This window comes from Pan troglodytes, chromosome X (assembly GCF_028858775.2).
Source record: "Pan troglodytes isolate AG18354 chromosome X, NHGRI_mPanTro3-v2.0_pri, whole genome shotgun sequence".
In the NCBI taxonomy this organism is placed as follows: Eukaryota; Metazoa; Chordata; class Mammalia; order Primates; family Hominidae; genus Pan; species Pan troglodytes.
The window spans coordinates 9,343,481-9,415,569 of NC_072421.2; the positions used below are offsets into that span (position 1 = coordinate 9,343,481).

Sequence of the window (72,089 nt, forward strand, 5' to 3'; positions counted from 1 at the left end):
TTTAATAGTTTAATAAGCTCCTTGTAATGGACATATATAGAAAACTACATGAAATAATTGGAGAACACGTTCTTTTCAAGCATTCCAGAAAATTTTCTAAAACTTGGTTACCCACTTGACATAAAGTATATCTTCTCAAATTTCAAAGAATCTTAAATTTTCTGACTCTAATTCAAAAATTTAAAAATTAATATCAAAAGAAAGCCTTCAATGGCCCTGTATATTTAAAAATGTAAAAAGACACGTAAAGATCTCTGTGAGTTAAAAGTCATAATAAAAATAAAATTGTGTCTAGGAGACTTTGACAGTAATAACAAACTTAATTTACTCCATTCATAATTATGGCTTTCATAATTATTGCACAAGTTTGACAAAGTACATATTTAAAAGAAAAATTTTACCTTTGATTTTTATGCATGGATCTTATTTGGGCCATAAGCCAAGCACATGAATGTGTGTGTGTGCATCTGTATATATACAAGATATTCTACTCTGGGGCAGTCAGAAATGTCTAGGAGTTGGGATGAAATGGAATTGGCCATGAGTTGATGACTGCGGAATCTTGGAGAAGGCCTGTAGCTGTTTCTTGGACCATTCTCTCCCTCTCATCTTTCACCCCAACGAGTCCTGTATCTAGTCCCATATAACAACACCACACACTGAGACAAATATTTTTGTCAGCTTCTTACATACACGTTGAGATGACCGTATACATTTATAAGAAACAAGTAAAGGCATATATGTATTTTCCTTTGTTCACATAATATATAGTATATCGTACACGTCCATTTACAACCCACTTTTTTCACCTAACATCATATCTCAGAAAGTCTTCCTTATCATTTGATTGTAGTGGCATTCCCACCATTTGGACACACAGTGTTTTACTGAATCCTTCCTCTCCTGAGGAACATCTAGGGTGTTTGTAACTCTGTGCGAAGGCTAGGGCTGCCGTGAACAAAACTGTGCATCCGCCACGTCATCCATGGGCAAGTGTCTCTGCAGGAAACATTCTCAAAAATGGAACAGCTGGGAGAGCTGGGTCCCATATCTGATCATTAATACATTTTATTACTGGTGGATATTACCAAATATTTCTCCTCGGGGATTGTACCAATTTGTACTTGTACCAGAAGTGTGCAGGAGTTATTTGCAATACTTTAATAACCCAGTGCATTTCCGTCCTACCTCATCAGATGCCATCCTCTGGGAGATGATTTAAGAGGGATGCCTTCCATGACAATACCTCCTGGGCTGCACTAGGAGACAGACACGTGCCCCTAGGGGTCCCGCAAATGCATGTCTCATAACACTTCTCACACTGCATTATGATTGCCAGGGTTCTTCATTTTCTCAAGCTCCTGAATACCAGTTCTGTCTTATTTGTCTTCTTTCACCTGTACTTCCTACCATGCCAAACCCACAGGAAGCTATTGGAGTGTTTGTAACATGAATCTTTAAAAATGGGCTGAGGTCTCTATGGATTATATATACTTCCTAAATCAATTTCAAAATACAAAAAAATACAAGCAAGAAATAGAAAGCACATATTTTATTTTTATTTGTTTGTTTATTTATTTATTTTTTGTGAGCAACAAGGCTGTTTATTTCACCTGGGTGCAGGCGGGCTGAGTCCGAAAAGACAGTCAGTGAAGGGAGATAGGGGTGGGGCCGTTTTATAGGATTTGGGTAGGAAGGAAAATTACAGTCAAAGGGAGTTGTTATCTGGCAGGCAGGGGCGGGGGTCACAAGGTGCTCAGTGGGGGAGCTTTTGAGCCAGGATGAGCCAGGAGAAGGAATTTCATAAAGTAATGTCATCAGTTAAGGCAGGAACAGGCCATTTTCACTTCTTTTGTGGTGGAATGTCATCAGTTAAGGCAGGAACCGGCCATCTGGATGTGTACCTGCAGGTCACAGGGGATATGATGGCTTAACTTGGGCTCAGCGAAAAAGCACATATTTTAAAAAAGCATTACAGTGTGGAGATTCCTTGAAGAACTAAAAGTAGAACTAGCATTTTTTTTTTTTTTTGGTTACTTTTGCATTTTGTTTTGTTTTTAAACATGATACGCCGTTGTCCAGGGAAGGCAGAGAACAGTGAAGTTATTCCAGCCACAGAGAAAGGGAATGCCAGGGTGCAAGCCTCTCTTGCCAAAAGCCTTGGAGAATCTAGAAGAAATTTTTGGTCGTGGAGAGGCAGGAACGTGGATCTTGGGGCTGGACAGCCTTGGCCCAGGTTCAGGTCCTTGCTCTGCCATGTACTTTCCCGGACCTCTCAGTGGGGTCCCTGGGCCAGCAGCATCGCATGCCCTGGGAGTTTGTTAGAGCAGAGCCCACTGAGTCAGATGTGCATTTTCAACTAGACCGCCAGGCGATTCTTAGCATGTTAAGGTTTGAAGAACATTGACCTGGGATTCTGGGCAAGCCAAATCACTCCAGTGTGCCTTAGGGTCCTTATCTGTCGCGTGGTGATAATGCCTACTTGAAAAGGTCGTTGTGATAATTCAATGAGGTAAGGTAGTCCAGCGCTGAGCATAGTGCCTGGTCCATAGGAGGTGTTCCATATTTATCTCCAGCTCGTGGACCTTCTTTCGGGAAGTTTAAATTTCTTTTCCACTCTCAAAATGGCCTCTTGGTTTTGAACTTGAAGCTGTTGTAGTGCTGCAGTCGGACAGTAGAGGGCAATCTCGGTATTGCCATCGCGGAGAGCGCGACACCAGGCTGTGTGGGTCCGGACTGAGAGTGCGCCGGTGCTGCCGGCCAGCACCTGGGTACCCACCCAGCTCGCTTACTTAGCAGCACCCCTTCCGGGGTCGAGAGTCCTGGGCCTGAGCCTGCAGCCTCGGCCATCTGGTCCCTCACTTGATCTCCCACTGCTAGTTATAAACAAATCTTGTGCAAACCTCCCGGGCTCATCCGCAGTCCCGCGGAGCGGCTAGACGTTGATGAAGGATCCCTGGTCGCCTTTGGCCGTCTCGGGCTCCAGGCAGCGCCCCTTCCTCTGTGTGACGTGAGGTTCTGGTGGAATTTGGCATAGCAGCGCAACCCGCCAGGAAGTCTTGGTGATGGTCGCACGGTTCCCCTTCTGCTGATGATGTTTCGTTACTGTCACTGGAGAGTTTACCCTGGTTTTTCTTTCTTCTTTGCAGAGGGCCCGCCATCAGGTTTTAAGTCTTCATAATCGGTCCAGTCGAACAAGGCCACGTCCAGTGTGGGTATCACCTCCCCGTCAGGCCTGCGCTGTGCCTGGGGCCGCAGGGGGGCGATGAGCAGGATCAGGGACTCTTCTGTGGCAGGTGCTGCCTCAAAGGTGGTGAGGAAGAGCATGGTGGGGGCCAGACCGGCGGAAGAATCCTCCATGGTCGCATCCAGCGCCTTGGCTTCGGAGAGCTCCGCCTTCATCAGGGAGCTGGGACCTCCGACCAAGGCTCGGCCTCGGTGCAGCCTCAGCCTGTCCCTGCGTCTCTTGTACTCCCTGCTGCGTTTCCTGGCCCTCTACCACCCTGGACACCGATTCTCCTTCTTGGGGTAGGGCAACTCGAGCCCCAGGAGCAGGTCCTTGACCCGCAGCAGGCCTGCAGGACTCTGCTCAGGCAGCGGCCCCTCAGGCCCTGGCAGCCTGTAAGCCTGCCTGGTGGCGGTGAGCACAGCCCTATCCTGGGCCTCCCTGGGCAGGCCTGAGCCACTCCTTCTTGCCCGGGCCCCGCTGGCGGTGGTGGCTGGCCTGAGGCGACCACAGCGCTGGGCCTGGGAGGTCGATGTGATTCTCGGGTAGATTCTGAGCAGGGGTCCCAGGTGCAAGGGCGTTTGCCAGGCTCAGCTCCAGGGGCAGCAGGAGGACTAGGACTAGGGTCGGCAGGGAGGAGGCGGAGGGGCGCCGGGCCGAGCACCCGCGGGAGCCTAGCGCAGCAGAGGGTGAGCCGCAGAAAGGGGACTGCGGGGTGGAGAGGTGCGCGGGCGGCGGAAGAATGTCAGAACTACCATTTGATCCAGCAATCCCACTACTGGGTATCTACCCAGAGGAAAAGAAAGGAAAAGAAGTCATTATACGAAAAAGATACTTACACAAGCATGTTTGCAGCAGCACAATTCGCAATTGCAAAAACAGGGAACCAACCCAAATGCCCATCAATCAACGAGTGGATAAACTGATATATATATATTTCTTATATATATTTCTTATATATATAGGTTTCTTTTATATGTTTCTTATATATATATCAGTTTCTTATATATATATATATATGATAAAAAAAACTATGCAGTCATAAAAAGGAATGAATTAATGGCATTCCTAGTGACCTGGATGAGACTGGAGACTATTATTCTAAGTGAAGTAACTCAGGAATTGAAAACCAAATATCGTTATGTTCTTACTCCTAAGTGGGAGCTAAGCTATGAGGATGCCAAGGCATAAGAATGATGCAATGGACTTTGGGGACTCAGGGGGAAAGGGTGAGAAGGGGGTGAGGGATAAAAGACTGCAAATTGGTTCAGTGTATACTGCTCAGGTGATGGGTGCACCAGAATCTCACAAATCACCACTAAAGAACTTACTCATGTGACCAAACACCACCTGCTCCTCAATAACCCATGGAAATAAAATTAAAATAAATAAAAAGAAATTTAAAAAAATAAAAAAGCATTACGAAGTCAAATTCAGAAAAAGAGATACAAACATGGTTTAAAATGACCCAAAAATAACAACTTTCAAATTCTGAACACAGATAGGGATGGGGCTATTTGTTTGTTTTAGTGCCTATAGAAATTGTATTATAACCAGGCTTTTATAGTCATTTGTTGAAAAAAAAAGTACAACATAAAGTGAATACACTAATCAAGGAAGCTGTATATATGCTATAAATATATACATTTTCCATATATGTCCATAGGGGAATGTCCATCATTCTGGAGAAGTTGCATGGAGCTGTTTAGTACATTTTAACTAATTTTCCTAAAAAAAAAAAGAGAATTTCTCCTAAATTCAGACACTGCTTCATTGGTTAATTCATTTTTTAATCCATCCATTTACTCAATATCTCAGCAAATATTTATGGTGGCTTTTTTTTTTTTTTGTCCTTTTAGTAAAGGACTATGCTAGGCCAGGCACAGTGGCTCATTGCTTGTAATCGTAGCACTTTGGGAGGCCGAGGTGGGAGAATCACTTGAGCCAGGAGTTGGAAACCAGCCTAGGCTCTGTCTCTACTAAGAATAACAGCTAAATTTAAAAAATATATTTTAAAAAAGGACTATGCTAGTTCTTTAAGTTATCCAAAGCTTATCTGACAAAAATCCCAGGCTCTGTAAATTTATAGAAGAGTGGGAAATAATTTTATCAGTAAATTATATCATTGTACTTAAAATGTTTCGATTTGGCTTTGATTTTAAGAAATGCAAGGAAATATAAAATGGTTTATATTAATTATATATTGCATATATTCATATGCAAATATTTAAATATGTATTAAAATGTATATGTGGTATATTATTCAACCTTGTTTGTGAATTTAGGAAAAAAGAGATTTGTACATTTTAAAACTTCTTTGTATGAAAAAAAATTCTGGAAACTGTAAGTGCGAGCTATCTACATTAGTGTTTCTGTGTTTGCCAAAACAGTATTACAGCCCAAAGCGGAATGGTTGAGGACAGATAACTTGACCAAATGGCCCTGGCTAAAAAAGGCGAGGAGATTGCATCAAACTCACTCCAAAAGCGAATCAAAGAATAACTTGAAACTGCTGTCACTCACTTAGATTTTGCTTCCTGGTCCTTAGTGGTAGCTGATGAGGTTTAGAAATAAGCACATGTATCTGTCTATACTGAAGGGAAGAAGATAAATCTACTATGGCGCCAGTTCCAAACACTGCATGAGCAGTCAAGAGAAACAATTTACCAGATCATGCTTAATGGCAAATCAGAAATGACAGGTATGAAATGACATGTATGAAAACATCGGGCTGCAACTTGAAAATACTGGAAAATGAGTCATCTATGTTTACAGAACCAATCAGATCTTGGACTGATAACACTTTGTAAGTTGCAATTGCTGGATATCATGTATCTATGTGATCAGGACCATCTGTAATGATGAATGGCTCATGTTCACACAGCTTCAAATGCCTGATTTCTGAAATGATCAACTATTTATTAGGTGTAAGGTAAGGGCAATGATGCATATGATCTTCTCTTGTGCTTAGAGATGTTAAAATTCACTTACGGAACTACGAAGATTATGACATGCAATAAAACTTCTAAACTATGTAGTAACATCCAAGGCAGGATTTTGTGGATTATGTGTTAGTGATGATATTTAAAGAGAATATTAACATTTTGTTAAGCAAATATATTAATATATTATGTGATAATTTTCATTTTAATTACAATAAATTAATTTTATCGTAAGCATCTTCTTTTCTATTTACACATAAAACTCCTACAAATTCACATAATAAAAAATGATGTTTTTAATCTATACTCAAGAATAGAGAGTCATATGTTTTATATAAAGAGAGTCTATTTCAACATGGCAAAACCCCTTCTCTACTAAAAATACAAAAATTACCCGGGCATGGCGATGCGTGCCTGTGGTCCTAGCTCCTTGGGAGTCTGAGATGGGAGGATGACTTGAGGCCAGGAGACAGAGGTTGCAGTGATCTATGATTACACCACTGCCCTCCAGCCTGGATGATAGAGCAAGACCCTGTCTCAAAATAAAATAAAATAAATAAAATAAAATAAAATAAATACAATAAAATAAATAAAATAAAATAAAATAAATAAAATAAAATAAAATAAAATACAAAGTGTATAGGTCAGCTGGATACAGTGGCTCATGCCTGCAATCCCAGCACTTTGGGAGGCTGAGGCAGGAGGATCACTTGAGGCTAGGAGCTCAAGACCAGCCTGGGCAACACACTGAGACCACGTCTCTACAAAACACACATAAAAAAATTAGCCAGCATGGTGGCACATGCCTGTATTCCCAGGTACTCGGGAGGCCTGAAGTGAGAGGATCCCTTGAGCCATCGCATACAATTTGCAGCCAGGTGGAAGATAGTACAGACCTCAAAGCCTCCATTAACTCAACGAACCCCTTCCCCAGCACACGGACACATACACAGAGACTTACACTCATGGCACTTGCTTATGGGAGCCAGCATTTCTCCTTGGGGGTAGCAAGGATGAGCTTTTTATTGTCACTGTGGCTTTTCAGTTTATGCAAGTCAACACCTTTGAACAAGGGCTGAGACCAGGATGGAATCCACGCTATCTCCCTCTTTATAATGGTGCCATTTAAAAAATGATTTTGTACAGATGAGATCTTGCTATGCTGGCCAGGGTGGTCTCAAACTCCTGGCCTCAAGTGATTCTCCCATCCCTGCCTCCCAAAGCGCTGGGATTATAGGCATGAGCTACTGTGCCCACCTAAAACAATGCCATTTTTAAGATGAGGTGCATTTAAAGAAAGGGTGTATTTGGTAGGCAAAATAAGTACCCTCCAAAGATGTCCAGGAACTCATCCCTGGAACCTGTGAACATGTGAGACGACAAGGCAAGGGAGGAAATGAGTTGGAAGGTGCTATTGACAGGTACCAATCAGCTGACCTGAAGCATGGATATTATCTTGGGTTATCTCTGGGGGAGTCCAGTGGAATCCCAAGGGTCTTTCTAAGTGTAAAAGAGGCAGGAGAAAGGAACCAGAAAGACAGCCACATGACAAGGATCCGACCCAAAAAATGCTGGCTTTTAAGATGGAGAAAGAGGCCATGAGACAAGGAATGGTGGGAGCTTTCAGAGTCTGAAAAACACAAGAAAACAGCTCCTCCCCTACAACCACCAGAAGGGACATTGCCCCACTGTCATCTTGAATGTTAACCCAAAGGCACTCAGTCCAGACTTTACATGAAACTATAGAACTGCAGGGCAATAAGTGTATGTTTTTACTTTTAATTCCAAACATTTCACTAACTTATTTTAATTGACGAACTTAAATGGTATATACCGTCTACACCAGGTTGCTTTGAAATATGTATACATCGTGAAATAGCTACACCGAGCTAGTTGAAATTTGCATTACTTCATCTAAGTATAATTTTCTTTGTGGTGAGAACTCTTAAAATCTACCCTCTTAGCAATCCTTTAAAATATAATACTATCATTATCTGTTGTCACCATGTTTTACAATAGAGCTCTGGAACTTCTCCTGTCTAACTGAAATCTTGTACCCTTTGGCCAACATCTTCCCAGCCTTCCACCTCCCCCAGCTCCTGGTAACCACATTCTATTCTCTGTTTCTGTGAGTTCAACTGCTTTAGATTCCATATAGAAGTGAGATAATGCAGCCAGGCTCAGTGGCTCATGCCTGTAATCCCAACAATTTGGGAGGCTGAGGTGGAAGTATCACTTGAAGCCAGGAATTTGAGATCGGCCTGGGCAACACGGGGAGACTTCATTTCTAAAAAGAATATATATTTTAGCTGGGCATGCTGTGCACACCTGTGTTATCAGACACTCTGAAGGCTGAGGTGGGAGGATCGCTTGAGCCCAAAAGGTCAAGGTTGTGGTGAGCAATGATCACACCACTGCACTCTGGCTGGGCCAGAGCGAGACAATATCTCTAAAGAAAAAAAAAATGTGACTTCAAGTACACAGTTACTCACTTTATAGTAAGGGGTGACATAAATATCAACTGTTCCACCACTAAGTACATTTTGGCCTCTTTCTCATCCTTCCACTATAGAAGAAATAGTCAGGTAGCCCAGTATGTACCACAGAACTTGCACATGGACCTCCGCAGTGCTTCTTTTGCCTCTGTAACTACTGAAAGAGATCTCAAATAAGGATCTTCTTAGAAACTTGAAGTAGTACTTAGGAGTACTTATTAGTACCAACACGCGCTTTGGGTAAAAGGAAAATCCTTTAAGAAAATGCAAACTTTAGGAATGAAATGCTCCCCACAGGGACTCACTTATTCCTGTATAAGTGATTATAGGCAGAAAAACACTATCTGAATGAACTTGCTTTTTTTCTTAAACTTGGAAAACCTAGAAAAAATAAGAGTGGTATATAGGGGCCAATTAAAATAAAAAGCACAAGGAAAAATGAGAGGAAGTCGCTCCTCTCCCTCCAATGGGAGTATTATGTTTTGAACAATTCATGAATGGAATTTCAGAAACTCAGCAAAAGAATACATTTAACTGACTTACTCCAAATATATTCTGAATTTCATATTTACTAAATAAAGTGTTTCCAAATGAACATTTTTTTACATGCTGTTACATGTAAAATTCCTTTTACATGTAAAAACGTGTACATCTTTTTAACATGTTTTTACATGCAAAAATATATTTTTAAACATGTTGTTACATGTTGTTATATGTTGTTACATGTGAAAACATTAACATTAAAAAAAGGAAAGGTAGGTGAATTCATCATTCAAGTTTTTAGATGCAGGTATACTTAAACTTCCACATAATCCGTGAATATTAAACTGGAAAAACAAAGCACTCTACATAATTTACCTTGCCACAGATGTGAAATAATTGTAAGCGTACATAAATGTTAACAAAATGCTTTCATTCAATTCTAAGGGGAGGTATCATTGAATGCTGGACCAAAACAAACTAAATAGCATTTTGATGTCTGTGGAAATGACATACCCACAAACCAGTGGCTCAGCACTGATATTAATATATCTTGCTCGGTTGCCTTAATCATTTACAGCAGTATAAATTTTTTTAAGAACACAGACAGTAAGGTGCTTTTAATAATTTTGATATGGCCATAGAGTATATCTATTTTTTGAAGTCCTACTTTCATTGGAATTGCCTCTTTATCCTAATGAGTAAATACAAAAGAATGCATAGATAGGATAGCTTTTGTCATTGTCTTCTTGTTTTCTGAGACAGAGTCTTGCTCTTGTCACCCAGGCTGGAGTGCAGTGGCACAATCTTGGCTCACTGCAACCTCCAACTCCCGGGTTCAAGTGATCCTCCTGCCTCAGCCCCCTGAGTAGCTGGGACTACAGGTGCATGCCACCATGCCTGGCTAATTTTTGTATTTTTAGTAGAGATGGGGTTTCACCATGTTGGCCAGGCTGGTCTCAAACTCCTGACCTCAAGTGATCCACTCCCCTCGGCCTCCCAAAGTGCTGGGATTACAGGCGTGAGCCACCACACCCAGCAGATTTTGTCTTCTTTTATTAGAGAAAAATGTACTTTTCTATGCCTGTGCTTTCTACATTTTTGGAACTGATACAAATCCACAGAGGCCAAATCGAAATCTAAATTATCTTTAATGTTAAAATTTAATTGACCGTGTACATAACTGTGCAATCCCTGCTTTCTCACAGAAGTGTCTAGGATTCATTCAACCGATCATAGAAACGAGGTCTGGCATTTAACAGACAAATGACAGAGGAGCTATATGAATTTATACAACAATTATCAAAACACTGTCATGTAGTTTACTGTAGCTCAAGTTGTGCTTGTATCATATAACATAGGTTCAAGTTCTTTCTTCAGTCATCAGAATAACAGAGGTTGAAGAGACAATGAAGTGCCAACTCTTCCAAAAGCTGTTTCAAAAAAAAATTTCAGTAACTGTGATACACATTTCTACAAATAAAATATTCCAGTGCTTACATCAATCCTGAGTTTTTAAACTTAAATATGCACTACTTACAGTTCTGACACGATTCTTTTTAAAAACACGGCTAGTTATCAAGTTCACTTTCTTCACTGGAAGAAATGATGCAATAATTGTCTTTAGTGTCCTTGGCAGCCTAAAAGAAAAAGTCTAGTTCACTGACAAACCACCACTTTACATCTCACGTTTTAAACAGGGTTAATCAGATGTCAAAAGGAAACAGCTTTTAATATTCAAAGGATGCTGGTTATTTATTTCAATTTGAAAAAAACTGTAACCAATACATGGAGCTCCAAATACCCACTTAAATTTTTTAATGCCAGATTTCAGTGAAATATTATTTTAGCAGGTCCAATTGTCATGTACTTTGCTTGAATAAAATGGGTTGATGAGCATCTTAAGGTCAAGATGGAGCACAGACAGAAAAAGTCAGGCAGGCTTACCATGAAATATATTTTTTCAGCAGGTAGTGACCCATGTATTATCAGCAATAGTCTACGGAAAGTGGTTTCCATTGAAGGGATAAAATGGTTGGTGATATGACCTCATCAAGTTAGAGATAAATGTAACTATGTTTGAAATATATACTATTCCCTCAACAAATAGTTCAACAGTTCCTACTCCTGAAAATGGTGTATGTTAATGCTAAGGAAGATGTAAAAAATGTAAGCACAATCTCTTCCATAATCCTGTGACATGAGCAAATGCACAAATAAAAAAAATTAATACAAAAATTGTATAACTGCTATGGAAGGGCAACTCACTCAGACATGTAGCCAAAAATGGAGACGGATGTTGACTTAGTTGGCAAAAGGTTTAAATTGGTCTTAGTAAAAAAAAAATTTTTTAAAGCATTGTGAGGGAAGAGCATGAGAAAAGCATAAGAGTAACAGTGAATTCCTTCAGGGAAAGCTGTCAACCTGGATAGGCAGGAGCAAAGACAGAGGGCGGCAAGCCTAAGAGGGGGTCATGTAAAGGAGAGAGTCTCTGAATATCTAAGAACTGAGACAGGGCATCACTGACAGGCTGGGAAGAGGGAAGGGCTAGGAAGCATTTTAGGAAGGGGAGGGTTTTAGGAAGATAATATTGCCAATCAATGAAGGATGGCTCAGAAGAGAAGAGAGAACTCAGAAAAGAGTTTAATAGTACAAGCAAGGAAGAATGAGGTCTTGAACTAGGGCAGCTGCGGTGGGAATTTTTAAAAAAGAAATGTAAGGGCCATTACAGAGGTAAAACTTGCCTCATGATAACTGCATGGGAAGGATAAGGGACTTAGAAGAGTCCAAGATGATAGCAAAGTTCCTACCCTAAGTGGTAACATGTAACATTAACATTGACAGGAAAACTTCTAGTCTCATGTTCATACCAATTAATAAATGGTTTCTGGGGAACATTATAGCAACATTTTCTCTACTTGTGACTTCTATTTAAATAACTGTTTTGTGTATAGATCATTCTCAAGTTGCTTGAAAATTTTATTTTCAAACTCTTTTCTCAGTTTATTTAACACATCTCAGTTAGTGTAGAGGAGTGACATATGAACATGTCTTTTCACAAGGTTATTAAAAAGAATACCTTACCTCCCAGAAAGGAATTCCATTGTTACCTAAATAATGTACATCTACATGAAGAAGAGGTCATTGATGACAATTTGCTAATGTGCTGTACGACAGCAGATAATTCACAATTCACAACGTGTTAATAATCTGCTGGCTTTCGCATTCTGTTATACATCTGAACCATCTCTTATGACTACAAATTGTCATGTAAAACCATTACTAGTCGCTGATAATTTTGAAAGTGAATATGCCATAAAACACTCCTGTATTACAGCAGGAAATAAAAGAGACACTCAGTAGTTACACTTGCCTACTTCCTATTTAACTAAAACTCTTGAAACAACACAAGTAAAAAAGACATCCAGAAAGGATTTATGGTCTTCCTGCCTTCCACCATAGATTTGTCATTGATGTCCTGAAAACTGAAAATAAAATCTTCATTAAATCCCATTTATGCCTAGTGTTCCATTATTGGAACGCTAAGCTTGTGGGAATCATGTATCTCCTACCGCTCAAGAACATCGCCAAGGTCTGTTTCTTCACACACAAAAAATGTGCAGCCTCCGGCATAAATGTGTCAATGCGTTAACAATATACACAAGATGTATATTTCCAGGTAAAATTTCCAATTTACCTTTTCCTGTTCTAAATAACTCCCACAAAACTATTCACGAATCCTAAAAATACATTTACCAGTTATGTTAAATTTGGAACAATACATTCAAAGTGAAAATGGTAAGTAATTTAAAATGCATAACCAAAATGTCTTTCCATACATTCAGAAACAAACAGACTTTCTTCTGTTATGCACATGTTGTATTTTATAATGTATTATGTTACCAAATAGAACAGACCTGTAGTAATTGCTCAAGTAGCGGCTTCATCTCTCTCAGCCTCCAGCTCCTAACACCTGTAGGTTGTTGCCATCTCTTCTGTTTTTCTTGAAATGCTTTCTAGAAGCACAAAAAATAGTGATGAAAATTGGGTAATTTTTAATACTTACAAAACATAATTCTGCATTAGCTTTATAGGAATACTCTTTAAATCTATACTTCTTAACACTTTCTTTTAAACAAGGTTTATGACCAATTTTAAACAACTGTGTTCACCACCCATATGCTAAAATGATATAATAACCTTTTTCATCAGTGATTGAGTAAGTAATTTTCTTTCTTCTACATACATAATCAACACATATGTCTTAATTCTTGATTTTGAATGTAGAGTATTTGACGACCCTTCCTATAATTTGTTGACCACAGATGGGTAAGATATATACAGAAATTAACTAAGAAACATTCTTTCTTACTAAGATTTTAAACAGGTAATAAATCTTGGTCATTTCAGTATGCACACGGATGAACCTCCCAATAATGATTGCCTTTCTGCACCTTGACCTAATCTCCAACAACAGTGTTCTCCTCTCCTCTACGTGGCACTCACTTATACAGTCATCCCCTAGATTTTATCATTCCCAATGACTGCAACATCTACATAATATTAATAATAGCAATGATAAAGAGCAATCATGGGTCAGATCACATCCTGAAAAATTTAAATAAACCCATTACACAGGAACCTTTCAATCCTCCAAATAACTCTGACATAGGTTCTCTTACCATGTCTCCTTTTGCAGATAAGGAAATTTCGGCACAGAGATAAATAATTTGCCCATGGTTCCCGAGCTAGCAATCGTCAAGCTGGAGTTGAATTACAAGCAGTGGGGCTGCAGTGTCCCAGCCCTTGACCACTGCACTCAGCTGTTTCTCCATCTTCCCAACATACAGTCACTACCTCCCTGCCACTGTAGGTCACTCACTTCAGTACTACAGCTCAGGAGTCTGTTGAGACCCAACACCCACTGAATGGAACACTTTTCACTGCCCATTGCCCACCCCCATGTGCTCAGGTAACTCAGTCCCAGCTGAAATTCCACAGCCAGTCATCATATCCCCATCCCTGCATCTATGCCCTGCCCAACTCTCCTTCTATCAACGTGCGCAGCTACACCCCAACCCAGGAAATTCCAACCCTACAGCTGCTTTTGCACAAATATGCCAACCGGGCTCACTTTAACTTCTTTATCGCTATGATGCTGACCTCAGTTGGACCCCTAATGCTGCGTGGCAATTATATTCCCCTAGTACATGAGTCCACTTATGGGCCCCCCTCTCTGGGCTCATGCTCTCTTCCTTCTTTGCTGGATTTCTGCATGAACTATTACTACCTGAGACATTGATACAATAGGTTAATCATAAAGCTAAGCCTGATACCAACAATTTGTTCTTCTTCCTCTTCCTCTTCTTCTTCTTCTTCCTCTTCCTCTTCTTCTTCTTCCTCTTCCTCTTCTTCTTCTGTTTCTTCTCCTTCTCCTCCTCCTCCTTCTTCTTCCTCTTCCTCTTCTTCTTCTGTTTCTTCTCCTTCTCCTCCTCCTCCTTCTTCTTCCTCTTCCTCTTCTTCTTCTGTTTCTTCTCCTTCTCCTCCTCCTCCTTCTTCTTCTCCTTCTTCTCCTCCTCCTTCTTCTTCTCCTTCTTCTTCCTCCTCTTCTTTCTCCTCCTCCTCCTCCTTCTCTTCCTCCTCTTCATCTTCTACTACTATTACTTCTGCTGCTGCTGCTGCTGCTGCTGCTGCGGCTTCTGCTGCTGCGGCGGCTTCTGCTGCTGCTGCTGCGGCTTCTGCTTCTTCTGCTTCATCATCTTTCTGCTTCTCTGCGATGTATTCTTTAAGGACATTCAGCAACTTCCGAGTATGTCTATAATCACGTTTCTGCCTGTAACACATAATAAGTAATACGGTCATATGTCATAGAGAGATGAAAAATTAATCCTATTCAAACCAAAACTGACTTCACATAATTTATACTATAAAGTAGCAAGGGAGTAATAGCAGCTGAAATCTTCTTTTTGGGAAAAGGTGAAATGAGTTACTGTCATTCTGAAAGGATCCCTTCCTAACTGACTACTAGAGCAGCTATCTTACATTCTTTATGTGCTGGAAACAAAGGAGAGTTTACTGCACTATAAATTTCCCAGAAACAATAATTTTCTCTAACAGCAGTTTACTTTTCATTTCCTCAAACTAAATAACATATGGGTTCTCATAAGTAGGTTCAAGAATATCATAGCCATTCATCCTGTAAGATTTCCCAAAAGAAATACTTCACTTAACTCTTTCTCCACTTTGGCACAACAATGATTTTCTAAAAGGAATAGTGAAAACAATTTAACTAAAATAGATAACCTATTTACAACATAAGGTTGTCCCTTTCCACATAACTTAATATTGTTAAGGATCTACAGACTAAACGTTGAAGACATTTATCTTATATGCAGCTGCCATATTTCTAGAAATGGATAAAAATTAATTTTACAGGAAGACTATTTTTATCTGGAAGGCAAAAAGAGGTCATCTTCATTGGCTTTCTAGATAATATACCTCAATTCTGTTAAACTGAGGTTATAAAACAAAAGAAACTTACCTGCTTAGGGAACAATCAAGTAAAATATGTTGCTCCCTAGAGACGCCAATATGTACAGGACAGTTTTTGAAATTATTTGCACCAACAAATACAAAGAAATGATATAAATATCATTATGCAAAAAAGCCAACAATCATACCTTTTTAGTTGTTTTTTTTTCAAAGCACATTCAATTGTGTTCTTGGTTTCCCTGTAAGCTGCTTTATCTATTTTTATCATTTCTCTTATTGCAGCAAGGCCCTTTTTAATGTCAGCTAGATAGTAAATGAAAATGCATTAAAAGTTAATGTTGAAAAGTAGTTTCTTCGCATATATTGAAATCAATGTGAGATATGATGGTTCAGCAATATCGGAAGGACATTTACATTGTAAAATACAAAGATCATTTCAAAAAGCAAGATTTACTCACTTGTTTTCTGTAAAACCTTTTACGTATTAATATTAGTACTCTAATTCCAATTGGTATAACTGCAAATCACTTAATTTATGGATGATGAAAAAAAGCAAGTAATTTTCGATTTTTTAAATGTGCAGAAAGCGTTACAAACACAGACTCTAATTTCTACATTTATAAAACGTCCTGTAATTCAAAGGACATGTTTCCATGAAATACTGTCACAATTCATTATGTAAAACATACAGAAAAGTATCTTATTTAATAAGACCATCAAAAGGGTAGAAATAACTTAGTACACAATAAGAAGAGCATTTTTTAAGCAATCTAGTGATTGATGCTATTAACTGTATTTTAATAAAAGAAGCATCGTCCATGGGTATAAAAATTTAGGCTTAAGTAAAGAAATACATTCAAAAACACTTTTGAAATATTTTCTTGGAGGTTTTTATATGACATTTTTATCCACAGTGCTGTGTTTCAGAAAACTGTCCTACTGCAAGGAATGCTTTCCTAAACATGGTTTCACATCAGAGATCTACCATCAATTGCTAAAAATAGTTTTCAGCAATCATAAAAGATCTGCACCATAATACAAATATTTTTTACATTCTCCATCTATAATGCTCAGTTAGGTAGCTCACAAAACCAGCACTTACTCACCAAGCAGAGCAAAGCTTTCCAAATATACTGCTTGTATGAATTATCGCTAGAGAAGAGCTGAAAACTGAATTGTGCGTTTTAAAAATAAGAGTATTGTCTCCGCCATCTCTACAGAAATTTTCTCAATTTTTTTTTGAAAATATGGTCCTATAACAGTCAGTGCAACTAACAGTTCACATGGCAATACAAAATTTATGAGTTTTTGGATCCAATTACATGTTTCTCACTGGGTAGAAAACTTGTCTTTCCTTTTCTAGTACACAGTTTATCACTGGAATAATAATAGAATATCATCATTTTAGATAATTCAATTTTCTCTTGTACTTTAAAGAAAACAAAATCAGAAAGCTGTGACAATAGAATAGCTAAATTAGGAACATAAAAACTCATATTAAAAACTCTTGAGTACATACGGACAGGAAGAGAGGAACAAAAGACACCTGGGCCTACCTGAGGGCGGAGGGTAGGAGGAGGGTGAGGATGAAAACCACCCATCAGGTGCTATGCTTATAACCTGGGTGATAAATAATCTGTATACCAAACCCCTGTGACACGCAATTATCTATATCACAAACCTGCATATGTACCCTCAAACCTAAAATAAAAGATAAAAAAACCTGATATATATACTTAATCTGTGTACACTAAAAGGAACCAATAGAGCTGTTTCTCCTCCAGTGTCCTCTAATATCCCCCAAATAATTAAATTTCCATGTGTATGAAAGAAAAGCCACCCCTCTCACTTCACCATTGTTAGAAGCATTCTCACATTCCACATCAACAATCAAAAAGGTAAGTATGAAAATGTATTAAACGCATTACATTAAATACATATGTTACATGCTATATATGAGAAGAAGGCATGTTAAGACAGTCTTGTCGTCCACTAATTCATATAACCTACTATAACAGTTGCATGGTTGAAAATAATTTTCAAAGACTACGAATAGCTCCTAAAACATACCTGCAATATATTCTAGCTTCATGGTATGAATCCTGTAAAAAAAAAGTTACATCAAAATTTTATCATAATGCTACATAAAATGCCATGTTTGTTGGGAAGATACGTCTTATGTGAAATGTTCCGCATAGAATAGAACAGTGATGACATGAACCAAAGCTGACTTTTCCTAAAAGACCCCATCCGACAGGCAAAAGTGACTTAAACACTTTACCCCGTGTGTTCATCTGTTTCAGCAAAAGGTTCTCTTTCCCCATGCTCATCAGTTACATCTCCCTCCCTTGTTTCTGTAAAAGGGTTTCTTTCCTCACATTCGTCACTGACTGGATCCTTTCCTGCATTAAAATGTAAAAGACAAACCATTTTTAGAGGAAGACGCTGTTGTGGACATCTTTTGTAGAGAAACGTATTATTTGTGGACTTTTTTGGCTCTCTACCAATTAAAGCTTTAAAGCAGAGCTATGCATGGAATCACTGGGCTCCGGACCGTTTTACCGAGGCATTTTTGGAAGCCCTTCCGGTTCAAGTCCTAGTAAACAACGCTCACAGGTCAGACCCCTTGGATGTTAGCACCACACCCATGGAGAAGAGCTGCTCTGCGAGCATCTGTAACCCTGCTATGAAGGGGAGCCTCCCACGGGAAGCCTAAGGCCCTCGATCCTGCTTTGAAAACCTGGGGCCTCTTGGCACATGCACAATGGACTCCAAAGCCACGAAGGGGCCAGGGGTCTCGGGCTGCCCATGTGCCTCCCGCGCAGAGAGCAGACAGACCGTCTCCTTGGGCGTGCACCTTCTTTCGTGGCCCCTTGGGCTGTGTTTACCTGTGTGCTTCTTCGCCGGGGCGGCCCTAACTTGAGCCTCCAACTGAGCTTTGGCAGCCTTCCTGCTGCGCTTCCTGCCCACGGGCTCCATGGTTGGCTGTCCTGGGAAGTTAGAGGCGACCCCTGAACCTGGTTGAGTGCAAAGTCAAACTAAGTAAGCTAAGGAAACAGGATATGTGAAAGAAGAGCCAACGGGATCTCGGATTCAAGAAAGGGTGGGGCTGGCCCACCCCGTGTATCCTGTGGGAGCAGGAGGGGATGGAGAAGATGCCAGTGTCCCCTCCTATCCTTCCTGGCCTGTCCAGCCCGTCCCTGGGGCTGGCTGCAGAACTCACAGCTGCCTCGCACACCTGAATGGCCCCTGCAGGATCCTTGCGGTGTCCCTGGCACAGAGCTCAGCCCTGCCCCTGTGTGCCCCAGAGACCTGCGTGGCCCGGAGGACCACGGGTGCCACAGGACCTCCCCAGCCATCTCTGGGGGAATGTCAGGGGCTGCACTGCCACTTGCCTGCCTGGATGCCCAGGTGACCCCTCGTGACCCCAAGTGTCCTGTCCTGACGGGCGGCCGGGCTGGAGGGACCCACTCGAACTGTCCCCCACAACACCCCTGCTTGTCGCCTCCCCACACACTCCGCCCCTCCTCCTCCCCTTCCCCCATCCCCTCACCCCACAAACCCCACGAACCCCACACCCCTCCCCTCCCCTGCCCCCATTCCTGGCCCCACACCTGGCCCCTGCCTGTCTGCCACTCCCCCGACCCTCCCCCCTCTGCCACCACCCCTCTCTTGCTCCCTGCCCCATCCCTCCCCACTGCACACATGCACAAGCCCCCGGGACACTTCTGGGCCCTGGGGATCACTCAGGTGTCTCCAGCTCCCTCCCTGCCCTGGCCCATCCCAGCTCACCCTCAGGGCCTCGCCCTGACCCAGGCCCCAGGCAACGATGCCAGGGCCATTTCCTACTTTGAAAACCTGGGGCCTCTTAGCACGTGCATGGTGGACTCCAAAGCCACAAAGGGGCCAGGGGTCTCGGGCTGCCCGTGTGCCTCCCGCGCAGAGAGCAGACAGACCATCTCCTTGGGCGTGCAACTTCTTTCGTGGCCCTTTGGGCTGTGTTTACCTGTGTGCTTCTTCGCCGGGGCGGCCCTAACTTGAGCCTCCAACTGAGCTTTGGCAGCCTTCCTGCTGCGCTTCCTGCCCACGGGCTCCATGGTTGGCTGTCCTGGGAAGTTAGAGGCGATCCCTGAACCTGGTTGAGTGCAAAGTCAAACTAAGTAAGCTAAGGAAACAGGATATGTGAAAGGAGAGCCAACGGGATCTCGGATTCAAGAAAGGGTGGGGCTGGCCCACCCCTGTATCCTGTGGGAGCAGGAGGGGACGGAGAAGATGCCAGTGTCCCCTCCTATCCTTCCTGGCCTGTCCAGCCCGTCCCTGGGGCTGGCTGCAGAACTCACAGCTGCCTCGCACACCTGAATGGCCCCTGCAGGATCCTTGCGGTGTCCCTGGCACAGAGCTCAGCCCTGCCCCTGTGTGCCCCAGAAACCTGCGTGGCCCAGGGGACCACGGGTGTCACAGGACCTCCCCAGCCATCTTTGGGGGAATGTCAGGGGCTGCACTGCCACTTGCCTGCCTGGATGCCCAGGTGACCCCTCGTGACCCCAAGTGTCCTGTCCTGACGGGCGGCCGGGCTGGAGGGACCCACTCGAACTGTCCCCCACAACACCCCTGCTTGTCGCCTCCCCACACACTCCGCCCCTCCTACTCCCCTTCCCCCATCCCCTCACCCCACGAATCCCACACCCCTCCCCTCCCCTGCCCCCATCCCTGGCCCCACACCTGGCCCCTGCCTGTCTGCCACTCCCCCGACCCTCCCCCCTTTGCCACCACCCCTCCCTTGCTCCCCTCTCCACCCCCTGCATTCCCCCAAGCCCCCCTCCCCTGCCCCACCCCTCCCCACTGCACACATGCACAAGTCCCGGGGACACTCCCGGGCCCTGGGGATCACTCAGGTGTCTCCAGCTCCCTCCCTGCCCTGGCCCATCCCAGCCCACCCTCAGGGCCTCGCCCTGACCCAGGCCCCAGGCAACGATGCCAGGGCCATTTCCTGCTTTGAAAACCTGGGGCCTCTTAGCACGTGCATGGTGGACTCCAAAGCCAAGAAGGGGCCAGGGGTCTCGGGCTGCCCGTGTGCAGGTCAGCCGGCCGCTCAGCGCTTCACACCCTGGTTGCGAGAGGGCAGCATGCTCGACTTCCTGCCTCCCTACCGCGAGCGCTTCACCTGCGCTTCACACCCTGATTGCGAGAGGGCCGCATGCTCGCCTTCCTGCCTCCCCACCGCGAGCGCTTCACCTGAGGGACCCCTGATGCCGCTTCCTCACAGAACCTGCAGGCACTGGCACCACGACGCTCTCTTAGAAAAATGGGTCCTCAGTTCTCGCGAGAGCAGCTGCCCTGGCTATCCACGCTCCTCTCTGATTGGTCAGCTCAGTGCCCATGCGCATGCGGGTGAAGGACCTTGGGGGTCACGACCCCTGCTGACACGCCTTCCCCCTTTCCGTAAGGGACCACCCATGTTTGCTGTGGACTGGGGTGGGTGGTGGTTCTTTGAGGCCTCTGTCCCCAGAACTTTTCAGCACCTCCTCCTGGGGAGGGATGCAAGGACTCGGGATGGAGGCCAAGTGGACGGGGCCTAGGACCTCGCCCCCGAGCTCGTTCCAGCCACCCCTGCCCCTTTGGCTAGAATGGCCTTCGCCTTGCAGGTGGAGCCCAGGCTCCCTCCCATGCCCTGTGTGTTTCCACCATGTCCAGCTGCACCCTTTTTATCAATGGATTGTGCTTTTATGTTTTTTGCTTGCTTGTTTGTTTGTTTTGGAGACGGAGTCTCTCTCTGTCGCCCAGGCTGGAGTGCAGTGGCACGATCTTGGCTCACTGCAACCTCCACCTCTCGGGTTCAAGCGATTCTCCCACCTCAGCCTCCCAAGGAGCTGGGATTACAGGTGCGTGCCACCATTCTCGGCTAATTTTTGTATTTTTAGTAGAGACGGAGTTTCGTCATGTTGGCCAGGCTGGTCTCGAAGTCCTGACATCAAAGTGATCCACCTGCCTCAGCCTCCCAAAGTGCTGGGATTACAGGCATGAGCCACTGAGCCCATACCCAAAGTCGTGTTTTTAAAGGCATCAACTGTATGATGTATAGTTGTTTCCAAGAAATGATGACTAAAAGGTACTGATTGAGAAACTTTTGTCATTTCTTTCTTCAAAAAAAGTCAACTAGTTTCCTGCTAGTTCTTGCCACTTAAGTTAGCCATAGAAATCCCAGGAGTGACCATCAGGTTGTCAAAGGCCTTTCTTCTTGTTGCTGTAAGGTTGACCTGCTGATAGTAACAGATACACCCCACTCTCGGTTATTTCAGGATCAAGTAGATCCATTGGCCATGGAGTGATGGTCTTTTCAAGTCAGGCTATTTTGAGAGGTAATAAAATATTCGTGTACTTTAATTTATTTCTCTTTTGTACTTGCTTGTTTTAAAATACAGTTCTGCACATAAATATTTTTGACAAGATGAACAATATAGATCTATTTTGTCACATTACAAAACAAACAAATTATTAAGATAAGTCAACAATGACTGTAAGTAGAACATTCTATTTCGTTATTAATGTTCATTAGATTTCCAAAACATTTTTCTGTATAACATATTCAGATATTTTGAATTCAGCAATGCAGTCAGATGTTTCATGTAAGTGGCTGGGTGCAGTGGCTCATGCCTGTAATCTCAGCACCTTGGGAGGCTGAGACGGGCAGATCACTGGAGGCCAGGAGTTCGAGACCACCCTGGCCAACATGGTGAAACCCCGTCTCTACCAAAATTACAAAAAAAATTGGGTGGCACCACGCCTGTAATCCCAGATACTTGGGTGGCTGAGGCGCGAGAATCGTTTGAACCCAGGAGGCGGAGGTTGCAGTGAGCCAAGATCGCACCATGGCCCTCCAGCCTGGGTGACACAAGGAGACTCTGTCTCAAAATAAAATAAAATAAAATAAGATAAAATAAAACATATAAGTGTTCTTATGTGATGATTATCTGAATTGTTTCTTTTTTCTTTGCTTTTATTCTACATGGGTATTACTTCACTTGTTTTAAAGAGTTGTGTGTTCATAATAAAGGCTCCCTTTTCTACATAGTTGGTCTTCCCTTCTTCCCTCAACATTTTTAAAAAAATTCTACAAAATCTACACAATTAACATTCTTCCTTTGGATTTAAGCTGAATTATTAATTTCTCCCCAACATTACAGTTTTTCAGCAGCTGGGAAATGGAACCAAATGATGTTTAATTCTCCCAGCAGTGATGTGAGGAAACCTGCACAAAACATTGCTGCCCAGAGAGCTCCCCCAAGCCTGACATCCAGTGTGGTTTTGGGAGCATGAAGGCATGGCCGACTGTCTGCATGACCGAAATTAGTCGCCAGCCCCTCCAGAGGTCAAGACTGATACAGGTGGCCCAAAGCCCCCACTATAAATCATCAGCATTAACTGTCTAGCATGACTCAAAGCTCCAGGTAAACAAACACGTTATGATCAGGCAGGATATTCCAAGGGTTTAGAGGTTATCCCCTGGAAGGCTGTCAAAGAACAGACCTTTCTTTGGAAAGTGCAGGGTTTGGACAACACAGACCTGCTGAGCTAACCTACTACTGCACTCTCAATGAGTGGCTCATTTAGCTCTTATTCTGAGTTCTCTCTCTCTCTCTCTCTTCCTAAAAAGTTCAGATCCTTGTGGATGGAAAATCTGGGAAACACAGCACTCACTGTAAACACACCATGCCTAGAATTCGGCTCCTCTTCAACAACCCGGGCTTTTGAACTGGGTCGAAGTCACTATGCCAGGATGACATTTTTTTACCTTAGAATGAATTCCCCCCAGGTGGCTCCTCATCCTCCAGGTATACAAGGCTCCTGGATGACCCATGGCCTCCACGGGGCACACCGGAGTCTGAATCACAGCTGATTTTCTGGATTGCCCTTGGACTCAGCAGGATGATTCCACATCTTCCAAATTCTAGATATCCTGATATCACAATATTTTTTATCCCTGTTTCTTAATGAAAGGGTAAATGGAGGTAGAGGTGTTTCTCAACAACCTGCAACAACACATGTTTCTTTCAATTATTCAGTACTTAATTGGAAATCAAAGCCCCTTTCTAATGTATCAATAACATTGGGAATTGATGACTATTGTGTAGTTGTACTTAATCTACACCATGCTAATTCCTAACATGGGCTATGGAGGCAGCAGAGCGGCAGGTGACAACATATGCACTTCTCTCCCTCTCTGCCCAAAGCTCCTGGTAACTGTCAAATGAGCAGAGGACGGGGAGACAATAGGAATATTTTAAAACTGTGGTTTTCAGGTTGGGAATATATTAATATCATACAACCTAATTATTTCCTTACTTTGTCTATATTGTTGTATATTACCCAAGCTTCAGAGCTGTCAGAGCAAACCTCAAAGATGAGGAGCCAGCTGGCAGGTAAAAAGCAAAACAAAAACAGCCCGTTGCTCAATGACTAGGATTTTTAGTTCAATTACATTTCCTTGCCATCTAAATAGCCAGATGCAATGACCCACAGATAGAGCCAGTGTAGAAAATAGTTCAGCCTAACATAATAATGTCTAAAGGAGTTAGTAATTGTTCTACTCAATTTGTTTCAGCCATTCTATTGGAATTCCTATTAATTGGATTTAATGGTAAATATATGGAATGTCATATAATGAAACAACCTATTTAGAGCACACCAAGTTTCATGGACAACAAGTAACAAATCACTTTTTAAAAATCAATACCAACCAGGCCAGGTGTGGTGACTCACACCTGTAATCCTAACACTTTGGAGGCTGAGGTGGGAGGATTGCTTGAGGCCAGGAGTTCAAGACCAACCTGGCCAACATAGTGAGACCGCCATATCTAAAAAAAAAGAAAAGAAAAGAAGAAGAAAAAAATGAATAACAATGTGTACAGTGAGATCAAAGAACACTAGCTACCATCTAACCTTGGTTTAATACTCTTAGATCCTTGAGAAGGCTGGCATACATGGAGTCTCTCCGGGAAGACATTTGAGGCAGAAAACTGGAATAGGAGCAGGCAATGTGTCATTTCATCATCTGAAGTGGGGACTTTATTAACTTGTCTGAGTATAAAGTCAAGAAAGAAAGTATTTTTCAGGACTGTTTAATTAAATGTCATTCTGTTTATCAACACAGGGAAATCTGGCAGCAATTTCTAACCATATGGGATTTTTGAAAGTATATGAGAAACATGTGATTATGTGTTTAGCTGAGTATTATTTAAAATGTATGCAAAATCCTGAGAGGGCTTTTAACTAAGTTCCTAAAATCATCCTCTGGTGCATTCTATTTGATATGCTATTGTGTGCATAAAATTGTTCCAATAGAAATAAAGCAGAGCCTTAATAAAACCAACCCGGCCCGCTTTAATGACCTCCTTCCTGTAATTGTAAATTCCATAATCGTTTCTTTTGACTGTAGGCAACATAACAAGACAAAACCTATAATTTTCTAAAGGAATAGAATCAATACAAAAACAAAGGTGTTTCATACTGCTTACAGAAGATAAATGTATCCTGCAAGCTGAATGATGGCAGATCAGCTTGTGCTCTTCTAAATCATCTAAATATCATCAGTGCCTTTGATTACAGCCTCAGGCCCAGTGCTTAAAAAATCAAAGTTCGCTTTCAAGGAATGTCATTTAAAAACTGCTGATCATCTAAGCCTTGGGAGGTCAAGGACACTCTGATTTCCTTTATACTTACAAGTTTAATTTGATGTTTGCCAAAATAGACTTAGGTATAAATTTTACATCAAGATGCTAAGCAGAGCCCCACACAAAATATTTATAACTGGGATTTGTTAAATATAAGATTATTTTTATGACTGGGACATTAGAGATGCAACCATCAATGAATTAAAAAAATAAATTTTAACAACTTTCTCTAGCATCAAGTTGAAACTCAAGTCTCAATAGAGCAAGTTTCAGGAACAGGTGGGATTTCAGGAAGTTTCAGGAACAGCAGCTCAGATTCTCTTCTTAAAGGGGGATTCCCTCTTGACATGAAGCTGGCAACTCACTCTGCATGCAGAACATGCAACATATTTCCATGCCGGGGAGAGAAGGATGTGACGTCATTCATTCACTCATTCAGTCATTCCCTTATTCGTCTATCTAATAGCTGTCAAGACTCCTAGTATGTGTTGGGCATTGTACTACATGCTAAGCATATAGAATCTCTTTTCTAAACTCAAAAAGTTGTAAGTAGGTGGTAGTAGTGGTCAGGTTAAAACATTTGTGAAAAGAAGAAATTACAGTGACAAGTGCTACAATAGATAATAAGTGATGTAGGATCCATAAGGAAGAAGGACAAATTATTTGTAGTGTTGACAGGGAAGACTTTACAACAGGAGAAATTATCTGAGATTAGTTTGGAAGGATAAGGACAAAAAGGTACTCCAGTAGAAAATTGGGACAAAAAGTAGAAAAATGGGGCACTTTAGTCTGGGAGTCATCAAAGGTGGGGTATACTTGGAAAGAATAAACTTTTTGTAGAACTATAAGAGATTTCAGGGTCTGTGTGAGTTATAGTTTCAGGAGATAAAGTTGAAGATATTTGGATACAATATATTGAGGTATATCATAAGCCAAGAGATAATATAGGTTTTATTTTTGCACGTCAGTGGTTCTCAATCAGGGGCAACTTTGTGCCCCCTCCCTGGGATATTTGGCAAGGTCTAGTTTTTGCTGTTACAACTGGGGAGGGGGGCAGGCTACTGGCATCTGGCAGGTGGAGACCAGGGATCCACTAAGCATCCTACACTGTACAAAGTCCCTACAGCAAAGACTCTGTCCCAAATGTCGACAGTGCTAGGGTGAGCAACCTTGCTCTAGATAATGGAGATTAACTGAAAGATTTTACACATGGAGAGAAGTAAAGGGGTACTTTCTAGGAAGGTGATGCGACATCTTCTAGGAGGTTTGCCACATCACGATGGTCATCACAACGCTGGGAGGCAATAAGACAAACAATATTCGTCTGCAGGGAGAAAAATCAACTAACTTCTTGAGCATCTACTCTATGCTGGATATTCAATGTGTTGTATCAATCCCCCCATGATATTGGCAACTGCTACTTTCTGCAGCAGTGGGGACCATCAGATGAAACAGGATGAGACTAGAGGCTGGGAGACTAGAGGCTGGAATACCATATAGATCAAAATTCACTCTCACATGGAAATAGTGGAGGTCTGGACTGTAGCAGTGTCTGTGGAGGTGGAGATCTGAGAGCAAAGAGGAAGGTCAAATCAAAAGGAATTTTTTACCAATTACATGTGAGAAGGGTTTAGCCACCAAATGGAAGGTTTACAGAATGACTTCGAGGTGGCTGGTTTGGAAGAGTGGGTAGCTGGAGAGACTGTAAAAGGAAGTCTCAGAGGACAGGTACAGGGCCACCCACACTTGTGACCTTTGGGGTGCCCATGGGAGGTTCAGATGTAGATGCCTGGTAAGCAAAGGGAAAAATAAGTCTCCAGTTGTAAAGAGACCTCAAACAGATATGTGTTTAAGAGTTTGCAACATCACAATGGTCATCAAAACACTGGGTGTCATTAAGAGAAACAATATTTGCCTGCAGGGAGAAAGATCAACTAATTTATTGAGCATCTACTCGGTGCCGGACAGTCAATATGTTATCATCTCAGTCTCCCCATGATATTGGCAAGGAGACTGAATGCAGACAGGCCCAGGAAGGTGCTCAAAGTCAGGCAGCCAGTCAGAGGCAGAGCCAAGCTTGGAACCGTGTCTCACCAAAACCAATCCCCATCCATTCATTCTTTAAATAATATTTATAAAGTGAATTGCTGCGTGGAGAGGAGAAGCCACAGAACAGGTTGAGAAAGAAGACCCTGAGATAGGAAAAGAAAAAGTGAAGAATGATGTCATCAAGTCCAAAGGAAGGAAGAACTTCAAGTAATAGTTTCAGTTATCCATTGTAAAAAGACTCAGAGTCAGACCAGAGGATGTTTCTGCCATAAATTGCTATCCAAATGATATCAAGTCATGCACACACACACAGAGTTTATATCAGAGTTAGAATGTGTACACTGCATTAGACACTGAGCATCATCAGCGTCTTGCTGGAGTGCCAGGAGCAAAAAACAGACCATAATTTGTAGAAAAGTACTTAGAGTTTGAGGAAGTAGAGCCAGGAAGAACAGAAGGAAGGTAGGGTGGTTGCTATAGGGAAAATATTTTACAGATGAAGATTCAGACTTGAGCATAGATGTAGGCTGAAGGACTTGAGTGGAAACACCAAAGTTTGAGTATGTAGGAGAGAGGGTCTAAATGAGAGAATGAAGGAGTTGGCCTTGGAGTGGAGAAGGGTCCACCGTTCCTCTAAAATAGTGGTCTTCAATCTTCTTGGGCCCATAGACTCTCTTGAGAATCTCGTGAACGTTTTAGATATCTCTCCAGAAAAACAACTGTAAACATTCTCAAAACTGGGTATGATCTTAGGGAGTGCTTGCTAAAATCTCCTAAGCTTAAAATTTAACAGGTTGTCCTTGAGAGTGAAGAGGTGCTATTAATGTTATTATAGAGGACCACAGGCTCCATTGAAGCTTCAAGCAATCCCAGACTGGTGAATTGGAAGTGGCTGGAGAATGTGATGATCTGGATTTCCTCTGTGCTGGCATTGATTATCAAGTTATTTTTATTGATTATTATTACTAATCAATTTATAATTGATTTGATATTAATTTGGTATTAATAATTATCAATAATAAATAGTATAATCAATAATCTATAATTATTGATTGTGATTAATAATCAATAATTATTATTGATTATTATTGACTGAATCACAGTAAGAGTTCCCCTGAAGTTCCCCTGAAAAGAACAGTTTGCATTTGTTAGGAAAGAGGTGCTCTGGAAATTGATTTCTTTCAAACAATTGGCTCCTGTGAAATCCTTGCAATATCCTTGTGTAAAGCCAAGGTTATGTGGATGACCTCTGAAAGCCATTGATGTGGAAATTCCTAATGTAGAAAAGGTATCAGAAATGTTTCTGGAAATGTTTACACCTGGAATAGCAATTTGGTATATCCCGGGGGAAGTATCCAGAGCGAGGAAATCAACAGGAGCCCAAAGTTTTGCATTCTATTTATTGAGTAAAAATGTATAGATTGCTAGCCACATGACAAGACCTGCTCCAAGTGCTTTATGAACGAATTTATTAAATCCTCATCATAAGTCTACTAGGTAGGTACTGCCATTATCCCCATTTTACAGAGAGGGCTATAGAGGCACAGTGAGATAGCAGGGTTGATCTTAGTTTGGGTCAGAGGGTAGATTTGGAACCAGGCTGTTTCCAGAGTCTGGCCTCCCACTTCTACTCTATATTGAGAAAGTTTACATATTATAATATGTTCACATATTCACTCAGTCAACTCTTCTTATAAGCTTTTAAATATCATACTTGTTTAATCACATGTATTCTTTAGTATTGTAAAGGTAACTATCTATCCTCTGACAAGGACTGTAGATGGGAAGAAATGCATCCAGGAATCTAATTAATCACACCAGGGCCCTATGGATACATTTAGGGGTATGGGAACAGTACCTCATCACTACTTATAGGTTTTGAGAGCCTTCAATGAGCCACCTCTGAAGCCTTTTTAAAGATGGCTGGACGTGCTTAGGCAGAGGGTCCCTGATTTGTGTGCTAAAGCGCCTTCAAATGAAGGAGTTTCAGGTGAACAGAAATTCTCAGATGTTAAATGCTGCTACAACTCTGGAAACACTGCCTACTCCTGCCAGGTGACCAGAAACTCAATCACCTTCTCCGCTAACTGACCTCAAAGCAACTTTACCCATAATAGCTAAGAATACCAGCCAATACTTGCTGCTGAGTATTTCTTGTGGGCCAGGCTACACACACACACACACACACACACACACACACGCAGATGCAGATGCAGGTACTCAGTTTGCACAGTGGTACAGTAATGCAGGGTCATAAAAATAAGCATGCAAGTTGAAGCCATCTGAAGCAAGCTTAATAATCAATGGGAAAATTATAATTTATCTGTGGGCCTTTAAAATTTTTGCCAAAATATTGTAAATTCTCATATTCTAAGTTATAAATACATAAGGACGTAAATGCGTAAGTATGATCAAGTATTTTGATGGGTGCAAGGTTTCCTTGGGGAGTGATGAAAATGTTCTGCTTGACGTCTTTTTGTTATATAACTTTTGCTACAGAGACAGCATCTTTTCTATGCCTTACCAGATTGTCACATTCTTTTCTGCTTGATTCGCCTTCAAAATTTTACCCTTTGTGCTGAAATATCAGGATATATTTGAGAGTTTCTTTAGCTTGAGAGTTTTTGCCAGCATTGCTTCCTCTGGGACATCTCGATCCTTTTCCCCACAGCCACCTCATTTCTGTTGACAGGTTTGACTTCACCACTTTTCTGTGGCTGCATACCTAGAGTCTCTCAAATGATGGCAATACTCCCACAGTCATTTATTTCTTCAAAGACTCCTTTATGTTTGATTCTAGCTTTACCACTCTTCATTTCTTTGCTTTGTTAGCCAAATCCCTCTGTTGAAAACCTGCTTTGTTAAATGTTGTGTGTGTGTTTTTCATGGGAGATAAGGAGGCAACACAACCACACGCTTTGCTGTCTTTGCACAAACGGATATGTGATCATGATGCACATCGTTTTTAATGCAGTGATGTGTGGATGGAAGAGCTAGCAGCAAAGTTTGTATTGTATGCAATTCCTCACAGATAACATGGTAACTGAAGCTTGAACTGTGCTGTAAGGAGACTGATGTTATTTGACTAAACTGGGGTAACTGAAATTCAGGAGTATTAGAATCTTACTAATTAAGGACTGCTTCTGTGTGTTTATGTGTGTATGCAAAATCATTGATTTATCTCGCACATTGCAAGCTCTATTATTAAAACTAATTTACATAAGGGAAACGGAGGCACAGGTTGATAAAGGACCCACAGCTAACAAGGAATGGGGCTGGGATTTGTGTCCAGGTGGTCAGCTCTGGAATCCAAGTACTTAACCTCTCCAACACACTGCATTTTTTTTTTTTTTGAGACAGATTCTCCCTTTGTCACCCAGGCTGGAGTGTGGTGGTGCAATCTCAGCTCACTGCAACCTCCGCCTCCCGGTTTCAAGAGATTCTCGTGCCTCAGCCTCCGGAGTAGCTGGGATTACAGGCGCCCACTACCACGCCCGGCTAATTTTTGTATTTTTAGTAGAGACAAGATTTCAGCGTGTTGTTCAGGCTGGTCTCGAACTCCTGACCTCAAGTGATCCACCTGCGTTGGCCTCCCAAAGTGCTGGGATTACAGGCTTGAACCACTGTGCCTGGCCCACACTGCATTCCTCAGTTGGCCCAGCATAATTTACATTTTTTAATGTAAAAAATCTATTTTCTTAAATACTTGGATAATAAAATCTGTTTCCCCCCCCCCCTTAATATTTCTTGGAGAATGGCCTGGTAAGAAACTGTGTTGGACACTCAGGGTTAGGAACACTAAAGATTAGAAAGGGGAGAACAAAAGCTAGATGAGGCTAGTTATACAGCAAAAGTGTGCATGAACTAGTGTAGCTGCAACATAGCTCTTCGTTTTACTTTGTGGCAATTTCAGCATACACCTATATCTATTGTTTTTCCTTCCATGGGTATCTGCTGTTCAGACACCTTCAACAAATATTTATTCAGCTCTTACTCGATGCCAGGTTCTATGTTAATCTCCTGCCTTTAGACCATGGGTCCTTTCCTCGTTTTGCCTCAGTGTGTGTAATATTTAATCAATCTAGGTTACAGCATAATTCTTTTCCAATAAGGAGCCAACTACTTTAAAGAAAGAGGAAAGAAACACGAAATGAGACTTAGTAATCAAGGACAGGTTTATTTTAGAGAAATAAACTTGAGAGGGTCTTCTGGCCAATTTTGGTCAGGAGCCTTCTCTCTTACAGACTGAGGATATTTAAGGGCTTTGGAAGGAGGGGCTTATCGTAGGTCTAGAATGTTTCTATGTGAGGGAAACTTAATTGCGGGGTTGGAATGTCTCTGGTTGGAGGGGAGGCTGTCTCGGGGTTGGCATGTTTCTGGTTGGAGAGGGGTTTATCTTAGGGTTGGAATGTTTCTGGTTATGCTGACATTAGCTATTAGGCTGATGTTTTAGGGCTGGATTTAGGTGGTTTTTTAATCAAGGGGAACTTAGAATGGTGGTGTTTGTTCAAGATGGAGATGCTCCCGCTCTGTCAACTACTGTCTGCACAAATCTGTTGCTTCGAAGGTTGGTATTAGTAAACACAATGGCCTGCATTTATAAAAGTGGGTTTTCAGTTCTTCATTTCAAGTTTACCTGTCATCTTTGGCATATGTCCCTAGAGCTCTGCTACCCTAGAAAATATACACATTACAAATGTAAATCATAAATAGTTTTGGCAGATGAAACACAAGACATCCCATTAAATTTGAATTTTTTTCCATTAGACATACTTGTACTAAAAATTTATCTGTTGTTTATCTGAAATTCAGCTGTAACGATAGGCATCCTGTATTTTTATTTGCTAAAAGTTTGGCAGTGCTAACCATATATGAACATTGTACATGTCCATAAAAGAGCAAGCATTTGATGAGAATGCATTAATATTTGTTTACATTCGTGAATAATATAACAAAATACAAATGGGATACAAGTCAATAATGCAACTCATTTTCACTCAAGAAACACGTAGGTGGAAAATTCCCTTAATCAAAGCAAACCTTTGATCAGCTGCAAAATAAAAGACTTACTCTCACATGCCAGACATGTGTTAATGTGCATAGCTAAAATAAAGCATGGGAGGCATATTAGACTCAGAAACGTCCTCTAAAACCATAACTGTAGTATCTGAAATCTCCCACAAATAATGAATGCAAGTCGGCACAGACTAACCCAACAGCAGCAAGTTGGGTAACATACATTATGTGATAATCTAAGGCACTGTTCAGCAAACGTTTTCTGTAAAGAGAAAGATAGCAAATATTTTCACCTGTGCAGACATACAGCCTATCACATCTACCCAACTCAGCCACTGTAGCTCGAGAGCAGGCATAGCCACAGACACCCACAGTGGAATGTGTGTGCCAGTGTCCCAATAAAACTTTATTTACAGAAACAGGAAGTGGGCCAGAATTGTCCCACAAGCTCTAGTTTGCAAGCCCTACCTAAAAGGAGTTTGTTGGTACCTTCTTACTCTGTTGATAAGCTTTTTTTTTCTCTCAAAGGAAGAAACAATTGTAAGAATTATTAAATGCTGTCAATCTTCTGTCATAGAATAACTAGGAAACTGAAAAGGCTTAGGTGGGTGAGATTATAAAAATTCAAACTATTCTAAGAGCAGTTAAGGGCAGATAGTTATGAATGAAATCAACTAGATTTTTAAATAACATCTAAATTGTGAGGGTCAAAAAGATGAAGAGGTCTGCTTATGTGGTGGACTAACCACATATATGATTTCCTCTCCTTTTCGAAGTTCACGATAATGACGTTAAATCAATGTATTAATGCATAGGAACAAACAGAATGGGGAAGACAGGAGTAGAGGAAATTTCAGCAAATTTTGGAAACTGGAAAGTGTATATAAAAGCACTACCTGGTTTGGAAACTAAGTATAATTAAAATGTGGGCTCTGTACACAGGCTCTGTCCTGTTTTGGGGGAGGGGTACAGTCGGAAATGAGGAATTTGGGCCCTGACTGAGAGTTTTTGAATTGAGATACACTACAGAATATGAGCAGTGAGCCTGATGGTGAGTTTGCTTCACCAATCTCAACCTCAGCTTTTCCGTCATCCTCAATCATCTCACCAGAGTCCAGTAATAAAGCAAAAAGAGCTATATGAAGAAATGTTGAACTAGAAAAGTCATTTTCCTTAAGGATTGCAATGTAAATAATTCTTTTCAGGTCTCAACATACAGTCCAATGGTGTCATTTATTGGGAAGAAGAATACCTTTAGCCATATAATAATAAAAACAAAGCACCTTCAAGGCCTGAACTAGTATGGGTTAATAATCCTGATTTGATCAAATGCAACTGATGATGTATGGATCTACCAGATCTTCATGTTACTTTGGATTAAAACATGCAGAATAAAAATATTCTACATGATTTCTTTTAGATTTCATGTGTTGTTCAATACCAATGGAAACCTAATTTACCAAAACACATAATACTATATATACTTAAATTATAGTCGATCCCATGTTATTTCATCTTATAAAATGTTTAATATTCTCCCATTAATAGCACATAAAATTATATGGGCTACTGGGCTGATTAACTTTTAGTTTTGTATTCTTTATTTTTTTATGCAACAAACAGGAAAAGTAAGATCATAATGCCTAACAGAATTAGTAGATTTAAGTCTGAATTATTATAGATGGTCCTTAATTAATTATTCCCAAAAGCCTAACACCAACACCCATATTTACCAAAAGAATATTATGCCATTTATCATATTCCCTGCTTAATAAGAACTTGTAGTTTTTTACATCACACTACAATACTGCAAATTTTAAAATGCGGAACAACATACAGATTTATTCTTGTTTATGTAGCCTATAATAAAAAGTGGATAGGTTCATTTAATTAGCTCTTGATTGCTTTTGTTAATCAGTCTTATAAAAATGTCTATTGTAATCTATTTCTCAGTAGGTCTTATCATGTTTTATGAAAGGCATAGTAGCTCATTTATTTGAATTGAACTATTTAGCCTGACTGTTTTGACAAAAGGAGGTCTGATATGGTTAAGTACTTTGTTTTGTTTTTGTTTTTGTTTTGTCACTCTATCATCCAGGTTGGAGTGCAGTGGTGCTATCATAGCTCACTGCAGCCTTGACCTCCCAGGCTCAGTCAATTCTCCCACCTCAGCCTCCTGAGAAGCTGGGACTACAGCACCACCAAGCCTGGCTCACTTCTTAATTTAAAATTTTTTTTGTGTGCGGAGACAGAATCTCACTGTGTTGCTCAGGCTGATCTCGAACTCCTGGCAGCAAGGATTCCTCTCCCCTTGGCCTCCCAAAGTACAAACATTAAAGGCGTGAGCCATGCCTGGCCTGAGTACTTCGAAAAGAGGACTGATTTGCTAATTGAAAAGAGGACTAATTTGAAATTTCCCATATATTGGAAAGCCTTGCACATAGATCTAAGATTTTGACAAAAACATGCATAAAGTAGATTTTTATTTTAAAAAATGTCACCTTGGGAAAGGCTTATTATAATTCAACAATATTACAATTGTTCTCAACCCTGTGTTTATTGGAATAAAAAAATCCCTCTATAGGAAAGATTAACATGTAAAATTAATAGTCATAGTAATGAGTAATAAATCCCTTTGAAATTCAGTGTTTCCAAATCTTTGTGTTCTCCAAATTGAAGGAATGGTCAATAGTGGTTCTCATGAGGAGGGGGATTGTTCAGGGAAGATTTGGCAGTGTGGAGGTACTTTTGGTCACCACAACTAGGAATATACTACTGACATCTAGTGGTAGAAGCCAGGAATGCAGCAAAACATCCTACAATGAATACACAGGACAGTCCTCCCTCCCCTCCAGGAATTATCCAGCCCCCAATGTCAATAGTGCCAAAGGTGAGAGACCATTATATATGAATATGTAAATAAATAATAACAGAAAAATGGAGGAAACCTCCACTGATCCCATTAAGAGATTCATGTCAATGAATTTTATTGAAAAATGATCAATGTTTATGTTTTAATCATATATAATTATATTTTAAATGCTGTATCTTATGTTGTTTTGATTAACTATGTGATAATAATAAATGTATTAATAACACAAGCTACAGGAAAGTTTTTAAACTCTTAGAGTCTTGTGGTTGCAAGAATTTTTGAAAAGTAAATATTTACAATTTGATGCAGTTTTGTTTTAGGTAAGTAAAATAAGTTATCAATAAAAGATTTTCAAATATCAAATAATATAACTTTAAGATAAAATTGTCTGAGGAGAGCAGAATAGAAATTAAACCTCAAGGAAAAAAACAAATGATTGAAAATTCTCCCCTGTTAAAGAAGAGCATTTTTAGGGATTTTAATTAACTATAACAGGTGTCAAACTGTTATGATAATTAGCTTACATCGGAAAGGTTTAAAAGCGTGACGTTGCAGCTCTGTCTTTAAATATTTATATTTAGAATATGCTAGAAATTTCATTCTTTCCATCTAGTTAAAATTATGATGTCAAATTGTAGATGTAACTAAAATGTGCCGGGAGATGCACAGGTTGGCAAGATTCTTTTAGAGAGTATTCAGGTAAAAATGTTTGAATACCACTGTTGTACAGAGCTGATCCAATTCCCTAAAATCGAACTCTCAGGAAGTTAGGGCCTGCAGACACGTGGGTGATAAATCCCTTCCCTTTTGAAGGTCATAAGCCCCTTTCTGTCTCTTGTAGCCTAAAAGCATTTTGAACATCAACTTTACAAATCCAAATAGTCATCATGATATTAAAAGCTTTTAAATAATAATTACAAAAGTATTGGGTTAACTGAATAACATTTTCATGCAATGATATCAAAGCAAAAAGATTTTTGCATTGTCAGACTCAAAGAAGGATCCTTTTGTACGAAGAGAAATGATCCTATAACTGCTTTGTTGGATTCTTAATTTAAATATTCATTAAGTGAATTTAACATATACAGTTCATAATCCTCTTCCTTTGAGAAAGAAAAGAGGTCATTTATCTGAGACTAAGAGCTTTCCCTACTTAACAAAACCCAAGGGCTAGAAATCTGAAGATTTATTTCAAATTTTCTTAAGGGCAGTTGAATAATGTATAAGATATACAACACCAGATGGCAGTATTTCCATGTTCTAGGGCATACACACACACACACACACACACACACACAAACACACACACACACACACACACGCACACATACAGAGACATACATATATCTATATACAAGTAGACAAAAAACGGTGTTTCTATAGTGACCAATATCGGGCAGGCAGACTTTAAAATCAGTATTGACAATAGGCACAGATATTTACATCAGAAATTTCTCTTTACACTTGAGATATGTGACTCATTTTTCCCATATAGTTCACTTAAAAACAGTTTATAATTATTATTTTTTTCTTATTTACTAAGGCAGCAACACATAGGTAGGTAATCCATATAAATATTGACAAACAATGAAAAGAAAAATGAGGGAAAAAATTACCGAAATTGCCAAGCTAGCATATAATATCAGCAAATTATGGCTTAATTTAAAGGTTTTCTTTCTTTAAACAACAAACTGTGTAGCTTTACCTGAGCCTAATATACTTACATGAAAGACTAATATATAGATAAGGAGATGTAGTCATATACAAATTACATGAAAAATGTACATACACGTTAAAGAGAGGAAAACAATTTTTCTTTTCACGTATATTCCATAGTTGGTTGCAAAAATACAATTAGTTAACTTTTCAGAATTAACCTGAAAAAGTTTGTATCTGTGAAGCCAGTGAGATCTGTTACTTTGAAGTTGCATAAACTTTATAGGCTCTTAAAAAAAAAACAAAAAACCTCAATATCTTATTCAATTGCTTCCTTTCTAAGAAAAGGAATTATTCACCCACCTGGTTCTCAGTACTAAAAGCATGAAATTGCCTAATCTAGCACATATTAAGCATAATAGGTGTTTATTAAAACAATAATCATTGATTAGTTATTATTGCTTGTTAATTAGGATTATCTTTAAAATGAGGATGTGGTGTATGAATCACTCAAGAAGAAGACCAACCCTAAGGAAATTAGGAATTTTCTAGCTCCCAAGTCCCCTCTTCCTATGCTTTGCTGCTCCGTCAGGTGGAATATCAAGCCAATTACACCGTGGGTTTTTTTTTTTTTTTTGCCAATTTTGTACCCACTATTACTCTCATCAAGATTAGATTTTATACATTACTATTAACTTAAAAGAAAAATACATTACTATTAACTTAAAAGAAAGTTTTCTTTTAACACATATATATTGATGCCTGTTGTATCCCATTTAGTTTACAAGGCAAACATATACATTTTATTCCACTGTGCTCATCTGACAATCCAAAAACAGAGGATTCGACTAGGAAGTTTTGTGACTTAGGTCCCAGAGCAAATAAAGTGTAGATTCTGGGGGTTTCAGCAAAGGTCTGTCTCTTCCCTTGGTCCATGCACTCAGTAATGCTCCAGGCTACCCTGGACAAATCTTTACTTGTTAGAAGAAACACAAACACCAGCAGAGCAGAGAAGTTTTGTAGAAGGCACACACCATGGCAGCAGTCAGGGGCCCTGAAAAAAAGCGACCATAATCCAATACACTCCCGCTCCTCTTCTGGGTTTCTCCATCCTACTCAGGCTTCAAACATGCATCTTTTCACTGTCCCTGGAGCATATTTTCAAATCATTTGGACAGATGGGTTGCTTAGGCTTTGAGTTCCCTATTTATGTGGGGTGTTCAGAATGGAGTATTGGCGTGGAATTTACAGGCACTGATTTCTTCTAGCCCTTGTCATCACCATCATCGTCATCATCATCATCATCACCATCATCATCATCATCAAGATCTCAGATTAAGCGTTTCCTCCCTGTAAGTTTCTTCTCAATTTCTGACACTAACTCCAAAGACCATGCATGTGCCAGACTGCCCTGATGATGGTTGTACAGGGTTGATCCAATTCCCTTAAAATGGACTCTCAGGCAATTCAGGTTCCTGCTTTAGCCATAGGGGCCTGCAGACACATGGGTGATAAATCCCTTCCCTTTTGAAGGACATAAGCCCTTTTCTGTCTCTTGTAGCTGAAAAGCATTTTGAACACCAACTTTACAAATGCAAATAGTCATTCATGATATTAAAAGCTTTTAAATAATAATTTCAAAATTGTTGGGCTAACTGAATAACATTTTCGTGCAATGAGATCAAAGCAAAAAAAATTTTGCAGTGTCAGACTTAAAGAAGGATCCTTTTGTATGAAGAGAAATGATCTTGTAACTGCTTTGTTGGATTCTTAATTCAAATATTCATTAATTGAATGTAACATATACGGTATTTAGAATCCTCTTCCTTTGAGAAACAAAAGAACACATTTATCTGAGACTAAGAGCTTTCCCTGCTTAGCAAAACCCGAGGGCTAGAAATCTGAAGATTTATTTCAAATTTTCTCAAGGGCAGTTGAATAATGTTTAAGATATAACACCAGATGGCAGTATTTCCATGTTCTAAATCACACACACACACACACACACACACACACACACACACACGTGTGTGTGTGTGTATATATATACATATATATAATATATTTGTATATATATGTATATACACAAGTAGACAAAAAACAGTGTTTCTATAGTGACCAATGTCGGGAAGGGGACTTTAAAATCAGTATTGACAATAGACACAGATATTTACATCAGAAATTTATCTTTACACTTGAGATATGTGACTCATTTTTCCCATACAGTTCACTTAAAAAACAGTTCACAATTATTATTATTTTTCTTATTTACTGAAGCAGCAGCACATAGGTAGGTAACCCATATAAATATTGACAAACAATGAAAAGAAAAAATGAGCAAAATTTGGCGAAATTGCCAAACTAGCATATAATATCAGCAAATTATGGCTCAATTTAAAGGCTTTCTTTATTTAAATAAAAAACTATGTAGCTTTACCTGGGCCTAATATACTTACATGAATGACTAATATATACATAAGGACATGTAGTCATATACATATTACATGAAAAATGTACATACACGTTTAAGAAAGGAAAACAAATTTTCTTTTCATATATACTCCATAATTCGTTGCAAAAATACACTTAGTTAACTTTTCAGAATTAATCTGAAAAAGTTTGTATCTGTGAAGCCAGTGAGGTCTGTTACTTTGAAGTTGTAGAAACTTTATAGGCTCTTTAAAAAACCCTCAGTGCCTCATTCAATTGCTTCTTTTCTAAGAAAAGGTATAATTTCACCCACTTGGTTCTCAGTAGTAAAAGAGGAAGCCAGCATGAAATTGCCTAATCTTGCACATATGAAGCATAGTAGGTGCTTATTAAAAAATCATTGATTAGTTATTATTGCTTGTTAATTAAGATTATCTTAACATGAGGATGTGGTGTATGAATCATTCAAGAAGAAGCCCAACCCTAAGGAAATTAGGAACTTTCTAGCTCCCAAGTCCCCTCTTCCTATGCTTTGCTGCTCCGTCAGATGGAATATCAATCCAATTACACCTTATTTTTTTGCCAATTTTGTACTGACTATTAGTCTCATCAAGATTAGATTTTATACATTACTATTAACTTAAATAAAAGAAAAAAGTATTCTTTTAACACACATATATTGATGCCTGTTGTATCCCATTTCGTTTACAAAGCAAACATACACATTTTATTCCATTGTGCTTATCTGACAATCCAAAAACAGAGGATTTGACTACGAAGTTTTGTGATTTAGGTCCCAGAACAAGCAAAGTGTAGATTCTGGGGGTTTCAGCAAAGGTCTGTCTCTTCCCTTGGTCCGTGCACTCCGTAATGCTCCAGGCTACCCTGGACAAATCTTTCCTTGTTAGAAGAAACACAAATACCAGCTGAGCAGAGAAGTTTTGTAGAAGGCACACCCCACTGCAGCAGTCAGGGGCCCTGAAAAGATGAGACCATAATCCAATACATTCACTCTCCTTTTCTGGGCTTCTCCATCCTACTCAGGCTTCAAACCTGCATCCTTTCACTGTCCCTGGAGCACATTCTCAATTCATTTGGACAGATGGGTTGGTTAGGCTTTGAGTTCCCTATTTATTTGGGGTGTTCAGAATGGAGTATTGGCGTGGAATTTACAGGCACTGATTTCTTCTAGTCTTTGTCATCACCATCATCACCATCACCATCACCATCATCATCATCATCATCATCACCATCACCATTGTCATCATCCCATCATTACCATCATTATCACCATCATCATCATCATCACCATCACCATTATCATCGTCATCAGGATCTCAGATTAAGTGTTCCCTCCATGTAAGTCTCTTCCCAATTCTTGACACTAACTCAAAAGATCATGTATGTCTCAGACTGCCCTGGTGATGGCGCTGCAGATATTTAAACCCCAAAACTGGCCTTCAGCAGGCAGAGCCGACTCCTCCAGCCTTTGGAACACATGGTATGTTCCTTTAAATGCAGACTTGTTTGCTGAGCTCCCACAAGGCAGATCTCAGCGGCACTCACCCAAATGCCATCCTAGACAAAGGGTCATATTTTATCCCTTTTATCAGACTCTCAAGGAGTCTAGAGTCAGTCAAATAAAGCCAAGCTGGCTGCTTCCAATCAATGACCCAGAATCCCAGCACTTTCTCACCCACGGCACTGTTAGGAGCTTCAGATAAAAAGCCCACATCACTCCCCTCTGCTGCTACTCGGTTCTTAGGTGATGTTTTGTGGTTTCCTGCACCTGAGATAGTTTTGGTGTCCTAGTTAGTGTGTGGATTTTTGGATGAGCACATATAGAGCACATGCTCGTGAGTACACACAGCCTATAATGACTGAGTTCTGAGATTGTTCTGCAGAGACCAGAGGGCCCAGCCAGTCCTTTCTGCTTCTGCTATTGAGAACTTCAGGAACTGCTTGCAGGACTGAGTGGAGAACTGATGGCCTCTCTGAGACCCTAATTCTGGACAAGGCATCATGTACTTACCGCAAGGAAACTCTGGCCCTGGGCTGCAGGCAATGGATGTCTCCTCCAGACTTCCCTCTCCTTCCTCTTTGACTTCTGTAGCTTTCAGGTACCTTTGCTATTTTCCCTTGGCCGCTTCCCATTCTCTTTATTTAAGTACATCTTAAAGGATTTATCGAAATCAATACAGTGTCAATGTATATACAATAAGAGAGTAAAAATATTTGGGGTGGACTGTAACTCCTGACACCATTTTATTTGACTTCGTTAGCATGATACTGGCAACCTGGCATTTGACAGCCTCCTTTAGAATGAATCACCTAAACACTTGTCAAACATTGACCTGAAAGTTGCCCAAACATTTGTCTAAACATTGCCAAATATTAGATTACGTGACAGGGGTCTCTGTTTCCCTTCCGAATTGTGCCATTAAACTGCCATTTGAACTGGAAAGTTCCAGTTCAGTGTCTCAGAAAATGTCTGTTTGCTGCCTACTTCAGGTTTAGCAGCACAGAATTAATTTGCTGTTGATAGTATTCCTTGGAAAAAGATGCTGTATAAGCGTATCGGCCATGTAATTCCAACGTGAGCCTATACCAAGTCTCAGATTCAAATAATGTTCTCTGTAAATAAGCTCTTTCTTGAGTTTGCCATTGTCTAGCCTTTAAATAAATTACTGGCATCATGTCTCCAGTTTGAATACATACAGTGCAACTAGAAGGACGTTTCTTCACTTTCATGCATCTTTGCAAGAAGTTCTCACCATAACAAACTGTGTGGTCTGCGTCATTTCCAAAAATTCCTGGAGATTCCTTCTTATTTTGTCTCACATTTGATTCCCACTCTTCCCTTCATCACCAGAGGATGATAAAATGGAGAAAACATGATCTTAGAATTCAGAAACAAGTGCAAGCCATTATTAAAAGTGGAAACATATTTTTTAAAGAAACTGTATTGTTATGGAAATTCTCAAACCTAGCCCCACATAGAAAGGACAGGGTAACAAACCTCCTGGTACTCTGCCCAGTGCATTCAGCATCAACATTTTTCATATGTCCTACCCATCTAGTTTTCCTTTAGTGGAGCATTTTATTTATTTATTTATTTATTTATTTATTTATTTATTTATTTTTGTGACAGAGTCTTGCTCTGTCGCCCAGGCTGGCATGCAGTGGCACAATCTGTTTCATGCAACCTCTGCTTCCCAGGTTCAAGCGATTCTCCCACTTCAGCCTCCCAAGTAGCTGGGATTACAGGCACACAGCGCCATGCCCTGCTAATTTTTGGATTTTTAGCAGAGACAGGGTTTCACCATGTGGACCAGGCTGGTCTCGAACTCCTGACCTCAGGTGATCTGCCTGCCTCGGCCTCCCAAAGTACTGGGACTACAGGTGTGAGCCACTGCGCCCAGGCCTAGTGGAGTATTTTAAAACAAATCTCAGAAATCAAGTGATCCACTGTCCCAATTTGTCCAGGACTATTCTGATCTTAGCACTGAAACTCCCACATCTCAGGAATCCCTTTGTTCTGGGATGGCAGCCACCCATATCATTATTCATCTTTAATTTTTTTCACTGTCTATAATTAATAAGGGATTAAAAAAACTCAATACCAATATCACATCAAACAAAATTAACAATTGTTTCTTAACATCACCTAATGCCAATCGTGTTCATTTTTTCTTGACTTTCAGCAAAAAATACAGTTTTTACAGTTAATTTGTTTTAATAAAAATTCATTTGGTGAAAACATCACCTAAATTTATTTTCATCGATAGCAGTTCCCCCTGCCTTTTTCTTTCTGTGTCATTTATTTCTGTAAGAATCTGAGTCATTTTTTTCTATAAAAATGTTCCACATTTTAAATTTTGCAGGTTATATTTTTGTGGTGATGTTTTACATACTTTTTTATAGAATAAATTGTCTATATATTCCCAATTACCTCTAGAAACTTCATTAGATACCAGGACAATTTGTTTTGGCATTCATACTTACTGGTAGTGCTAGGTACTTCTCATTGTATCCCAACAGGAAGAAGATTAATAATTACCAAGAAGACCTGTGGTTCTGCAGGGGTCACCCTGATGGAACTATTTCAAAGTTCTTTATCAACCTATCACCTAAAGATTTTAGCAGATTTTGATGATCATTGCCTTGATCTAAATAAATATATCATGACACCATAATATGTAATCATCAATATATCAGTGACACCATAAAATAACATGGCAAGTACCCAAGTACAATTTTCTCTTTCAAATATTCATTCTTCACTTATTAGTATGATTCTTCTAAAACAAATACACTTCCACCACTGACCATCAGGTTATCTTGCAGAAAAATCCAAACAAAAAAGTCAGGATACATGTGTATTTTTTTAAAAAAAATATTCATTTTCAGAGTAAATGGCTGGTACCCAAATAACTTCCAAAGATGACAAAGTTTTTTGGGGAGGCATACGGGTAGATAGCGGGAGAAGTAGCATTTTGAACTCTCTGGTGCCTGTTCTTTGATGCATTTCCATCATTCCCTTGGCTGCTGTACACAAGCAAATGTATTTGATGCTCTACCATAATTTCCTTAACAGATGTGCACATGGAAATTTGCAAGACAAATTTGCATTTGGCACAGTATCTTTCTATTCTCCTCACCAGGTAACCTTTACCCATTTCAGGAGCAATCATGATGACCATGACAAGCAAGAGGCAAAATTATTAAACAGGTAAGAGATACCTGCATACTTTTGTCTCAGCATTGTTATTATTCTTCCCAACCCTGGCCCCTTGACTTCCTGGAGGGTGACATTTATGTCCATTGCAATCATCTAGCCTTGCAATCACCAAACCACACATTATACTTCAAAAGCCCTCCTTCCTGATGCATCCCACCACTCTTTTCCTTTAAATTCTCCTTCTCCCATTTGCCTGAGATCTCGGCCCACAGGAGAAGAGCAGTATCATAAACTAATGTACAGTGAGCTAAGTGCTCCTAACCACATAGCTCCAATATGTTCCATCTCTTCTTAATCCACTTAGCTAGTCCCAGAATTTACATTTTAAAATAAATTAATCCTTGGATCCAAGGAAACATTGGTTTAATTGCACTTTTCTAGAATGTCTTGAGTTTTTCTCCTTTGAGATTTTGTTCATGCTTTTCAAAACTCCTAGAATACCTCTCCCACTTTCAGCAATTCAATCCTTTCCCTCCCTTCAAATCTGTTCAAATTCTATCTCCTTTGTTATAACAGTCATATATCTTTGGAACTCATGGGATTACTATTATCAAATCCCTTGTAAAAATGCTTTTACTCTTGTCATGAATGCTTATTTCCTATAATGTTGTTTAACCATTTTATGGACTTAAAGTAAGATTTTCCTACTAAATTGCACACTTTGAGTGAAGGGATGGTGTGTTATATTTTAAACATAGTACCTAGAAAGGTGTAAGAACAGCATCAATATTTGTATCAATAGTAAATTACTGGTAAGTGCTTTAGATGAGAATGGGGTCATCGGGGACAATTCCAAAACATTCTATTTACTACTAGGCTGATAAGTATTTACAATGCCTGTAGCTCAGCATGATATTTCCTTCAAATCATTCTACTATTGTTTAAAGTTTCTATTTTTCATCTCTACCACTAGAAAATCATGTATTTCTGTATAGATAATGTGGCTGGTGCATTTTAGAATACATGTAATTCCCAGTATAACCTATGCTACCCGACTTGACAGAGAACTTTTTCTAGACCACCAGCATGAGTCAAGTTTCAGTGAAATATTGATTCATTACATTTCATACACTTTTAATATGAGACATAAACTGATATCTCCTTCTAGGAGCAATGTGGAAATATATGCCAAAAACCTCAAGACTGATGCTAACCTTAGTCCCAGCTATTCCACCTTTATGAAGTAATTCTAAGAAAACAATCAAAGGTATATACTACGAAGATAGATGCACATTAATTCGCCTCACTGATATCTAAAACAGTAGAAAATTGGAAATGACCTGAATGTCTAAAAATAGGAAAATAAACCATGGTAGATATGTATAATGGAATAACTACTGAACCATTAAAATATTTTCTAAAGGAAAAGCTATAAAACAAAATTCACTATTAAGTAAAGGCAAAATGGTTTAGATGCAGTGACTAAAATGTGTATGTAAAAAATTGGCTAGAATATCCTGAAACCTTAATAGTGGCTCTCTCTGAATGTGAGCATTATGGGCAATTTTTATTCTTTATGGTTTTCTACCTTATGTTTTTATATGCTTTCCAAATTGGCTAAAATGAATAAATATTATTTTTAAACCCAAAAGGTGTTATCCTATAAAATATCTAAGCTACATGGCAGTTTTATGATAGCTATTTAAAAATATACCCATAATTATGACCCAGCAATTGCATTGCCAAGTACATACACAACAGAAATGCATACATACATCCACCAAAAACATGCGCAAGGATATTCAGAACCTTTTGGGGTGGCGAAAATCTTTTGGACCTGGATAAAGGTGACAGGTGAACAGTTTTGAATGTACTAAATGCCACTAAATTGTACACTTTACAATAAATACTTTCATGTTAAGTGAATTTCACTTCCAAAATAAAGTTTTTAAGGCATATTCAGAGTAGCACTATTTGTAATAGAGAAAAAAGGGGCAATAATCCAAATATCTTACAATAGCAGAATGGGCCAATAAATGGTGGTATAATGAAAACAACCGACTGCTGCAACAACAGTGAAAATCAAGGAACTACTTCTGCATCCAGGTTCATGAAAGAACCTCCACATTTACCACCAAGTGAAAGAAGGCACGAAAAGAACACACTATGATTTCATGCACATAAAATTCGGAAGAGATTCAAGTCACTTATAGTGTCAGAAGTCAGTTTCGTGGTTACCTGCAGGGAGGGAGGTAGTGACAAGGAGTAAGCATGGGGTGGGGGTCCCGTGTGGATGAGCATATTCTGCGGGCTTATCTCAATAGTGGTTGCATACATACATTACCCATAGTGAGAATTCATCAAATTGCACCATTACATTTGCATTATTTAAACATCTTATTGCTTTCATTTTTACCTGGCTGCCTGCAAATTCTCTAGCCCCTAGTGACCACCTTGCTGCTAAATTTCTTCTTCAGTTAATGAGATAATTCTCTCTCTTCATTTATAAACTTGGATTCTATTTTCATCATTTCCAAGTTTTGACATTCCACCCATTCACTCCACATGCATTGAATTCTAGTATGTTCTAGGTGCAAGGTGGGGTGATGGGGAGACAGAGGTGGTCTCAGCACTGGCAACCCAGAAAGATGACACATATTAGATAAAGTTTTTAACATCCATATAGGTGTGGAACTTTTTCTAGAACATGCATGTTAAAATTTGCATATATTTTAAAGGGCTCAAAATCCCCCTGGAGACTCTTCCCCAGTTCAGATCAAGAGCCTGGCTTCATAGACAATGCTTCATAAGAATTCATCGACATTTGTCTCCGTTTTTATTAGGTAATAAATGAATGTTTGCTTTTCTAAATAATTAAATTTACACGTTCTTATAAATTGGTATTTTAAGATCACTTTATTTGGCTATGGTGTTATACGATTATTCTCCCCTAAATTGGTAGCACATCTTCACACTTTCTGAAATTCAAGAATTCTTCTGAAAAGAAGTCCTATCAAGTGTCCTAATCTCTTTAAGTGCATTAGTTAAGAAGCTATTTTTAAAGACCCACACATTACACTGTACTTAATCAACACAGTGATTTTTATCTGCTCAAGATAAAACTGATACCATTGTAATTAATTGTTTCCAAAATATTTTGACATGTATATTTTTCATTAGACTAAGATAACTAATAATAAGGCTGCTTGTTCATAGCTAAATTACACAGGCTAACAAAATTTAAAAATCAATTTCTAAATTCTTAATACTATGCAGCCAAATATTTCGCTACATGGAAAATAGTTCCTGGCACTTGGATTTTGGTAACCAGTAAGGCTGATAAGAATGAAACTGGGCTGGGAGCGGTGGCTTACGCCTGTAATCTCAGTACTTTGGGACGCTGAGGAGGGCGGATCATCTGAAGTCAGGAGTTCAAGACCAGCCTGGCCAACATGGTGAAACCCCGTCTGTACTAAAAATACAAAAATTAGCCGGGCATGGTGGTGGGCGCCTGTAATCCCAGCTACTGGGGAGGCTGAGGCAGGAGAATTGCTTGAACCTGGGAGGGGGAGGCTGCAGTGAGCCAAGATTGCGCCATTGCACTCTAGCCTGGGCGACAAGAGTGAAACTCCATCTCAAAATTAATTAATTAATTAATTAAATAAACAGATGATTAATGCTGCAAAAGAACAAAGCCATATTTTAATTTGTAGTGCTAATTAAACCAAAGAAGTTTATACCAATTTCCCCAACCATGCAAAGAAAAAAGAAATATGAAGGAACTGTCTCATGGGAATAGGCAAAAAGGTGGCATGCTCTCACTTAATGTCATTCAAAATTGCAAAATAAAAACAAATAAAGAAACTGCAATTTAGGAGGTGCATTCACAAATTATATATATATCACGTGTGTGTGTGTATGTATATATATGTGTGTGTGTGTCTGTGTATGTATCTCTCTTTTTCCAAGAAATCTGATGTGCTCCCTTAGAAGACGTCAACCATCCTCCATTCCAGGATGAGAAATACCTTCATAATCTTGTCATAAATCAATCATTTTCCAGATTTTGTCCAGTTAAATGTTTTGTTTTTCATTTTCTTAAGAGTTTTCACATATCTTATGAGCATGGCCTTTGTGTTCCTGTCTTGTGCTAAGCATGTACCACAAATTGCATCTGATTGTGCATCTTCTAGCTTTCTTAGCAAGAAGTGCATTTAATCCTGTGCTTTTTAGGAAAATGGACACCTCATTCCTTTTCAGAGTTAAATAAATTGTATGCTCTAAGCTGCATCAAGAGTATATCTATCTTCTAGGTGAAAAGATGCCCTGGCTGTGAAGAATTATTTAAGGCTTCTGGAATTTCAAAAGGTGAACTCTTTATTGCCCCATTTTATGCAAGATCCCTTCTCTACTTCCTTCAAAAAAGTTCTATTCATTCATGGAACATTATTGCATTGGGCTAAGACTTTGGCATAATTATAAACAGTACTTTCTCAGCAAACTTTGAGCAGAAATACGAACAATTGGCTGTTGGTGACAAAATCTCTTGGGCTATTCTTACTTAACCTGAGTTTCAGAGGTCAGGGATAGTATAGATACAGAGGCAAGACAGGGGCAACAATATTCTGGAGTAAGAGAGAAACTTCTGTCACCTTCAACCTCTCCCTCTATTTCACACCATCAATCATAGGTTACAAGGTCCACTCAATTCTATTTCTACAGTGTTTATCCATGCAATTTGTCCCCAAAATTATTGCCCGACTCTACATAAATACAAGTTGTGTCTTGCCTGAATTATGTCCATAATCTCTCTTTGGCTTGCTAAATCTGGGCTCTTCTCACTTAGTATATAATGGCTTCCCACTACATAAAACTAAAAGCACAGCCTCAAGAACATTTAAACTCAGATCATATCCTTTCATTTCATTTAATGTAGAGCCACCCCACTTTCAAATCTTGGGTTTAAGCTATGACAGACACTTTATTGTTACCTGATGAAGCCATTCACACTCAGGTTTCCATGCATTTGCTCTGTGGAAAGCTGCCTCCTTTCCTCCCTTCTCTCATTGATGAACTTACATCCACCTTTCAAACTCAGTTCTAATTTGGCATCATGGACCACCTCAAGCCCCAAGGTAGAATTCATGGCTTTCTCTTCTCTCTTTCTGTTTGTAATTTGTAAACTATAATTTATAAAGCACAGGTATGATGCTAAGCTGTTTATGAGGCTGGTTATGCCTCACAGTGTGAATTCCTTGAGATTAGCATCCATTCATTTGTTTTAGTGTCCAATATATAACAAGAACAGCAGCCCCATAATGAACCAGTTATGGTGCCCTGATGCAAGATATTTGGGATGTAAAGGTGAACAAGCACAGTCCTTGCTTTTAAGGAACTTCCAGTCCAGTGACTCAGTGGTCAATAAATGCCTATTGAGTTTAATTAGCATTTACTTATGTCATGTTTGCACAATGACTTATGGGGTAGCTTAAATGATGACAGACAGCGTATCTCAACTCAATCTTCATTTGTGAGTACAGATGGATTCTGATCTTGTGAAGTGGCTAGTCACTTTGTTCTACTGATTACAGCCTAATTGGTTCTCTAATGGTGATTGAAAACTTCTACATCATATGCAGTTGGGATGAGGGAACCCCGTCTCTAGGGTTCTCTAGGAAGCTGAAGTGTCCCGCCCAGTGCCCCCTTCTTAATTCCCATCAGGCCTTAAAATCATTATCAGTCCATTGGAAAAGCATAAAGAAAAGTCTCATCCATGTGGGTGCCTATGACATCACTGAGCTCTGAAGTCTGAGGTTGTCAAAGAAGGTGCCCTTTGGGAAGCTCTTTCCTTCATGAAAGTGTCATATTTTCATTGTTTCACAAACCCTATTTGAGAATGACTGTAACCATCCCTTTTAGCCGTCCTTGCTGAATTGGCAAATAGGATTTTCATTACAGGGGATACTATTTTTCCCAAACCAGGTCAATTCCAGCTGTTAGTGCTAATAAGAGACATCTTCACTTGAGAGTTGGTGCTCAAAACAATGCTTCATTATTGGAGAACAGTACTGTACAGGCAACATCCAGTGCCCACAGAAACTAATTCTCTCCTCCCCAAGAACACCTCTCTTTATGGTACAGCTGCATTCCTGAAAATTTTAAGGCATGTTTAAAAATCAACACATACCCTGAAAGCATAAAGAGTACAGACCCCATAAGATACTCATTTTCAAGACCCATAAAACAGCCACATATTTACTTCTCTAATTTAAAGTTTTCCACTTGGGGATTATATATCCCTACACTCACATTCTACTTATTTCTACAAATAGTAACCCTGCACGCTGTATCAGAAAGGACAAGAAGTACTGAATATGTCTTTTGTCCTTAAAAGGAAAGGCTGTTGTTTGGCAAAGGATGAATAAACCCTTCCCTTTAGAGGCCTGAATTAAGTTCACATTCAATTGCTTTGATTAGATGCTAAACCTAGAAAATTAAGTTCCCCATTCCAGGTGACCTCCGGAAGCATTATTAGGAAAAAGGGTGGGAGAGGAAAAAGAATGACACTTAAATTCAGTTAATCATTAGGATTTGATTCAATAACTAGTCACATTAAATTGCAAAAATATAAAGTTTTAAATTAGCCAAGGGTACAAGAGTGTGAAAAGAGCCTTTGAATCTTAGAAAGACATTTTTCTATTCAAATGAACAGATTATAAGATGTCAACAGCTCGCCTACTTTAGCCAAAAGAATGCTTGTGAAAAGGGTATGTTGATAAAAAAATTAAAATGATGGTGATAGCAATGAGAGAAAGAAATCACAGGGAGAAAATTTCTGAGAACTTGGGGGAGTCAATTCTTCCTCCCTGTCTTTTTTATAGATTAATATCCTTGCTCCCTGGTGCAAGTCAGCATAGCCCAATTTTACCATTGCAAAATATACAATAAAAATATGGAGTCACGGCCGAGTGTGGTGGCTCACGCCTGTAATCCCAGCACTTTGGGAAGCCGAGGTGGGCAGATCACCTGAGGTCAGGAGTTCGAGACCAGCCTGGACAACATGGTGAAACTCCATCTCTACTAAAAATAAAAAATTAGCTGGGTGTGGTGGCACACGCCTGTAGTCCCACCTACTCGGGAGGCTGAGGCAGGAGAATCGCTTGGACCCAGGAGGCGGAGGTTGCAGTGAGCTGAGATTGTGCCACTGCACTCCAGCCTGGGTGACAGAGTGAGACTCTGTCTCAAAAAAAATAAAAAGAAAAAAATATATATAGTCAGTTACTAGAGGAAAACAGGAAATACAAAATGACATTATTAATATGCAACACAAACTGTCCGAAGGATGAAATCTTGAGAGCAGAGCAAGATTTGCTTTGATGAAGCCATTCTCCCTTGTCACGAGATTATTACCTTTAGCTTTTGCATCTGACAGCAGGACTCCATCTCAGGTACAAAGAGTTAAACTGCTGCACCTTTATATGCTGGAAATGGATTATGGGCTTCCAAGAAGTGAATATTAAAAAAGAATCTTATCTCCGCTTCTCTGAGAGATGTCATACAGTTTGTTAAGACAGGAGAAGCTGAAGGTAACAGGGTTATGCCTGCCTCTCTTGCTGTGCCAAATGGGGATAATTAGGTCTCCCAGCTGCAGGCTTGCTCTGGAATGGAGAACATTGCTTATATATAGCTTAGTACTGATGGCTTGGTGGGTGTCTCATTGTCCATAATTATCTTTAAAGTTAGATGTTGGCAAAGAAGTGATTTTGCTATTAATGTATTTTTATATACCAAAGACTCTGATAGAAGATAGTTCATTCTACCATGTATACCTCACACACACACACACACACTCACACACACTCACATACACATACTCACATACACACACTCACACAAACTCACATGCACACATATATTAATTGACAGAGCAATGTACTGGGAAAATAAATACAACCCCTTAAGATGAGAAAATATGTTATTTTCTCTCCTGGAAATGTTAGTGTTTCATGACAAAGTAATTCAGTTATTTGTCAAAATGTCTATGGTGACAGAGTGGGGAACAAAAAGACCTTAATTTGGGCATCTTCAACCAAGGGCACTGAAGTGAACCTTGACTTCTAAGAAATTGATATCTCCTATAAACCCCATCAAAAATGACTGTTGCTATTTGCAGAGACAGAAAGGAGATGAGAGGCTATCAGGGGCTGGGGCAAGTGGGGGATGGGAGTTATTGCTTAATGGGTACAGAGTTTTCCTTTTGGGATGATGAAAGAGCTTTAGAAACAGTGGTGATGTTTGCACAACAGTGTGAATGTCATTAATGTCACTGAATTGTACACTTCAAAGGTTAAATAAATGACATGTTGTCTGTTGCAATGATTTTATGATAATATTTTTTAAAATGTTGCTACAACCAGTCATAATGGAAGTAGACTTCCATCCACATAAGAATAATGATTGTTGAGCTGTGGATGCATCCACTATTGGATGTTTCCTTTCATTGGACCCATTTGGATGTAAATATTTTACTACCAAAATGGGACAAAGAAAGCCTCACAGAAACAGCTTTGTGACTATGTGTGCTCTAGACCATAGGGTAAAGTAACTCACCTTTATCACAGACACTCCACTCTCAGGCTGCATCGTCAGGGCAGCATCTTTCCTGCAAACTGTTTCATAGAACGGTATGTCCTTACTGGTGAACTCTGACTTTATCTGGTATAGGTATTCTTTTCCTTCTGCTAGGTGATCCAGGACAACTGTTTGCTTGGGGTGTGACCATTGAGAAAATAGAGCTGATCACACAATGTTCAGGGATGTTCTGAACACCAGAGTTTCTGTATTTAAACCACTTGGCACATGATATCAAAATATGTTCTACTTTCCAGATGACATTCTGAGGCTTCAGAAGGCATAGTGGCTCCACTGGGCTAGGAAGACCCCAAAGAAATAATTCTAACATCACTACCCTGAGTTTTCCCTGTGAGGGAGGCTTCAGAAAGAAGCATCCATGGCTGGGATTTCTCTCTGATGAGCTCAGCTGGCAAAAGAAGCTGGTCTAAGCTGATTTTTGCACATGGGGAGATGGAACCTATGTGCCAGCCCTTCCATTTTTTTTCCCCATTGTGTTTTATATATCGAAGAAGAATTTATAAGCACTCAAGTACAACCTTCACTGTTTAGTGCATCATGTCTTTTTACATTTGTAAATAGCCACATAACACCACCAAGATACACAAATAGAAACATTTTGCTGCCCCAGTTCCTGCTCCTCTCCCCTTCCCTGATCTGATCTCTACTGTGACATCCCTCAACATGGCTGCGTTTGGCTATTCTTGAATTCTGCATCAATGGAATCATGCAGTACGTAACTCTTGCGTCTGTCTTCTTGTCCTCCACGTAATGATTTTGAGATTCAGCCATGTTGAATCTCTCTTCAGTTTGTTTTTTGTATGACTGACTAGTATTTCATTGCATGAAGAGACCAAAATGTGTTTATAAATTATCTTATTAATGAACATTTGGGTCTTTTCCAGTTTCAGTTATTATGAATAAAGTGATCGTGAACTTTTTGCATACGTTTCTTTGTAGATGTGAACATTCTTTTCTTTTGAATGTGTACCTATAAGTAGGATTTCTGGATCACATGGAAATTTTATTAGACACTAACACTTCTCCAAAATGATTGTATCACTGCACATTCCAAGCAGCAATTAATGAGGGTAGACTTAATCTATATTGCCTATTACCTATAATACCATATCTTAAAGTAATTTTACTTTTAATATTACAATAATAAAGTATGGAAAATAAAACATCACAGAATTGTCTCAGGAATTCCTTCTTTCCTTAAAAATATCTCAAGTTCTTAGGAACCACACACAGTTTTAGGTGCCAAGGTTAAGTGAAGAAAGAAAGAAAACAGAACAAGTTTCCAGATGTTGCAGGGGTTACATTGCAGAGGGAGAATCAGGTCAATAAAGAAGAAAATTAATAACAATATAATTTCTACTAAGTGTTATAAAAATAAAGCACATTACAAGGACAAAAATAATTGCTGAGATTGCAGAATAAAGGCTACTTAGTGTGTGTGATGAATGCTCTTGTAGGAGGTAATATTGAAGCTGCCCTACTGGCTGGAAGAAATAGTATCAAATACTTCCAGCCCCGTGAACCTGAAGATGCAGGCATTTTTCTTATTCTCTTGAATGGGAGGCAGAGACTTGTGAAGGACTTGGTTGGATTTATACACCATTCCTGAACTACTGGCTGTGGCCGGTGTGATGGGCTCCAGGAATGGCTAGCTCGTGCAGTGAAATGGGACTTTAGGACATTTCAGCCTGTGAAGGACATAAACTTCAGCTGTTGTATGTGAATATTTGAATAATTGCTTAGGACAGAGTTTAGAACAACCAGCCAAGTGGATAGTTCTGATTCCCTATGCATTTACTGATTATCCCAAAAACTAATGTTGTGTAGCTGTCTTTAAAAAATGAACATAGAATCAATGCAATTAATCCCACTGACAATGATTATAGCTCACTCTGTGAAAACCATTTCTGGTAACATTACAGGTAATAATTCAATTAATTTGATCCATTATGTATAATGGTTTTACCTTGTGAGTCTGGGGAATAGAAAACGATCTTTTGATTTAAGATACATCTCTATTATTCATGAAACATATGGTCCTGGAAAGGGACGATCAATTCATGTAATTGATTTGATATCCTTGTTGTGAGTAGAAGTGTTGAACGTTATTTGACAGGAGGATATGAGAATTAAGTGATTCTATGAAGGATAGATTTAGCTTCTAGTTTCTCTGTTGCTTGTTCCTGTTTTTGTCATCATAATGGACTCAGGATCATTCATTTCCAATAAGAAAATGTCATGCAGGAATGATGACTTATAGCAGTTTTCTTAGATGACTTTCTTTATTGGTTTCTGTTTTCCTTAGAATCAGCATCCTCTTGCCATCTCTAATCTCATTTGCCCCATGATAAAAGGTTGGGCCGGAAAGTACAGAGGATGCTTTATTGGGATTCAACACACCAACTGCTTCATGGGAGAAGAAAGACACATAAAGGTTTGGGTTAGGCTTCTTGAGATGGATACAACTTTTAACTCATCGAGGGGCGTGAGGAACAGGGTATATCTGGGAATGTCTGCCCACTTCTGGCTGGGTGTGCAGGGTGTGCGTGTAAAGTGTCAAAGACTTCCATCCTCCCCCATGTTCGCCTGCCTCTCTGGGCAAAGCTCTGGCTTATCTTTTACTACAGGTGTGACAACGCTCTTCTTTCATGACACGTCTCCCTGAGAGCAAGGGTGGCATTCAGTTGGTCTTTGCATCCTCAACTTGTGGTAGCCAGGCACACAATGAGCACGCCGCGCATATTTTTATACTGAATGAATGAAAGCGAAAACCACCCAGGAGAGGATAATAAAAGGCTCATCCGAGGAATTAGACTTGAGTCTGGGGGTGGAGCCCTGCCCGCAAACCCTCCTCTTTCCATCTTGCTTTATTCTCCCACTGTCTACAGCAGAACCTCTTCATTCTCTTTGGGGCCACCAGCCCAGGACCCACCCCACTTACCCTCAGCAGATGAAAAGAAGCCCTGCTTATGGGAACAATAGAAGTCATCAGTTGGAATGACTTTATCTTCTTACCTCTAAATTTACCAGCATCTGCACACTTTACTTTTATTCTCTTTTTATAAGTATGCTTTTTCCCATGAAAGCCAAACTGTGACCTTATCAGCATCCCTTCTGTCTCTCCTGCATTGCTCAAGTCTCCTCTCTACTGACTTTTTTAAAAAAATTTTTTGAGACAATCTCACTCTGTCACCCAGGCTGCATGGCAGTAGAGCAATCATGACTCACCACAGCCTCAAACTCCTGGGCTCAAGCAATCCTCCCACTTCAGCCTCTTCTGTACCTGGGAGTATAGGAGTGAGACATGAGACCTGGCTAATTAATAAAAAAAAAAAATTGTAGAGGCAAGGTCTTGGTGTGTTTCCCAGGCTGGTCTCGAATTCTTGGCCTCATGCAATCCTCCCGCCTCAGCTTCCCAAAACACTGGGATTACAGGTGTGCACCACCACACCCAGCCTCTACTCGCTTCTGGTCATGAGCGCTTAAATATGGCAGTGTCTCTCCTATGTTAAACAAAAATTCCTGGCTCTCCTATTCCAATTAAAAACCATGTTTCCTCTCCCCTTATTTAAAAGCTGTTTATAGTCACTATTTTCCATCTCCATTTCCCCTGTGCTCCATAACCCACTGTAGGCCTATTTCTGCACCCACCGCTTAATCGAAGCTTTCTTCTTGCTATAGCCAGTGGGCATGGTGTCATCCATATCATACTTGGCAGCTTAAGGGTGCTGGATACAGCTGAACCCCTTCAACCTGGCTTCCAGGAAGGCCCCTCTCCAATTTTCCTTTCTGCTCATGTTCTCTGTCCGTCACCTAAATTCAAGCTGGTCTGTGTGTTCTCCTGCACTGAAGCAGATGTAGGGGTTGGAAATCTCTGAATATGAAATAAGTTCCCAGAAGATTCTTATACTCTGACCTCTCAGAAGCATATTTGCAAGGACTCATATTCCTCAGAGATCTGCCCATGTCTTCAATGTATGGTTTATGAAAGACATTGGCAATCCACAGCCCATTGGCCAGATCTAGATCACCACCTGTTTCTGTAAGGCAACTTGTATTGGAACACCACCACCCTCTCCCCACACACTGAAGTATTTCTGTGGCTGCTTTCAGGCCACCACGGCAGAGCTGAGTAGTAGCTGCAACACAGACCATACAGCCCACAAACCCTAAAAGATTTTCTATCAGACCTTTTGGAGGAAAAGTTTCCTGGCCCTGGTTTAGAATCTCCCAGTTGCTTCTGGACATCAATAGCCTTCTACATGTGTGTCTCTTGTGCTTCAGACCCGGAGAACCAACAGCTCATTGGAACCTCATGTGAACATGACACAGACCCTTCAAACCAAACATGCTCAGTTGAATTTTCCATCTTCTTCCCAATTTGCCCCTCCTCTGGGTGTTATAACCCAGGAGAAACTATCCCCACCCACTCCAGGGTTGATTCCCAAACACCCTTTCTCTCAGTCCCCCGTCCTAAAAGCACAGAAGCCTGACCATTCTGAACCACCTGCTCTGCAGAGCTCTGATCCAGGCCATTCCTCTGGCATTCCTGGAAATGCTCCTCACTTGTCGCCCCCATTTTTAACCACTCTCCTCAGAGCAGCACGAGCCTTCTCTTTAAATGGTGATCTTAACCATGTTTTCTCTTCTGCCTGAAACTGAAACCTTTCGGTAGCTTCCCTTTGCCTTAAGGATAAAGCCCTAGTTCTTAGACGTGACCTACAGTGTCCTTCAGGATCCACCCTCCAGCTTTCTCTTTGTGATGTTCTGCTCCACATCTACTCCACAATCATTAAGCCCCAGAATTAAAAGTGTGACTTCCATTCACTAAAAACTCTGTGTGTATGCTTGCCTCTGGGTTTTTGCAGGTGCTGTTCCTTCTGCCTGGAGCACCTTTCCAGCCTGCCCCCTTCCACAATGTAACTCTCCTTGCTTCTCACCCTCAGGCCAGATATCACAGCTAGATGGGGTTCCATGCCGTCATGGGGCTCTCTTAACATCATGCATACTCCAAGGCATCCATCATGCATTGTTGGGTGTTGCCTATGTCTATTCTTAAAAGGAAGGTTCCTTAAAAATCTGAATTCAAGGTTCTTTGCTGATCATAGAACTGGCTGGACATATGGAAAGGATATGCTAAATATGCCTTAAAAATATAGATTATTTCATGAATACGTAATGCAGACCTTTTGATATTTTAAAATTTATTTTCCTTAGAAAGAGAGCTTGGAGGAAACATGAAATCAATTAGGCAGCTGTGACAGTAGCCCAGAGCAGAGCTCAAAGCCTGATTTTATGGAAAATAGAAAGGAGGGGTGAATCAGTGTAAAGGCTGTATCAGCCCACTCAATGGAAAATTATTTTAAGATATATTTAAGACAACATATGGTATTAAACAGTTATACTTTACTTAAATAATTGCTTACATATGCTTCAAAAAAATCACCTGATTGTAGACCAAATTGTAGAAGGAAATTTTAAAAACACACTAATTTTCTATTTAAAAAATTTTATTAAAAATTGCAAAATGCAGAAATTTGACAACTTCAGTTTTTATGATAATGTGAAATTGAAATCATAGAAGAACATGTATAACTAGTAACTAAACTATGTAGTCTTTTATGTTACATATAATACTTACTGGGTATACCATGTAAAAACAATATATATATATATATATATATATATATATATATATATATATATATATAATAAAGGCATTCTCTAAATTCTAAATGTTTGTTCAGTGCCATAGAGTAATAATATAGTTCTTCAGTTGTCTTGCGCTGTAATGTAAAAGAACAGAGGCCAATTTAATACATAAGTAATGGCTATGCACCAACAGAAGGCTAATGATGTCATTATGTAATGTACAAATGAAGACTTTGCAGCAACTTTAATAGGACAAGCCAGACTAGGCTTCAGTCATCTCAGCAGATGGAGTGATATGGGCATGCCGACCTGGCAGCACCCTGCACCTGTCTCCCTGCAGTAAGCAGAAGTCCTGCCGGATCTGATCCTTACTCATGCAAGCCTTCATTGGCAGAAAGTGTAGTCATTTCAAAAGCACCTGGAAAAACACTTCCTTAAATTAAGATTTTTAATTTGTTAATTTATCTCACGGTGACCTCTTACATTGATTATGCCTTCAAATACTACATTGATGATTGAGTGCATTCACCATTCAGAAAGAAAATGTAATCATGGCAGAGACTACCGTTCAAATGATGGTTCATGATGCTCAAAGTCAAAGCCAAGTCAATGGCAGTAAAACTTTAATCACGAAAAATCATCTTCTTACTCCCCAACCCAATTGTGGCAACTTCATCACTTGAAATTAATGTTGTCAGCTTTATTTAATTTTATGGGTTATGCACCCTCTAAATACACAAAATTGTTTTAAATTTAAGCCTAACACACTATTATAAACTCGTTAATAAAATTTTAAAAAATTTACACACTTTAGAATTTGGTTTATGCTTAATTTGGATGTTTACTTTTATGGCTTATATAGGTTAGAAACATATGGCACACACATAAAATATACCTACCTACTTATATATTTATACACATTTAAATATAGTGCTGTTAAAAGATAATTTTCAGAAAGGGTAAAATCATGACTGCGTACATATATAAAAGTTAACATGTGTTCATGACTTTATTTGAGTCATTAATGAATGAGGGAACCAGACAGATGCTAGAACCCTTTCACCAGAAAAGTCAAAACAGCACAAACGTACCTGGAACAAAAGAATTGAATCACAAAATGGCAGCAAAGCTGGCTTTTCCAAAGGTGGAGAGGGAAGTCAATAGAACCTGTCTGGCCAAGGCAGAGTTTGCACACCTACTTGTACTTGCAATTTATAAGAGATGCAAAGATTCAGGGCTGCATCCCACTGCTTGGAAAGGGATGCTTAGTGGCAATGCTTAGGTGTTCACCTAAACAAAATTTTCTCTGCAATAAAAGTAATTGAATGCTGGACTGAAGTTCAATGAGGAAATTCTTTTTTAAACTTCAAATGAGATCCATACATTACTCAAGTATGAATAATTTAATCCTAAGCACCTAAAGAAGACTGCTTAAATATGAATATTTCTCAGATGAGTTCTTTCTGATAAGACATTATATGTATTTGTTGTACCATTACTTTTTTCTGAGATGGGGGTCTGGCTCTGTCACCCAGGCTGTAGTTCAGTGACATGATCATAGCTCACTGCAGCCTCCAACTCCTGGTCTCAAGAGATTCTGCCACTGTAGCCTCCCAAGTAGCTGGGACCAGGCATGCGCCACCATGCCCAGCTATTTTAAAAATATATATTTAATTTATACATTCATATATGTAGATATGTACACATATGCACATGTACATGATTATAAGGGACAGTCCTGCCTGTAGGGAAAATGAGAGAAAACAATCAGCCTGAGAAGTCAGGGGTTGAAAGGAAAATGCATTTCTAACCATAAGCAGAGAGGAAACCCACACAGAACTGAGAGGTTTAAATTTCATGGCAGCCTGGCCAGCACGTGATCAGAGAGATTTGCATCACATATGCAAATGCAATAAAAATAGGTGTCAGTATTGATTATCTTTCATCTGAAGAATTCAGGAGTCACATTTCCCAATAGCAGGTGCTGAGAACTTTTATGCCTGCACTCTGTTGGGTGAACAATTTAGTCACTTGACCAAGTCATGGTACCTATAGAAATACAATAATCCCCGCTTAAATTTTCTTATAATGAGGTGGGATGGATAGTCTATTGTTACATTTTTTAAGCTGCATAATGTAAATAATGTTATTTTTGGTCCTGTAAAATTTTTTGAAGGATTTTCAATGAAAATGAAAATGACTCTCTGAAGACTGGGGAAATTGTTGAAAGGCAGGATTTTCTTACTTTTGGCCTCTTGCTCAATTCAGCTGAAAATCACAGCTTGTCTTCTGAAATAGCCAGTGCCATTTGAAATACTCAGTTGAAATGGTGTTCGATTGTAATGAGCTTAAATGATTGAAAAAGTGAATTTAAGCAGGTTTAAGTAGATGGAGGCTTTCAATAAGTGTTGTAGTCATTTATTCAAAGTATTTCACTTAAGGAGGTAATAGCTGACTCATTCATATAACTAATATACCTCGTGTAAAATAATGTATGCTATTTGCGAATTTGAGTTATAAAAAATGCTTTCATGTTTCTAGTGCATAGCCCGTAAAGCCAGGTATGTGGAAATTTACAGTCCAGTTTTCCTCATAGGAATCAGCTCCTGCCGCTATCAAACAGATATTTCTTCTTCCATTTTCTTTGGTTCTTATGGAGTCATAGTAAATAGCCTTTAAACTAAATATGCTACCCCATGGAGCCCCATCCACCACACCAATATTGAAGAAAAAATGATATAGCTCATTAAAACAGTGGTATTTTCTGTAAAATGGGAATAACAGTAGTATTTCCAAAAGATTATTAGACTTTAGAACTTCATTACACTCCACTGACCCAACAAGGAGCTACATTTTTATGCCAATTATTTAATGAAAGGGTCATAAAAGAATGTTCAATTGTCTGGAAATATGTCCCAATCGCCCTCCAGAAAATTAGTATTTTGTTGTTGTTCAATGAAGTGAAAGTTAGGGAATAACTTGCTGAGGGGCTTCACTAGAAAGCCAGTAAGGCATTTTCACTACAGACTAGAGCCAATTCCATCAACTGTTAACAGGTGCCCATAAAATGCCAGATGTAGAGCAGTCCAAATTTGTTTATTTGTAGCATTAGCATGCATTCTTTCAATATGCAGAAATCCTCTTTATGGCCATATGCACAGGTGTGTCTACCGTGTGTTTAAAAGAGTGACAGTATTTCTCCCTATCACAAGGTCAAAAACCTCTTTCCAAAGCCAACCCGCACAAACACTGGCTGTTTCACTGTTGTGTATAGTGGCTTTCACCGCCTGCTGTTCTGGCTCCACACTGGGGCTTTGGAGGCCTTTAGTTCATACAAGATGCATTGTGGTTTGTGGTCAGCAGAATAATAGCTCCAAATATGTCCAGGTCCTAATTCCTGGAACCTAGGAATACACTAGGTTACATGACCAAAGGGACTTTGCAGACGTGATTAAATTAAGGATCTTGAGATGGGGGGATTATCCTGGATTATTGGATGGGCCCAAATTAATCACGTGAGCCCTTAAAAAGCAGAGAACCTTTCCTAGCTGGGGTCACAAAGATGCAGCAGAAGAGAGTCAGAGAGATGAAAGATGAAAAGGACACACCTTACCGTTGCTGGCTTTGAAGATGGAAGGGACCATGAGCCAGGGAATGAGTGTGGCCTCTAGAAGCTGAGAATGACCGGGTCTGATAGTCAATAAGGAGACGGAGGCCTCAGACCTCATCAAAGAACTGAATTCTGCTACCCACTTGCACAAGCCTGAAAATGAATTCTTCTCTAGAGTCTTTAGAAAAGAGCTTAGCTCAGCCAATACCTTGATTTTACTGAGATCCACATCAAACTCCTCTCTTACAGAACTGTGAGACAATATATGTGAGATAATACATGTGTTATGTACAAGTGCTACATTTGTAGTAATTATTTATAACAGCAATAGGCCACTGATTCTCAGCATAGCTCTCAACATCCCCTGCACCCCGTTAATTCTGAGACATTATTCTTCATAAATCATAGCAAAAACCTAGTAATGAAGATTTTTAGGAAGAAGAAATACCACTCCCTTAAATTGAAGGTAACATGCATTCTGGTTTTTAAAATAATAAAATGTAGACAGAAAATAAGATAAATTAAAGTCTTTATCTTTGATTTAAGGACATATGGTACTTATTGGTGGCTAAACATAGGGAGTTTCCAATGGTGGCCAAATATAGGGAGTATCCAAGTTTATATCAAAACATCTGTGTTCCTAGTTCTTTTAAAAATATGTCTCACATCTATTCATATTCTGTTCCCCGAAATTTCCCCCTTTCTGAAATGCCGACATAATTAGAAGACAGTTAATATTGGCTCCCTTCCCTCTGTGTGCACTAGCGTTAAATGTTCAGAGCCCAACAAGGTTTACTACTGTGCATTTCATTCCATAATACATTCCTTACACACAGGAAGAACACTGGTGACTTAAAACAGAGTTAACACATTCTAAAGAATTTCCAGATTATTAAAAGGAATGGCCCTCTTGTGATTAGCAGTAATTCTCAAAATTATAGCTTGTAACCATGTCAGACTAGCACGAGAGCTGTTATTGGACAAATGCATTGGTTGTGGTTCTAGCATAGAAATGAAATAGACAATTCATCTAGTCATTTTAGCAAGAGTTGCCAGAACAACTTCTTCTTCAAAGTCAAACCTTCTACAATTGGAGTTTGAAGTGTCAACTCTTACCATAAGCTGGTAATGAATGATTTTAATCTGGTGTGTGTGAGTGTGTGTGTGTGTGCATGTGCACGCATGCACGCTTGCATCTGTGTGTTTACTGTGTATGCCTTGTATGCCTGGCAAGAATCTGCAAAAGTTGCATGGTGGAAAATGCGAAGAAAATGGAGGAAGGGCTTTATCTTCTCTTGCCAGCAACATTGTAACTGAGTTAGGTTTAAGATTTTGCAATATGGTTTCAAGAAGACATTCTCAAGGGCCCCTGCTGAATAATGTAAGTTCAGATGCTGCTTCAATATGACCTTTTTTGCTTCAATAAATGAGAAAAAGAGGAATAGATATTCTTTTCTGTTGGTTTCAGAAGTCAGCTTGATCTGAAGCCACCTCATTTACATTAAATAGTGGAATCTGGGTTGTTTAATAGAGTGTGGAACAGTACAGATGGTAGAACTCCAGAAAGTTTTTGCTCCCACTGCTGATGGGTCTAGTTAGACTTCCTAGAGAAACATCAGGTGGTTTATTTTTGACATACTGCCTTTTAAGAATCTCTCTTTTTTTCACTCTGTGCTGTCCTAGCTCTAAGAGACCAGCCTCATTACAATATGTGCTCTCTAACCTGTCTTCTGTCTTTAAGATTAAGATGCCTGAAGAAATAAATCTCTAAAAGTCTTAGCTCAGTGCTGCCATGGCTTCAGATTTTGTTTAACATAGAGCCATCTGTGTGGCCCACCCATAATGCCAGCTCTGAGTTAATGGGAGAGTTACAAAGGGTAGATTAGACTCTTCAGGGGGACTGTGGTAGTTCACACATTGGACATCCAGAATTTCAACTATTTGTAGAAAGTTTGTTTTTTCTGTCATGCCTGATGAGCAAGATGCCCAGTGTTTACACAAGCATTTCAAGCACCTATAAAAATGTTTACATCCTGGAACAAAGTATTGCCTCCAAAATACAAAAAGGGAACTATAAAATTTAAATGAATAATAATCTTAAAATCAAGACGTACATAATCTTTGTGAAAGTGGATTTTATTTCTTAAAAATTAATGTGCTAATCCCAGCTACTCAGGAGGCTGAGGCAGGAGAATCGCTTGAACCCGGGAGGTGGAGGTTGCGGTGAGCCAAGATGGCCCCACTGCACTCCAGCCTGGGTGACAGAGCAAAACTCTATCTCAAAAAAAAAAAAAAGATAATAATAATAAGAATGAGCTATGTGGGTATGTCCAAAGTTCAGATTTCCAGAAGCTAGCCTTGAGATGAGAACTGGTATGCAAGTTACTTAACAAAGAAGTATGCTGGCTGGGCGTGGTGGCTCACTCCTGTAATGCCAGCACTTTGAGAGGCCGAGGGGGGCGGATGGCTTGAGGTCAGAAGTCCAAGACCAGCCTGGCCAACATGGTGAAACCCCATCTCTACTAAAAATACAAAAATTAGCCGGGCGTGTTGGCACACGCATGTAATCCCAGCTACGGGAGGCTGAGACAGAGGAATTGCTTGAACCCAGGAGGCAGAGGTTGCAGTGAGCCGAGATTGCGCCCCTGCACTCCAGCCCGGGCGACAGAGCGAGACCCCGTCTCAAAAACAAAAAACAAAAACAAAAAGACACCAAAGAAGTATGCGGATAACTCCGTAAGGCAGTGGGTGAAGCAGGTGAGGGAAACCAAGCAAGGGTGTAGTTTCAGATACAGTCCTGTAGAGGCTGACTCTGGAGTGTGAGTTGGGCTTCAGAGTTGGCCCCACCCAAAGCAAAAGAGCTGGATTCCATCCATACCTCTCAACTTCGTGCAGCTGTGAATCATTGGTCAAGGGTCCTCCCTGGGGGTGGAAAGGAACTAAGTTCCAAGGCACGGCAGTGTTTCTGAGCTACAAGCATCGGGTTTTTAGCAGCCACATTGGCAAGAGGAGAATCTTCGGGGCTCCTGTGAGAGGACCTAGCATTGTCCTCTAAAGACTGCTCCCGGGAGGCTGAGGCAGGAGAATTGCTTGAACCCAGGAGACGAAGGTTGCAGTGAGCTGAGATCGCGACGTTGCACTCCAGCCTGGGTAACAAGAGCGAAACTCCGTCTTGAAAAACAAAAAGTCTGTTCCTGATGGTCATTCCTTGCAACGGGTTCGGGCACGCTCCTAATCCATGACTCCAGCCACTGGATAGAGACACAGCAGCACAGCTAATGCCCCAACTCCAGTCACTCCTGATTGGTTCCATAGCCATTCCTTTGGAGTTCTGCTGTCTGTGTCTTCCCTGCCTCAAAGCTTGGCTCTGTCCATTGGTAAAAGGATGACTTTACCTCCTATGAATGCAAATTGTTTTCATCCATAAGATGTAAATAAGAATAGTTGCCTTACAAGATTATAAGAGGATTAAATTAGATGCTTCAGTAAAGTCATCTGCATATAGTAAATCTTCAAGGTGTATTAAATACCTTCTGTCTTATCAAAGATTTTAAGGGAACTAAAAAGTGCATACCTGCCTTAAGGAGTTCTTTTTTATTATCGCTCGAAATACGATACTGTTTCTTGGTTTTAGTTGGATCTCTCTTGCCATAAGTTAATGTTACTTATCCTCTTCCTCCTCCTCCTCTTCCTCTTCCTTCTTCCTCTTCCTTCTCCTTCTTTCTCCCTTTCCTCTTTCTCTACTCATTCCAATTTTTCTCCTTCTACTCCTTTTCTTTCTTTTTTTTCTAATTCTTCTTCATCATCTTTGTCTTCTTGTAATTCTAATTTTTTTCTAATTCCAATTTTTCTTCTTCAATTTCTCTGCCTCCTCCTATTCCTGCTCCTTCTCCCCTTTTTTTCTGTAGACACATGCAAACATTTTCCATAGCCTTTAAGAGAAACTTAGCTGCGTTGCAGCCTGTCTGGAAATTCCTTAAGTGTAGCCAGACGGATCTCCCACATGACTGCATTCGTCACACATAGCAGGCAACTGGGAAGTGTTGAGTCTGGAGGTGGAGGAAAGTGGTTGGATTGAGATCCCTCTTTGCCAAGTGCCAGCCTGTTTGACTCTCATGAACATTTCTGAATGTCAACCTCTCCATCTGTAACATTTTAACAATGATGCCAACCAACATTGTAGAGCTGTTTCAACGTAAGGGAGATATATGGAAAACTGGCTGGCTTACCATGTGACATTGATTAATAAATAATGAATCATGGAAGGAATTACACTTGTGCCACCAGTGTATAGGGAACACCTGTTATATGCCAGGCAATTTGCCAAGTACTGGCTGTATCAAGAAAGCCATCTTCGCCTGTAATCCCAGCACTTTGGGAGGCGAAGATGGGCGGATCACCTGAGGTCGGGAGTTCGAGACCAGCCTGACCAACATGGAAAAACCCCGTCTCTACTAAAAATACAAAAATTAGCCAGGTGTGGTGGTGCATGCCTGTAATCCCAGCTAGTTGGGAGGCTGAGGAAGGAGAATAGCTTGAACCCAGGAAGCAGAGGTTGTGGTGAGCCGAGATCGCGCCATTGCACTCCAGCCTGGGCAACAAGAGTGAAACTCAGTTTCAAAAAAAAAAAAAAAGCCATCTTCTCTGATGAGCCTTTTACATCTTTTATGAAGAAAATGTTTTCAGTGTAGCCTCAGAATTATCTGGTAGATTTGTTTTCTACCAGAGAGTGATGAGATAACCTGAAAGCTTTTGGATCCTAAACCACAGCCACCAAAATACATATTCTCTTTCCTTTTGGGGGACCTAAAATAGATTTGTGTCATTATGTCATTCTCATTCTTGTCATGTTATGCACAAAATCAGCCTCTTGACGCACTCACTCTTTTGTTATGGTTTTAGAACACATCTAGACATCTTTGATCCATAGACACCATCTTTGTCATAATTTTTCCTGCTTATGTTTTCAGAACAACTATTCTAGACAACTTATTTTCTTTTGCCATATTTTTGAACATTCAGAACGAGTATACTCACATTTCTTCTCTTGCTTCTGGTGACCCAGATCTTGCCCTCAGCTGGAAAGCAGTCATGCCCTGTGTTTCTATTTTGAAATATGTACCTTGTTTACTGGAGCATATTTGTCAGAGAAAGTGTATCAGCACAAACATTTCAAAATCTGCACTCATTATTCTGTAGAACTGAGATAACTTTTGTCTGCTTCATTCATTTGTTGATGACTCAAACTCATTTATTGGCAAACATTATTTGAATGAGTTTCCTATTAGTCTCTCTTAAAGAATATAAACAATAATGATATGCAAAAGTCAATATTCTTTACTACACAGACAAACTGAATTTCTCAACCCACTTGACAGTTTAAAATTGCCATTAGGAAGAATTTGACTTTCAAGGAGAATTAAATGGCATTTATTGTGGTGACTGATTATCAGCATAAGAACCATGCATTTTTCTGCTACAGTAGAGGAAATAATTTAATTAGTCTGTTATTGTAAATGTTCTGATTTTAATACATTAACTTGTGGCCTGCAGCTGATAGAAAAGAAATTAACACTGACTCTTTTTGACTGTGGAATGAATTGGATTTTCCAGGGCAAGAAAATTAATTATAAATGCTCTCTATTTAAGATTGCCAGATTTTTTATGATAAATGATGTAATTATGAGATGTCAAGTATACAAATAGTCATGCATCGACATTTCAGCTTATTAATTCCAACATTCACCATTGCGTATGACATATTCATCACATTTAATTGCTCAGTAGAGGGGAGGCAAAATCATTGTTCTCCTCATTTTCCTTGTGATTTTCAGGCAGTACATTTCAGAAGACGTTGAATGCTAATGCATTAAATTTCTGATGACAGCCTCATGTTGCATTTTGAGCTAAGACCAAAATAAATAAAATTCAGGGTAAAGTAGGATAAGGCAACAGAAGGAGGAACAAAGCTTTACAAAATGGCAAGTTGGGTGAAGTTTGTCTTCAGCTCCCTCTCATCTCTCTGTTTCCCTTCCTCTCTTCTACCCATTCTGGGGTGTGTGAATGAGTCCTTGGTGCCTTGATGGCGAATTCTAGGGTCTCAGGAGCTTCTGCCTTTCCCGGAAATGCTCTCCTTCTCTCATTGATCAGTGTCCCTGTTCATTCTGTTACAGCATGAATACAATTGAACAGCATCGGAAGAATTCAGGGCCACTCCCCTGTGGCCACAGTTATAAGAGTCACAGTTGATAAGGTACATAATCTTAAAAATCCTGCAGTACCTTTAAAAATAAGTTTGTATTTTGTTCATCCCACCTGTGATGTTCAGTTTTACAAGTCAATGCAGTTAGGCTACAGTTCCCAGTTATCCAATCAAACACCAATCTAGGTGTTGCTATTTTGGTATAGCAAAAGGTATTTTGTAGTTGTGGTTAAAGTCTGTAATCAGCTGACTTTAAGTAAGGGAGGTGATCCTGGACTATTTGCATGGACCAGTATAATCACAGGGGTCCTCATTAGAGGGAGGCAAGCGGGTCAGAGTCAGAAAAAGAAGACATAATGATGGGGGCGGAGATTGAACTGATGCCCTTTGTGAAAATAAATTCATCAAATTGAAGCTGTTGGAATGTTAAATTATTTTGAGGCTTGAAGGAATGTGATTGTGAGATCTGAGTCATGCAGCCAGCAGCTGTAACCTTTGCTTCACCGATGATAAATTAACCCTCTTCCTAAGTTTTCCTTGTTTTGTAAAATGTTGTGAAAGAGTAAATGGCACCAGAGAGAAGACCCCTTCACTCTTAATTACTAACCTTTTATTATAGATTAACCGCCTTCTTTCTTTTCTTGCACACAACTCAGACCAGATGGTGCAAAAGATCCCCTGGCTATCAAATTGCTTAAGACAGAATTTTTTTAAATTAAAAAATTATTTTTTTTAGAGACAGAGTCTCATTCTGTAGCTCAGTGCAGGGGTGTGATCACAGCTCACTGCAACCTTGAACTCCTAGGCTCAAGTAATCCTACTTCAGCCTCTCGAGTAGCTGGGACTACAGGCACAAGCCACCGTGTCTGGCTTAATGTGGACTATTAAATATGCCTTTCCTTAAAGGGAATAAGCTGTAACAAATCAAAATTACTGCAACTCATAACCCAGTCTTATGTGAAAGTGTTGTAATCATGGTAAACTTCTTTGTATTTATCTAAATAAGTGTGAAACCCTGACCTCTCCACCTCTGAGCACTGACTCCATTCCTTTGGAGTTTGTATTTCCCAAGAGGACAAATTCGAACTTTGCTCTTGAATAAACTCTTTAAATTTGAATTCTGATCCCTTTGATTATTTCAGGTTAACACCTTTGATGGTGGAGGAAGGAGCTGCCGGGCAAGGAACACGGGTAGTCCCTAGTGTTTGGAAAGACATGGAAAAGCAGATTCTTACCTGGAGCCTCCAGGAAGAACCAGCCCTGCCAAAGTTAGGTTTCAACTCATTGAGACCCATTTCAGACTTCTTACCCCCAGAATTGTAGAGTGAGAAATTTGAGTTGTTTTGAGCCACTAAGTGTGTGGTAATTTGTTACTGCAGCAATAGAAAACTCATATACCATAAGATACCTCTGAAAATTATGCAAGTGTGTAAAATCTACTATTTATTCAATCTACAAAAACTGCTTTGATGCCTATATGCATGCAAATCCTTCTTGCAATAACTCTGCTACACCTCTAGAGGCACAGTCCATAGGTTGATACCATTGACCAAAACAGACAAGTGTGGGCCAGGCAACACCTCCCATCAGTCCCTGCTGCACTTTCCCCTCTAGCCCTTGGTAGAGTCTCACGATCCTTCTCCAGGCAGCCATGTCCAGGCTTTCAAGATGAAACCTATCAGCTTTCCCCATCAGACCTGTATCTCATTTTCCCCCTTTTTGTTACCTGAGGCAGGCAGAATTCTAAGATGCACCCTAAGATTCCCAGCTGCTGGTATATATACCCTATCTAATCCCCTCTCCTTGAGGATAGGCAGTACCAGTAAATATGATGGATGCCACTCCAGTGATTCCATCCCTAATCAGCTCGCACTGAATTAATCAAAAGGAAGATCATCTGGGTGGGACTGATCAAGCCAGCTGAGCCCTTAAAAGTGACAAGAAGTAGCAGCAGAAGCTGTTCTACTTAACAAAGAAAGCAAACAGCCATGTTGTAAACTGCTTATGGGGACCATGTGGCAAGAAGCATCAGGCAGCTACTAGCTGAATAAGGCCTTGGGAGATGACCAGCAGGAAAGGAGAAACCTCAAACACACAGCTAGAGGGAAATGCGTTCTGCCAACAACCCGGTGAGCTGAGAATGAAACTGTGAGCATGATTACGAGAAAGGGACACAGTCCAGCTGACATCTTGGTTTCAACCTGGTGAGAAGTGAACAGAGAGCCCAGGTAACCCATTCCCAGATGCCTGACTCATGGAAACTGTGAGACAGCAATTGGTGTTGCTGTAATTCACTAAGTTGCTGGTCATTTGTCATGCAGCAATAGCAAATAATACACCATCTTGCAAAAAGCATATACTTCAGTTTGCAACCACCAAATGCACAAAATTAATGTAAACTATGTTATTAATTTTTTGTAACCATACATGTGCTACAGAATAAGAGAAATGCTTTTCTAAAATGAAAAGAAGTTGTAGTCTGAGCAGAATGGGTGGTTGGAAGAGATGCTTCCCTTTAAAGTAACCTTCCCTTCCAATCCCCTCCCATAATTCCTACTTGCTCACTTGGAATGCTAGATCAGCTCAGGTAGCAAGGAGATATTCCAGGCTTTCTAGATTACTGCTATTCATGCTGGCTTCCAAATCCTGTCGTTTCCACGACCTTGGGGGGTCTTTGTCACTCACTGGACCTTGTGCACAATGGCAAATGGAACTTTTGCTTTATCCTCCTAAATCGTAATCCTATTGCATATTTCCACACCGTTTTTTTTTTTTCCTCCTCATTCCAAAGCGTATACCAGATGGTAAATCCCAGGAAACATTTAGCAAGTTTGGCAAAAATTCTGTGAGCAAAACTATTTTGAAAGCTATATTCGAAGCAGAAAAAGTGGAGCAAAGGAGATAGAGATAGATTCAGTGCTTGGGGCTGATGAAATAGTGTTAAATGAAGCACAAAGAAAGCTTTACAGTTCTTTATTATTGTATCTTGAATGTGTAGGTGAATAATCCTCAGAGTGGATATAGAGGAAAACATGAGTCAGAGGAAACTAAAGTCCACTAGGAGTGAGCGTAAAGGAGTATTAGATTGCTTCAAAGAAATTACGCCTATGCTCAGACTGAGTCTATCGCAGCTTATCACGAAGATTTGAAGACATGAACATAGACACACCCTCAGGAAACCAGAGGAACCGGGCATGGTGGCTCACACTTGTAATCCCAACACTTTGGGAGGACAAGGCAGGAGAATTGCTTGAGCCCAAGAGTTCAATACCAGCCTGGGCAACATGGCAAGACTCTGTCACTACAGAAAATACAAAAGAAAAAAAAAGAAAGAAAAACTGAGAGAGATAGATAGGGGTGAAACTGTAGACTCAGGCAAACACCCCAGTTTTCCAAAAGGGGATGAAGAAGGTTATGTTCAAGAAACTACCCACTTTTTTACATCACACTAATTCCTGGTTACATTTTAAATAAATAATGGAAATGTACCATCATGTCCTTAATTACTATGCTACCAGAAAGAAAGATCCTAGTAGAACCATCCATGTAGCCAAATATGCATCCATTCATTCAGAAATTACCTAGATAGCATATAAGTACTGTAAGTACTCATATAGCAATTACTACCAAAGATAGGGACTATGATAGGCACCTATTAGATGATGGTAAATAAAAGAGGATGCTTTGATATTTATCTCTCTCACAGAGCCTTCTAGTTAGGGTATGTGTGCAAAAGTTGTGATCATTACTATTACAGAAAAGCAAGCAGGATAATTAGAAGATTCCAGATCGGAGATAAATTTCCTTGTCTGAGAACATTGTAGAAGGCTTCCTCAAGTGTTAGAAGGTCCTCCTTCTCTTTAGGATTCCTTAAAAGAACTGGTTTCCAAAATATATTTTTTGGTGGCCAAGCCAGTGCTTAATAATCTATAGAATTCATGCTTCTCTGGTGAAAGCTAGATT

General features: G+C 40.0%; 1 protein-coding gene and 1 pseudogene across 2 annotated transcripts; both read right to left on the reverse strand.

Moving 5' to 3' along the window:
* Nucleotides 1–1,606: 1,606 nt before the first annotated feature.
* On the reverse strand, nt 1,607–7,135 carry LOC100615006 (draxin-like; annotated as a pseudogene).
* Nucleotides 7,136–10,275: 3,140 nt separating this feature from the next.
* On the reverse strand, nt 10,276–20,975 carry FAM9A (family with sequence similarity 9 member A). Of its 2 annotated transcripts, none has more exons than XR_010154693.1 (10): nt 20,871–20,975; nt 19,642–19,770; nt 18,524–18,652; nt 17,917–18,037; nt 17,706–17,737; nt 15,824–15,938; nt 14,480–14,976; nt 13,061–13,159; nt 10,684–10,783; nt 10,276–10,576 (listed from the first exon to the last, which is right to left on the reverse strand). XR_010154693.1 is itself a non-coding variant. In XM_054677146.1 (10 exons), the coding sequence occupies exons 2-9, from the start codon at nt 19,730–19,732 to the stop codon at nt 10,715–10,717; spliced, it is 1,149 nt and encodes a 382-aa protein (XP_054533121.1). In that variant the 5' UTR covers nt 19,733–19,770; nt 20,871–20,969; the 3' UTR covers nt 10,276–10,576; nt 10,684–10,714. The 2 variants fall into 2 exon arrangements, 1 of the variants encoding a protein (XP_054533121.1); XM_054677146.1 differs by having other exon boundaries at nt 14,484–14,976; nt 20,871–20,969.
* Nucleotides 20,976–72,089: the final 51,114 nt, after the last annotated feature.

Bases quoted from the DNA above. Each gene is read 5' to 3' on its own strand.
- FAM9A (XM_054677146.1), bottom strand. From the start codon at position 19,732: ATGGAGCCCGTGGGCAGGAAGCGCAGCAGGAAGGCTGCCAAAGCTCAG. The intron at 18,038-18,523 runs GTAAACACAGCC...ATTTTAATGCAG, and splicing joins CCCGGCGAAGAAGCACACAG to GAAAGGATCCAGTCAGTGAC. The intron at 10,784-13,060 runs GTCTGTTCTATT...TTTTTCTTTTAG, and splicing joins TACTTGAGCAATTACTACAG to GCTGCCAAGGACACTAAAGA.